Raw genomic sequence first — 72089 nt, forward strand, 5'->3', positions numbered from 1 at the left:
CAATGACTCGAGACTAATCACTCTCCCTGAGAGAAGACATAGTACGTACCGATCTTTACGGACTGTCAATGCCCAATTGACAATCCTATGATCAGGAACATTTAGGATGTGTCTACGAAAGAATGGTCTCATGAATCTAACTTCATTAGATTACATTCTCCCAATCACATATTCCTTGGACTTTATCGTTTAAGCATATAACATTTATATGAGACCGCTCAAACAATAATGTATGCCCTTTATATGTAAAACTAGATTAGTTTAACATGTGAAATGTCCGTAAAGTATCATCACATGATTGGCTTTAGGGCACATTTCCAACAGATATGGCCGGCCATCTTGTGTGATTGGGCTATTTGCCATATTTGTTTTAGTTGTCAAACAACTTAAACATAATGGACCTAGTGGACCAAACCCTTTTGGACCCTGAAGCCCAAAACTAACTTAAAAGCCCAATACGAACCTTTCGTATAATTAATTAACTAATTAATTAACCTTGGCCATTTTTAATTAAACCATTTAATTACTTATCCATTTCATTTATAGTTCTTCACTTTCATCCTTACTCGGTGTACGATCCATTAGGTTCCAATTAGGGAGGCAGTGGGCAATTGTTACTCTTAACAATCGATTGTGAATTGAAACTTCATTTCAATTTTCCCTTTGATTAAGATTAGTGTTTGCTAATCTTCAAGGGTTCCACAAACCATGAGTGACACCTAACAGCATGTCATGGCTACCCAAGCTAAATAGAATTAGTTGGAGAACCTATCCAATTACAATTACAATGCAATACGGTCATTCTCTAATACAATACTCTTAATCACATTGTTTGAGTGATAGTTTGTTTCATGTCTACTATCCAATGTAATACTTTTCTATATGATTCAATTGAATATGATTTGGAACATACTTCCTAAGTCATATTCGTATGCTTTGGCCAAAGACTCCCGAATCATATCTTAGAGTATTTTCCTTCCACCATGGAAGGTTAGAGATCCCTTGTTGTGCATTCATATGCCTAGATGACTAGATAGCTTGATCCCAACAATGCCGTGGACACTCTCGATGGAATGTCTTTGAAATGATCAAAGATCAAGAACCTAACCATTAGACATCTATGATGCCTCAGGTCAAAAGATTACTTTGCATATTGCAACTAACGAGTTCTTACATGACATGTATGTTCGAACTCTCTTTCGATCGTTGTTCAGTGTACTCGATTACTCTTTCGAGCACCTATGTGTTTGTCTTAGTGTCCAACACTAAATGACTTGAGACTAGTCATACTCACGCTTGAGTTGACATAACACATACTAACCTTAGCGGATTGTCAATGCCCAATTGGCAATCCTATGGCTAGGAAAATTTTAGGAATGAACATAAGAGAAAGGTCTTGTTAATCTAACTTACTTAAATCACTTATCTCTTAGATCAAATACATTCCTTGGATTCCCTTATTGCTTAAACACATGATACATTAAATAGTGATTAACAATAAGCTTTGCCCTTTATTAAACATATAATAGTTTAATACAATAAGTATTCCAAAAGCTAGTACATCAAATGAGTGGCTTTGTGGGCATACTTCCAACAGTTGTGAGGGTAGGTGATACCTCTTTCTTCCTCAGGGTAGAAACATATTGGATCCCAGTTAGGCTTTTGATACTTGCCTCCCCTGATGTCTTCCACGTGAAACACTTGGTGGCTAGACCTTAAAACTCGTTCACTATTTTTCATGGCCCTGTTGGAAGATTTAGATATGGGTGTGCCACCACTTATTGAATATATCACATTCACTTGGCATTGGTTACGGTTATCCCTTAAAGGGTGAAGGAGGAATCGATCAATTTTTCCTTCACACGCCAAAGTTTCAATATGATCACGAAGGGTGATACACTTCTCACCGTCATGGCCGTTATGTTCATGGTAGTAGCAAAACGTGCCCGTGTTCTTTGTGGGCTTGTAACCCAACTTCCTCGGCATTGGCTTCGGTATCAGGTGTGCTATGCTGGGGTAAATGGCCATGCATGTGGCGTTCAAAGGTGTGTATGTCTCATACCTCGGGGTAAGGCCTGTCCTGACACGTGTTTGGCCTACTGTGTTGACTGCCTGGGGGTGAGCATTATTGTGGCAATACCCTTGGTTATCGCGATAGTGTCCTTTACTCATTTTACTAAAATGAGACTGGTGAGGATGAAAATCTTTCTTTTTGCCCTAAGATTGATATGTCTATTGACTTGGCGAAGTATTAAGTAAGGCATGTGGAGACAAACGTAACAGAACACATGTCGATTAATCTATTACTTTGTCAACAGTAAAAGTATCCCATATCAACAAGGTCGAGCGCACTCTTGATTTGATGGACTTGTTTTGACCCTCAAATTCTTGAGTTGGCCTTATACTCTGGAGGAAACCAGAAAACCCTCCAGCCCAGTTCAAGAATAAGCCTATGGAAAGTTACTTCTTCAAAAGCAAAAGTATCTCATATCATCTCTTCTCCATTTGCTTATCTTTATCCTTGTTGCTGTTTACAACATAAGGAGAATGAGAACAATCAACCAGAAGCGGAAGTCGAACCTCTGATCCAGGCTGCTTGCTTGGAAGTCTGATTGCTTACCTTGTCTGTTACCTCCTTCGGCAAATCTCCTAGCTCAGCGACTTGGGGGACTCCTACTATAGGGTTTGTATTGCACTTAACCAAGCCCGAAACTACAAGTAAGCTTCAAGTGAAATTGATACATTACCTTGTGCATCTTTATCGGTTAAAGATACCACCCCTGGATGGAGGAAAGGTACTTCCAGAGAAGATGCCACATCTACATATGAGATAGATAAGGCAAGTGAAAATGATACCACACTTTGGTACTTAGAAGTTTCGTGATTACTCAATGGCTTGGATCTTGTAAGTCCCCAACCGAGGAGCTTCCCTCACTCAGGAACTTAGGGGAACATTGTTTGTACCATACCTGACCAATCCCAAAACTACTGAGCACCGGTCAATGTTACACCGTCAAGGACCCAAAAATGTTTCCCTCTAACCAAGAGGCCAATCACAGCGCGAAACATGTCGACATCAGAAGCCAATCATAGCACAACACGTGTCAACATTAGAAGCCAATCACAACACGACATGTGTCAATGTCAGAATGAAACTAGAAACTCTCTTCTATAAATAGAGATCATTCTCTCACAATATTTCCTGATGTTATTTGTACTAAATTATTCACTAGTATTCACTAAAGGAGAGCTTAAACCTATGTACTTGTGTAAACTCTTCACAATTAATGAGAACTTCTCTACTCTTTAGACGTAGCTAATCTGGGTGAACCACGTACAATATGTGTTTGCTTCCCTGTCCCTGTCCATTTACATACTTATCCACACTAGTGACCGGAGCAATCTAGCAAAGGTCACAAACTTAACACTTTCTGTTGTACCAAAGTCTCCACTGATTTTGTGCATCAATAACACTAGAATGAAGATGAATCACTGTCTGCATATTTGGTTAGATTGTTTGATTTGATCAACCAAATAAGAAGTTATGGTGAAGAGTTAAGTAATCAAAGAATAATACATAAGCTATTAATTAGCCTTCCTGAATCGTATGCAGCATTACATCTATGATAGACCACATTAAAGATTTATATACCATTCATGCTCAAGATGTGGTTGCCATTTTGAAGGGGTATGTTCAGAAAGGTTAAATATGCATGGAAAAAGTAGCACTAAGAGAGCATTTGCTAGTATGAACATTTCATCTAAGTAAAATAGATTTAATAGTCAAACTAACAATGCCACCAAGTATCAAAAGAATTTCAAAGCAAAAGAGAAACAATGGGGAAATAAGGTTGTTGTTCTTGTGAAAACTGAAGTTGTTGGTACTGGAGAAAAGGGAAATTGTAAGCATTGTGATAAGCTGCACAATGGAGAATGCTGGTTCAAGAGTGAGGTCAAATGTCACAAGTATAGTAAATTTGGTCATTTTGCCAAGAACTGCAACTTGAACAAAATTGTGCAACAAGTTAACTTTGCTCATTAGGTAGAAGAAATTGGCAATTTGTTCTATGCTAGTCATTCAAATGAAGTCAAAAAAGACAAATGATGTGTGGTATATAGACAGTAGATGTAGTAATCATATGAAATCTAGAAAAGGTTTGCTTGTGGATATCAATAGAAATATGAAAGCCAAAGTCCAAGAAGGCACTAGAGTTTTGGTGGATGTTGCAGAGAAAGGAACCTTAGTTATTAAAACAATGAAGGGCAAAAGATATATAAGAGAGGTGATGCTTGTACTTGGTCTTGCATAAAGCTTGTTGAGTGTAGGCCAGATGATAGAATTTGGTTATTTTATTCTATTTGGTGATTATAGAGTGGATGTGTTTGATAATAGGTCACTGAGCAATCTTGTGGTCAATGTCAAACAGAAGAAAAATAGGTGATTTCCATTAATCTTTAGCACAAGCAAACAACTTGCTTTGAATAGTTGTGTGCAACAAAGTGTAAAGATATAGCACAAAAGGTATGGACATCTCAACTACATAAGTCTCAAGCTTTTACAAGACCAAAAAATGGTATTAGGTTGCCTGAAATCCAAGAGAGTGAAGAAGTCTTTCAAGGTTGTGCTCTTGGAGAAAATCACAAAGTCATTTCCCAAGGAATCTTCTTAGAGAACAAAAGAACAACTTGAATTGGTGCATTCAGATGTCTGTGGTCCTACGCAGGTTCCAACCATGAATGGAAACAAGTATTTCCTCTCATTCATTGATAACTATTCAACAATGTGTTGATTTACTTTGTGAGAAACAAGTCTAAAGTATTTGGGATTTTTAAGAAATTCAAAGCTATAGTAAAGTTAAGTGGCTGCTCATTGAAGAAGTTAAGAACAAATAGAGAATGAGAGTTCACTTCTACATAGTTTAATGAGTTATGTGAGTCACTTGAAATTGGAAGACAAATCATTTTTGCATATACTCCGAAGCATAATGGATTTGTAGAAAGAAAGAATAAAACCATAGTTGAGATGGTTAGAAGCATGTTGCATGAAAAGGGTCTTCTTTACAAACTTTAGGGTAAGGTTGTCAAAACTACTATCTACTTATTGAATAGGTGTCCTACAAGAGTTCTAGATAATGTAACACCCTTTGAAATGTATAGTGGAAGAAAGCCTGGGATTAAGCATCTCAAAATATTTAGGTCAGTTTGCTACTCACTAATTCCAAGAGCTTTAAGGCACAAATTGGAAGAGTGAAGTATAAAGGGGATCTTCATTGGCTATGGTTCATGTGAAAAGGTATACAAAATTCTCAATACCTTAACAATGAAAGTAATGGTGTTCAGAGATGTGATATTTGATGAGAATGGAAATGGAACTGGGAAGAGAAAGAAGTCAATGAAATTTGTGTTCCTTTAATTTCAACTGAGAATGAAGAGATATGAGAAAATGAAGAAGATAGTGTTGTTGTTATACCTGAATTCTTGACTAGATTATGTTCACCAATCTCTTGTGAAGCCTCTAACTCTTAGAATACAAGTATGCAAGTTGATTATGATAATCCACATGAGTATGATACAACTCCATTAAGATGGAGAAATCTCAGTGAAGTGTATGAACATTGCAACTTATGCATTATTGAACCCAAGAACTTTGATGATGTTGCACAAGATGGTGCTAAAAAAATTGAAATGCAAGAAGAAATGAATATGATTGAGAAAAAAAGACTTGGGAGTTGATAAATAGGTTACTTGACAAGCATGTGATTGGAATGAAGTAGGTGTACTAAGCTAAGATGAACCTAGATGGGTCAATCTAGAGAAATAAAGCAAGATTAGTAGCAAAAATGTATGCACAGAAGCCTGGACCTGACTATAATGAAACCTTTGCACGAGTGGCAAGGTTGGATACAATAAGAACATTGATTGCTCTTGTTGCAAAGAACAATTGACAAGCTATTTCAACTAGAAGTTAAGTTAGCATTTTTGAATGGTATCCTTTAAAGAGAAGTTTATGTGGATCAACCAAAGGCTTTACTATAAAAGGACAAGAAAACAAGGTGTATAGATTACATAAAGCTCTCTATGGCTTGAAACAAGCACCTAGAGCGTGATTCGTAGAAATTGATGCTTATTTTGATAACTTTAGGTTTAGGAAAAGCAGCAGTGAATCAATTTTGTATACAAAAGGAAAAGAAGGTGGATAAATTCTAATTGTATCCATTTATGTGGATGACATTATATATATTGGTAGCAGTATGGAGTTAATGGAGGAATTCAAGTCTAATATGATGAACAAATATGAAATGGCTAATCTTGACAGCTGCATCATTTTCTAGGATGAGAGTTATGAAAACTGAATTAAGCATTTTGATTCATCAAAAGAAGATTGTCACTTCACTAATCAAGAAGTTTGGATTGTAGGATTGGAAACTTGTTAGTATCCCTCTTGTTCTAAATGAAAAAAATTGAGAAAAGATGATTACAGTGATTCTAAAGATGAAGCTCAATATAGAAAGGTTGTTGGAAGCCTATTGTATCTCACTATAAATAGCCAAATACCATGTATGCTTCCTGTTTGCTTGCAAGATTCATGCATTGTGCAACAAATAAACACTATGGAACTGCTAAGAAAGCTTTGAGGCACATCCAAGGAACATTGGATTATGACTTGTAGTACAAGAAAGGCTAAGGAGTTGTGTTGTTTGGATTCTGTGATAGTAACCAAAGTGGCTCTGAAGATGACATAAGGAGTATATTTGGTTATGCTTTCACATTTGGAAGTGGTGTATTCTCATGGTCATCTATTAAGCAACACTATGTTGTTTTTTCAAATGCAAAGGTAGAGTATATCAGTACTACAGAAGCCACAACACAAGCTACTTTGATGAGATTTGTTTTGGAGTATTTTGGTGAAATTCAAACTATGGTAACACCTTTGAATTATGACAATACTTTAGCAATTGTCATCGCCAATCATATCTTTCATCAAAAGACCAAACATATCAACAGGAGGTATCATTTCATTAAGGATGCTTTGAAAAATATAGTTATTGATCTGGTATCTATCCAACCAAAGAACAGGTAGCTGATGTTTTTACAAAAGCTTTGGCTAAGGATCAATTATGCCATCCTAGAGAGTTATTGGGAGTGAAATCAGTTCACAATTTAGGAGGAGTGTTAATGTGTAAATCGAAGAACTTATTTTGAGTGTTTACGCCACACAGTTGTCAGTTCGTATTCAGTCACAATTAATAGGCTTTACAATTAACAATTTAGCATGTTTGTGTGTTTATGAGAACTTATGAAATGTTGTGTTTGCTCTGCTGTAATCTTGTCATTTTGTTTCTTCCACAAGCACCCAATAACTTTTGATATTGAAAATAAAGCCAATACACTAGTACACACAAACATATAACTCCCACATCCAATTTTAAGTACTGTGTATGTACTCATCTCACTCTCACAACTAAGATTTAAAGGCATTGTCGGATCATTTGAGAACAAAAAAACATGTACTTAACCCACTCCCACAACTAAGCTTGAAAGACTTCTATGATCAATTGTGAACCAAAAAACATGTACTTATCCCACTCCCACAACTAAATTGGTGAAGCATTACCAAATGCAAGGATCTCTTGTACGGTTACATCATGAATGGCTTGATCATTGTGCAACACAAGTTGAACATAAAACTTAAAAGAATTAACCTCTTCCTACACAACAAATTTCTTCTTCAATTCTACATCCTCATTAGTGTAGGTGCATCCCTTGGATTTACCTATTGGTTCACTTTTATTCAAGTATTTTATGTGATAGACCCAGGTAAGATTCCTAGCTACCTTTGTTTTTAATTCTGTGTTGACCTTATCAACGGTTCCCAACTCGCAACGAATATGTTCAAAATCCCGAACCAACTTAACGTATCCATCTTCCAAAACAAAAAATACTATGGTGAGCTATGTATACCTAAAAATAGACGCTTGGAATGACGCCCAGCATAACTTATGTCAGAATGTGGCCGCTTGTGGCGAGAATTTGATTCTTTCACAACTATTGTATTGAAAGTGATTAAATCATATGATTTTGATTTGGGTGTTGAACAAACATTTTTGGCGGTTGGAGTATTAAATACAGAATTGGACTTTGTTTGGGAGGTGGGGTATTAAAGAGGATTGCAAGAGGAGTTATAGGTGCTGGTGCATTTAAGAAGATTGGATGAAGAATTTTAGGTGTTGGTGTATTGAAGGGGATTTGAGGAGTTTTGGGTGTTGGTTCCATGAATGAGTGGAGTTAATGATTGATGAAAAGAGTTTGGAATTAAAGAAGAATGGAGTTAATGGAAGAGGCTGAATGGAAGGAGGCGTTTTAGGTAGAAAGATGGGATTAAATTTTCCTTTTTGCTCTACGTAGCAATGACCGAGAGTTTGGAGGGAAAAACTGCCCCAATTTTTTCATTTCCCGCCCCCAATTCCCACTGCCAGATTGGCCATGTGGGTGGCTAAGATTCGCATCAGTTATAAAACTAAAACCCAAAAAAATTTCATCTTCATTCCCCAATAGTCTATTCACTTGGAAGCGTAAGCTAAGGTTCAGCCACGTGTAATTAAATTGTTAACAAACAAGTACTAAATAAAATTCATAATAATAAACGTTTAAAAAATTACGAAAACTCTTTGGATGATATCCTCTACGCTTTCATGAAGGTTAGATGGTGATATGGATTTTGAGACCCTCGAAACCTCTTGAATAATGTTTTTCCTGTGACTCCCAAAAAATTGAAAAATATGTAATAATTAATTTGTAAGTGAGAAAATGTAAAAAAAATAATGGAAACGCTCATAATGACAAGGGCTACAACTTTCCTGAATAGCGACAAACAATATTCGCCGGATTGTTGTTTACGTTTGTTCTTTGATTTTTCATCACTGGCAGCCTTTTTAGAGTTTCTTTTATGAAAACATTATCTTGTAATGAATTTAAGAATATGAATGATCTAGATCGTTGACATTACGTTTTGATGTTTAAGCTTAGAGCAATTATTGCTCGAATTATAGAACATTGAGCAATATTTCCCCTAACCATCAATTTCAAAATGTGATGTCAACAATCCAAGTTGTTTATCATTTTCATTCTACTACAAGATCATGTTTTCATAAAAGAAACTCCGAAAAATGCTGTTGGTTATTAAAAATCAAAGTAAACATAAACGACAATTCAACGATTACTCTTTGCCACTAAGATTTGTAGATACGGGATCCTATTTCAAATTTGATTTCTTCAGTAAAGTTGTAGCCCTTGTCATGACAAACGTTTCCATTATTTTTTTTTCACATTTTTCCCACTTATAAATTAATTATTATATATTTTTCAATTTTTTTGGAGTCACAAGAAAAACATTATTCACTAGGGTTTCGAGGGTCTCAAAAATCCATATCACCATCTAACCCCCATCAAAGCGTAGCGGATGTCATCCTGAACGTTTTTGTAAGTTTTTCACATTTATACATTTATTGTTATGAGTTTTAATTAGGATTACTTGTTTGTTACAATTTAGTTACACGTGGCTGAACCTTAGCCAACCAAATGTCCAAGTGTGTCTGCTATTGGGGTGGGAAGATGAAGAATTATTGGGTTTTGATTTTATAACTGAGGCGAATCTTAGTTGACCACATGACCAATATAGTGGTGGGAATTGGGGGTGGGAACTTGAAATTTTTGCCTGGAAACGAAAAGGCGTGTGGCTCTGTGTGCAACAATTGGGCTCCTCCTAGTATCTGTCGGTTGTTTGTACTGTTGAAGGAGGAAACCCCTTAGCTATTGTGACCTTTCAATTTTTGTAGCCTCCATTTTCATGACCTCTCGTTTCTAGGCGCTCGTTGGTTAGCTGAACGCATCCTAACACCTCTATTTATTGGTAGCCTTAATTGTTTGAAAATTTTACTCGCATATCTACAAACTTAAACCCCAAACTGGAAACTATCAATTATTGTCCTACAAACCACCAATAGCATATAACTTCCCAAAGATTGCTAATTTCTCCTGCAGTCCACAATCAATCTCCAACCCTAGCATTCCCTCATAGGTACCCATTCCTAATTCCTGACCCCAGGGAAGATACAAATGTCGTGAAAACCAACAGTTGTACCTTCAACATGGAAAATGGTGTAACAAGGGTTCACACTAACCAAGTTTCCTCAATTACTATGGAACATATGAAGGCAAGGGTCATCATGGGAAGAATGTTTGGGATACCATTGCAAGAAGAGGTCATCAAGAGGGAGTTGGTGTGAATTGGAAGATGGTGTTAAAAATACCTTATATGTGGACCATTTTGTCCACAAGTGGTTTTGTCCTGGAGTTTATAGACGAAGATGAAGTTTAGTACTTGCTTAACAATTGTCCTTGGTACCTGAGAGGTCAAAATTTTCATTTGGAGAGGTGGATTAAGGAGTTTAGGGAATGTAACAGTATTAGTTTGTTGACTTTGTGGGTTCACATTCCTCGTCAACTTGTGCAGTTTAGGGAGCATTCTATCATAACAAATATTATGCAACCCATTGGTAGGCGTGTTAGGGTTGACGATGGCTCTATTAATGCACTTAATTCAATGTACATTAGGGTGTTAATGGAAATAGATGTTCTCCCGATGAAGAGGGTCTTAGTGGTTAATGCGGATGATGAAGCTCACTTACGTGAGTTATGAGAAGCTCTTCGAAGTATGTTTTTACTGCAAGAGACACATTGTTGATGCATACGGCTGTGATATGATTAATAGATTGTTTGATGATGAGCCGAAGGTGGTTTTGGAAGGAGTTAAAGATGATTGTGGCAGACCTGAAAGAAGATGTAATGCTTTACTTTCCCCTACCAGAAAGTGGTGAGGAAGAAGTTTCTAGGGAGGAGTCAAGGGTCAGTGCAGACAAAGGGATGATGTATGTTGTTAGGGAGCTTCGTTTGATAAAAAAAAAAATTAAAAAAAAAAAATTAGATGTTTTGACTGAAGTTGATGGGGCCACCCACAACATGTGTGAGCGTAACTAACTTTGGAAGTTGATGTGGAATTGTAATGTCTTGGTTTAGAATATTTTTTTTTTAAGATTACTATAGATGTTTTATATGTTTTAATTTTAATATATGTTTAATGTAATTTATAGCTTGGTGGGCAATGTAATTTTCAGTTTTTTAACTTAATACCGTTATTCTTTAATATATGTTCGTATTTTCATCGCTATATGCATATGAGTGGTCGTGAATTAAATGTCACTTAAAGCATCCCCCTTCATATACAAATTGACTTTATTAACCCATAAATAATTACCAATGTACATAATCCCTAACTTAATTAATCACAAAATGTAACAATATATGGCAAAGTTGTCCAGCAGCACGTATCAACGTTACAAAAATTCTTTCTACCTAACATTGTTCATCAAACCACTCATTTAGACATTATGACACCATACAACATGTCAATGACCATCCTCAACCAAAATATAAGGACAACTGAAGGCGTAATGACATCCAAAGGAAGCCCGGAAATCAACAATTCAATCACTTTCAGAGTTACAACAGTAAAATCCCTTTGTGGTAGACAATAATTAAACAACTTCCAATCACAATTCAATAACAATTAACTAAATTAACAAAACTCACTAACAAATGGATAAACATATAACAACTCCCATCAATGATAAATCCTCATCAATTAAGTGTACACGATGCCATGAGGTGAAGACATGTAAACGAGCAACTAGACATAGGAAAGACAATGCGTTTTATCCATAGTTGGAAAACATATAACAACCCTCATCAATGATAAATCAAGCGACATGTAGCACACTTCATCAAAACTTTTCAAAAATAGTCAAGCAATTAAGTTGGATACATTACCAGGAAATAGTCAGTCGTGTTGATTATCAACATTGGCAACACTCTTCAAATCTCTTCTTCGTACTTCCTCAACAGAAACATCTGCAAGTGAATGTGTTGCCAAACATAAATTTCAATTTAAACATTCACACTAATGCAATTCCACACATTTCAATTAGCCTATAACAATTACGATTTAGTCACTTACATCGATAGGCAGCCAACCTTCTAGATGAAGCAGCCGCCTCTAGAAATCGGTGTCTTTTGCCATTGGTATCTCTAATGGGGCAACCAAACTAACAATATAACGAAACACATTAACAACCATCATTGTACTCAATTACTTAATATTTTCATGGATAAAGAAAGTCCAAACTTAAATGCATAACTCATTGCATGTCATTCTCTTTACCATATTGAACTGATAGATCGCATCAAACATGCAGCCTATTTCCATAGGTTTAATTATCACATCTCTGTGCACAACATCATCATGGAGTTGAACGACTTCAAGTTTGTGGCACTTTGTGACGTTAAAGATGAATAGTAAATTACGAACCAATTTTGTTTTCTTCAATTGCCTTCTTTTGGTTGCTGCTGCCATTGTCATTCCCCTAGTGTACCAGACCTTCCTTTTGGTTTTAATATGCTTGCCCTCAAGTATAGAGACCTCATTGTCATCATCAAAACCTTTCACATCTTTGTAATTGTCTAACAATGGTTCTTCAACCAAACCAACAACAATCTCCAAACATACATGTAAGAGGTTATCTGAATCGATAGTCCCTAAAAACGTCTTAAAACCAGCTTCCTCATCTGCTCTCATAAGATCCTTCCCTCTTGATCCATCTCCATTATCCCATTTGTTGCTCTTCCTCTTTCCCATCCTCACTCATTGGTTCTCCTTCTACTTCTTCCACATAAGTTTGTACATCACCGCCAATTTTACCATCCTATTCTTCTTCTTCCACCTTCTTCAAGACCTTCATCTTTTAAATATCCTTCTTGTGGGCATTCTTTTTCCACCTTTGTAAAGACCTTCCTCTCTTAAATATTCTTCTCATGGGCCAAACGCATGAAGCCACCTTCATCTCCTTTACTTACATTTTCAACTCACTGACACCATTTGTCTCAGTAGTGATGGCTCTTCTCTGATTCAGTCGGGACAATATCCCTAATCCCCATGGCCTGCCTTTTAGCACCACTCATTAGAATTACATTTCTCACACATAAAGTATTCATGAACATTCATAAGCATTCACAGACATGGACATATATTATTCACATTCATTCATAAAGTTCATAAAATTTTCAAATACAGTGATACCTCTTGGCTATAAATTATGTACCTCTGTAGCTGCTCGTGGATCAGCTGCTTCTTCATTCTCGACCATTGGAGAAGTCTTAAGATGGTTGCCATATCAGTCATCTTACAATAACGTAATGGCTTCTCCAAATGGGAAAATGTTTCGTATGCCAACACCTGTATATGCATTGAATTAGTACTCAATTACAGTAATTAACAAATATTAGAACTCAATCAAAGCAACACATAATACCTCAAAAACATAACTAAACATTTTGCAGCCCCATCCTGATATCTGCCTCCTCTTACTTCCCATGCCTTCTGCTTCCTCCTTTTCATATCCCTTTACATCACCATCCACTCTTCCTCTTCCTCACCTATTAGCAGCAAAAGAAAGGCTGTCTTGAAGTTGTTCAAAGGACTCCATGAATAACTGTTGAACTTATCCATGTCCTCCACAAGGTGGAAGTAGTCTAGGTTCATAGCCACATTACTTTTCGCCCCTATCAAGATAGCCTCGACAAAGTATACAACCCCATTTTCAACGCATCATCCTTATTTTCGCATTCTTTAAAAGCCCTCTCAAGCTCGCCACAAGTCACCAAAATCTTTTTCCTCCTTTTCTTGGGGGCTATCTTTACTTTACCTTTCCTTTTGCCCTTCTACCCTTGTTACTTTCTCCAACAAAACAAAATTTCTCAGGAAAATACTTAATCAACAACCTAATGTCGAAATGTTCAACCTCTATATCATAGGTTCGCCACAACAAAGCCCCATAATGAGGCAAAAGTCCTTCGTGAACCGAGTCACTTCAAAGCCTATTAAATATGTGATTCCCACTAGGTCTTTCACTCCTTGATGAGCCACTCTACGGAGCAACAATTCAGGCACCAATTATCCACTAAAGGATGGTTTATGGAGATGCTCTAAGTGTGAAATCCCATTCCTGGATTTCACTGTTATAATCTACATATGTGTATTATTGAGATTTTATATTATTTTTCGAGAATTTATATTCAATTATTTGAATTTAGATTTTAATTAAACTAGTTACAAAGTTTGAAGTTTCAAAATTAATTATCTAAAATCCGTAGACCTTTCGAGGTCATAATTTATATTTTTGAATAGAACTCGATTTCATGAACACGTAGGTGCAAACTGTTCGTGAAATGGAGTTATAACGAAAAAGTTATTAACATTTAAAAACAGAAGAAATGAGAGAAATGAGGGAGGAGGAAAAAGGGGGGACCAATTAAAAAAGAAGAAAATAAGGAAAAAGAGGGAGAGATAGGGCACGGGACCAACGACTCGTTTCCCTTTGCCTACCCGACTCGGTTTTGCTAGTCTTCTCCGACAGTTTTTGTCGGTTTTTCTGGCGAACCATGTCACTCTACCACCTGCAACCTCTTCCACAACCTCTCATCTACCATTCGTGCGCAAGATCGAAGGGATTTAGTTCCAAATTCACGAGGAACTTCACCGAAGCACCGGAGGTACTCGATGATGATTTCGCTGTTTCGACAAGTTGCACCACCCACCACCATCCTTAATCAACTCCCCTTGGACCCAGGAACAAGATCCAACCAGTTGTAAGGGCATCGGAACACCGAGGAAGGAGAATCAAAGCTCACCTATTCTAGGGTTTCTGACGGGTGCAAGTTAATTTGGGACATTTCCCGCCCAAATTGGACTTGGCCATATGTATCAAACTTACTCCACTCATTATGTGCCGATAAAATTTGTTAATTTTTGGAAATTATTAAATTTTCCGGCAAGTCGGGGCACCCGACTGCCACCTACGGCGGGGCGTGGACCAAGGCACCCCTTAACCTTCCTAGGCTAAATTTGATACCCCAATTCCATATGTGAAGTCCGATTGACGAAATCTCATCATTTGAACATAGTTTTAATAGAGACTGCCACTTGATCATTATATGAATTGACGATCCGACTGCTGGATTGACACCAAACTTTAGTGCGTTATAGTATGTAATGTTTGAGGATATTAGGAATTGACGGATTGGGAATCTGACTTACGAATCTTCCTGGATTGGTTTCCTAAGTTTGTAAAACTAAACGTTGGTGGCCACTTAATTTTAGTGATTGACAGAAATCCCACCATTGGATCGTTCCAAAATTTTAAGATATTGTTCTAGAAGATTAAAGAGACTCTTAGGAAGTTACGGATCAGGATAGGCGAATCTTTCGAATTAGATTACTAGGGTTGTGGACCCTACCATCGACTTTGATTGATGGTTGACTTTTTATTCAACTAGCTTGAATTATTCTAGTGTGTCGTCTATCTTAGAGTGTTGTTGAGATTGCATGGAGCTTAATGGGCTCATCCTGATGACATGCATCTTAATTTATGTACTAGTGGCACCATATTAAGTTATACTTGTTTATTCAATGTGATTTCTATTAAATTGTTATTTTTATTTTTAGCCATCAATCTATGCTTGTTAATTATGATTCGACTGTAGCTTGGAAATGTTTATGAAATGTGGTTTGAATTGTATGATTGGTATGATGTGTATGATTGTTTTTATGACGATGTGAACCTAGAATCTGATTAGAAGTATTAGATAGAACTTTTATGCTTGTATGACAAGATAGTTAGTGGTCATGAGAAGTTGATAGTGCAGGTGCCTACATTGTAAATCATGGGGATTGAGGTAAGGGTAGACTATAAGTTGAATTGATTGCATCAGGTGGTACTTGGATGGTCCTGCTTGGTATATCCATGATAAGGGACCACACGTTAGACTATGCCTATGGTTTTACTTGGTTTATCCGCAATGGGGGACCATACTCATTCTACAGGTGATCATACTTGGTATATCCACGATAGGTGATCATTACCTAGAGGTATAAGATACAGTCCTGCTTGGTATATCCACAATAGGTGATCACTACCTAGAGATATAGGATACAATCCTACTAGGTATATCCACGATGGGGGACCAGTGATCATGCTTGGTATATCTACAATAGGTGATCACTGCCAACAAGTTTAGATCATGCTTATGGTTCTGTTTGGTATATCCGCAATAGGGGACCATATGCATACTAGGTGATGATGATTAGTTGTACTTGGTACATTTTGATAGGCGACCTTATTTTAGTTGAATTCCGTTAAGAGATCCGAAATCCCTACTCTTGCTCATTTCCATAAGGTTAGTCTGGCCTTAGATTCGAGTGAATAGTAATTGCTCACAGTAGGCATCGTGTTTATAAATTAGATTTACCATGTTATTTTTTATAATCTAAGTGGGTAATTGTATAGACTTCTTTTATTAAACTTTGTGAGGTGATACATGATCTTGTTGATTGATTAACATAATTAAATATTAATATCATGCCTCCTTGATTCATGGAATTGGTTAATTGAAGTGATTGTGGTATGATGTTGGATATATTTGTTATTAATATGATTAGATTAGTTAATGAATGTGGCTAGAGGAAAATGTTGTGCTTTGTTGATCCTTTGATATGTTACATGCTTTGGATTGCGATATTATGTTGAAAACATAGTGATTTTATGATGGATCGAATGGAAATCTTGAATGTCATGTGGGTTCGTTATGTAGCTTGAATCAATTAATTCATGACTGTCAAGTCCAAATAATTGATTGAGGAATGATACACTTTCCTATTAAAATGTATTGGGATAAGTGTCAAAGTTTAGTGAATGACGAACTACGAATGACTTGATCCCTGTTTAGGGTATCTAGGTAGTCTAACGAGGATGTTAGATGCAGCCATAAAGTATACGGAAAATCATTACGTAGTTGGATCTCAAGTTGTGCTTTGCCCATATCTCGGAGGCGGGATATGTTAGAGATACAGGTATATGGTGATGTCACGTGTCGATCATGGACGTATGTCAAGATCGAGGCGTGACACTAAGTGTCCAAAGCATGATGTCCTAAAGGCAACCAGCTGTGTGTCATTAAACTTTTGACGCATGACTCCTAGCACTTGACTTGCTTGAGAAAGGTTCTTCCCCTATACAATTCTTCCTCTTTTATTGCTAGTTGAACCCCTTGAGTTGCCATCTCATATACACATAACAATACAAACATTCAACACAACCAAATTTAACAATATATACCATGAAGACAACCAAATTCAACAATATATACACTTAACAAAATCTATCAACAAGTTTTCATAACAATACATATACTATGAATAGAGCTTCATGACTTAAGAAATATCAAGATAATTGATAAAATTAAAAAATATTTCAACACAAATCAATACCAACTCAAGAATATAACTTCAACAAAACAATAGTTAACAACCTAGCCCTTATACACAGCCTGTCAACAACATTTCATAAACCCACATCTATCACAAATTTCCCAAATATTCCACAAATATCCACCAATTTCAACTAATTTCAACATGCATAATTAACATTAAAAACTAAATTAATTAATCAAATTTACATAAACAACATAATTTATTTTTAGGGTTCCGAATTTCCTAACTACCAAATTTCAAATTTACTTTGGGGAATGATGTATGATGTTGAATATTGTGAAAGCAAGGACTGTGAACCCAACTCGAATCAAGCAAGCACCACGTCCTTTCTGTGGAACCAACTGGACTCCCTCGAACCAAAATCGCCTGATTTTCTAAACATTTGCGTGGAACTGCAGTGAGGTTAGTAATGACAAGCACAACACAAGTACCAACCAATGGGTTTCGAATAGCAAGGAAATTTTCGAACAGGTACGAAGTTTTCGAGAGGTAGGAATTTCAAATGGCTTGCAGGAGATGAGAGTTTTGCTTTAAGTTCACTGTTGGTGAGAGAGGGAAAGTTTAAATACCAAACTTTAAAACAGTGGGTACCGCTTTTAGATAATGACGGGTCATTTAGGACTAGATTTTATCGTAAGCTCATTTTGATAGATCTGTTTTTAACCGTTCGGATTTGATCCAACGAACGAACGAATTTGGTCCACACCTAAGGTCCGCAAAGTTCAATCCGCACCTTAGAAATCGTGATATGGCCTTTCTTCCTAGTTTGAATTTTTGAACCAAGACCGCATGGTCCTTCAATTTGTTATGTTTTTATCCATTCTTAATTATGTCCAACTCAAACAGCTATAAGTACTTTATGGTAAAACCTAGCAATAGCTCTACAAACGTAGTTTAATTGAGAAAATATGAGAAAATAGAAAACATTTTAAGCCAAAAAGGTAAAAAAACTGCCTCGTCCCATGATTGTAATGGAAAGCCAACAATTTAGGGTTGGTTGCTAGCCATGCCCAGAAGCACGTGGTGGGCAGATGCAATGCCATCAGCTCATGCAGCACACAGGACAATTTAGGGCATAGAGAATGCCTGACAATATATATGTTTATGTCTTTTGCAAAATAATTATGCATTCCCATTTATTGAGTTCAATCACACAAAAGGCGATTATCAAAAGCGACAACTGTGGCCTGACATTCTTGAGATCAACATGGCAATCATTGCAATTCATAGCTTTATGTTTTACTTTTGAGTAATTAAATTTGTAGACTGAATTTTATGAACAAAAAGAAGTTGGTAATTTGATTATTATTTAATCATTGATAAACGTGCTCATTTTTTATTTGTGACATATCATTTGGTTTGCTAATTTAGTCTACAAATTTAATCTCTCTAACATTACTCTAACTTTTAATAGATCTGTAGGAAATAAAGGATGGGGTTTTATTTCTCCATTGGATTTCATTTTTCTACGAAGCTTTGTCGAATTAGGATAATGCTAGAGAGATTAAGTATGTAAATTAAATGATATAAAAGTTGATTATTGAATTATCACTAAAATGTTGTTTAACGTGTTTATTTCTTATTGATGCACATCATTTAGTTTACAAATTTAATTTGCAAATTAAATCTAGCTAACATGAGTATGCATGCAACTTACCCTTTTTATTTCGAGACATTCATATCTTCATATTTTACTTTTCTAACTTTTAATATATCTGTGGGAAATAAAGGATGGGGTTTTATTTGTCCATTGGATTTCATTTTTCAACATCATTTTCAAAGCTCTATGAGAATGGAATGCTAGGAGACTAAATATGTAAATTAAATAACATGAAATTTAATGATTGGATTATCACTAAAATGTTGTTTTACATGCTTATTTCTCATTGGTGCACATTATTTAGTTTACAAATTTAGCTTGCAAATTTAGTCTAGCTAAAACATTAGCATGCATGCAACTTACCGTTTTTATTTTGATTCATGTCTTATTCTTTGGAGGGGATCTCCCTTTGTATCCTGGGCATAGATAAAATGTCGTTTACATGTCTCTTATTGGAATATTCAAATTGAGCAATTTTCCTTCTATCTCTTTCAAACCCTAGGACAAAGGACACTAGCAACCAGAGGGGCTCCTTGTTGCATCCCTTTATATGACTTGATTTAATATATTTGATGCATTTGCTTTGGCTCTTGCAGATTTTCTTATTCAAATTTTCCATTGGAATGTAATGTCTAATTTTATTTTGTTTATTCCTTTTTTGTGTCGCAGCCTACAGTGGTCCAAGACATGAAATCCGAGAATCCCCAAGAACATGGCCAACCAATATATTGGAAAAAGCGCAGAAAATTCACATCAACAAATTGTACTTCCTTTGTAGAAAATGTAAAAAAATTATTTATCTAGCCGACTTTTACGCTGTTGTGATCATTTACATCTACTAATGAATTTAGAGGAGCACAAAGTCTGACCGATGAAAGTGCCTTATTGAAATGCTTTGCTTTAGTGCCAAGGTACTCATTCCAACTAATTGGGCGGTAGAGAGGAGGATGACTTGGACCTACTAATTTTGATAGGGGTGAGATTTGGATACTGGCCGGGGGGCCGAACAAGTAAGCGATAGATAGACGATGTTGGGTCCGGTTCACAACTGCCCGATGAAGGACACTTGGGTACAACCCGTTAGATATTATATGGAAGAGATCACCAACGTTGATCACCAAAGCACCGGGCATTGGTGGAACCGTGACCCACCCGGTGCCCTCCCGAAGCACTTGCAAACCACTAGTGTTGCTTTGGTAGAGGATTGTGAGGAGGGTAGAATCCGTATGTGCAGCCAAACCCATGGCCCGATCTGGCTCTGGACAAGCGGGGTAAGAATTCAATTGTAAGGCAGCTGATGCACCTTTGAATTCACCTTTCGAGCCAGCCCATTTGATATCTTCCATGGATATGCCTAGTGAGCCAAGCATAAGCCACATCAACCTCCCAGCAAGCATTTTCATTTCCTTCTCATATTCCTCAATGATATTGCTGCAAGAACAAAACAAGAGAAAATAAAAATCAAAACATTGTATAATACATAACTAACAAAGATGATATTAAGAAGATTTAGTCTCTTTGGGACTGCATCTCTAGAGTGCACATGCACTCATAACCGTTTTTGCTTAAAGTTTTTTTTATTAAAAATGGGATGAAATATTTACATAAAAATGAATAATTAAAAAAAAAATCAAAGTCCTTTATGAAACAACACTTAGACGTGCGTTCTGAAGAAGCATTCAGAAAGTGCCTTTACGAGCCACAATTTTTTTTAAATTTTTATTTTTTTGTCATAGCAGTAACTAAACAATTTTATTTGTCAAAAGAACACTTATAGGCTTTTAGCTCTTTCAAAACTCCTAGTCTCAAAGAGGCCATGTTGGATATTCTCACGCACCAAATCTTCTTAGTGGGTCCATAGCTCTCATCACTGTAATCTTTTGCAACTTGCATTATGGTACAGAAAAATGGGCATTTTGCCTACATGGCCATATAGTATTCTCCACCCAAAAGAAGAACCCAAAAAAAACAAATGAAGCATATATATTACTACTGATGTTATTGAATTAATGTGATTAATACCAGAATTTGTCGTAATCTTGGGGCCAAAGTTGGCGAAAATGGTCAACTGGTGAGCCAACAATAGTGAAACCCTCCGACCACATGAGCTTCTTAAAAAAAGAAGATATCCGAGCAAAACCATAGCCGGAAATGCCATCTGGCGATCGGGCAGCTTTGAGCTTCTGCTGGACTGTTAGAGAGAAAAGGCTTTTGCCTGCGGATTCAATGTCATCAAGAAGCTTCTGTTGGATGCCATGGTTAGTGACTTGGAAGACTCCCCAAGTCTTACATGCATGGCCTGTGAGCTTAAGAGCATTGGTGTCAGAGAGATCGATGACCGGAACAGAATCGTCTGCCCCAAATGAGGTTAGGAAAGATGGGTAGTGATCATCATTGTTTGTCCATGCATAGGAGTCTGGCAATTCATGTAATGAGTTGAAATCTGGGTGTTTGAGTTGGAGGTTGACAGGGTGGGATTTGAAGGCATCAGAAAGTTTTAAATGCATATTGATAAGTAGAGTTTTTGTGTTCAACTGGAGAGAGAGAGATGGGGGCTGTGTTTTGTGTGGTTAGAAGAAAATTAAGGGCGTTCTGAAGATTTTGGAGATAGGGTTAGAAACAAGTATAATGGTGGTAGTACTTGTTGCTTGAAAACATAGAATGATGATATAAAAGAAAGATAAGGTTTAGTGAATATATATAGAGATGGCGGACAAGATAGTGACATGTTGCCCAAGCCCTCCACCCCAAAACAGAGTGATATGGTTTTTTTTTTTTTTTTTTTTTTTTTTGTTCAAACCATATATTTATTAAATTAGATATTAGATTAGGGAGGCGATTACCATGATGCAAGGATAACGCTGCTCTTCATCACTGGGGTAGAGGGCCACTCGCAATAGAGTGGTATGTTTGGAAAGCTAAAACCAAAATATAATTTCATGTGCTTAGAAGTTTCAAGAAAATTACTACATGTATTTCTTCTTTTTATTAATTTTTATTTGAAGAGTTCACGCATTTATTTGTAGAATACAGGGCTAACTATATTTTACACCTTCAAAGTTTGAGGTGATTTTTAAATTGAACCATGAGGTTTTAATTTTCTCATATTACCCTCTAAGATTTTGAAATTATAGCAATTTACACCTTTCCTATATTTGAACATCTAGTTATGCATTAAACTGATGAGTTTTTTAGGTTATGTGGTGCAAATATAGCGTACATGTTAACCCAGTTAAGGGTTTTATGTTCATCATGTCATCAATTTAATGAAGATTCAAATAATTTATGAGTCAAAGGTATAAATTGATACAATTTCAAAACTTTAAGAGGCAATATGAGCAAATTGAAACCTCGTGATCCATTTTGAAAATCATCCCAAACATAAAGGGTGGGAAATATAGTTAGCCCTAAGATATAAATATCATCACTCTATCAACAACTAGTTTGGTGGGTTACGTGCTTCAAATATGCCCTTGTACCAACAAAGCTATTGATATGTTTCTGGAAAATTAAACAAGTTCACGCATTGTCTTAATTAGTTCCTTTATCTCTCTTTTTTTGGGTAGAAAGCTCATCTATCTCTTTAGTACGTAATTGTTTGGTTAGTGTTTAATTGCGTCTCTCTTTAGTAATTAATTGCCCTTCCCATATGAATTAATAAGTGGAATCAATCAAGTTATCTATTAGTTTGTGTTTTCTTTTCCATTTCTCTTTCAAACTTTTATGTTAATCTTTATCCTTCAGTAAAGTAATGTGTCCCAGTTGAGAGAGATATGACAAGTTGAGTGTGTGAAGACAGATTCTACTGTGCAATTAGGAATATACTATTTTGTTTTCATATTATTTTTATATATCATCACGGACGTGAAATATAATTTTATATATATATATAATTAGCTAGAGAAATATAGTGTGGTGAAGAGGGTGTTCGTTTTGTATCAAGGTTTCATTGTTAGCTGAGTAGTGAGGAAGGGGACAAAAATGTATATAAAGGAGAGGGTAAGGTATGTCCATTGGACAGGGGAAAGAACAAAAATGAAAAGGACCATGTTGTCTTTACAATAAGGGAACTGAGAGGCATAGTACCCTCTCAAACCAAAGAAGTTTTGAGGAGAAGAGGGGACACTTCCACTCTCCATGTGCCCTTGTCTTGTCCTCAATTAGAAAAACATCTTAATCAACACACCTCCTCCTCTCAATCTTAGTCCTAATCTCCTTTCACAACAGAACAACCCCATTATACATGACCAAATTGCCCCTTTTTGACAGTGATGAAGCTTCTCTAAAGTCCATGGAACCAACAGGTTTTCGTTTTAGAGTTCTCTTGTCATTAAGGCATCCATATATATAACTATATATGCAAGAAGACAATTAGTAGTGTACACGGTTTCTCTACTACATTTAACAGTTTCCGCAATGAAGGACACTTGGTCGTGCAAAGAGAAATTCCGTTGCATAAGAAATTAGGCGACAAAATCTTCGTTGTGCAGCAATCGTCGCGCAAAGGTCATGAAAAAAGACACTGCGTGACGAAATTATGAAATTCGTCACTCAACAAAGGACTGTGCGATGAAATAAAGGTTCGTCAGGGTCCTGGCCTTGTTCCGGGTGGAAGGGTTTGGAGGTGAACGGGATAACACCTGGTGGGAGACGGATGCTAAACAAACTGGGAGCCTGTACGATCAGCGACATCTGACACTTGGTGGGAATCATACGGAAGGGAAAAATCTTGGCTACGGACTTTTACCACTTGTAGCAGACTCTGTCAAGTTGAAATTTTCATAATAAAATTTTGTAACACATGTTACGCTTTAATTGAATAATGCATCCCTTTTCAATTTTCCTCTCCAACGAGAAGGGTGATTATGTCTGCCAAATACAATCAAGGGTGGAAAATGGAAATTAAATTAATTCTCCATTGCTATCACTTGTATCATTGGTCATTTCCAAGAAAAGTAGTAAAGGCTCTTTTGGTTTTACATTGGCAGTTTGTTTGCCCCAAATGACTCCAATGAGCTCCTAAGGTCCAACGCTAACAAACATATTTGGGGGTTTTTCAAAACAAACGTTTAATGGGTCTTTTTGTTTTGGTTTCAAATCACTCGTCCCTTGGTTTATAGTTTAGGGTGGTGATCTTCACACTCAATTTTACTTATCACGCACTCCTTTCAATATTCAGTTGTCGAATCAAATGAATTGAAAATGATCAATGTACAAAAATTAACAAAGATATGTGAAATGTAAAAAATAAAAAAAATAAAAAGTGTGTGAATATTATAGCCTACGGTTTACACTTTAATTTTTCCATGGCAAGTTGGGAAAGTTCTTGTTTCTCTTTCTGTTCCTTTTTTTATATTTATTTATTTATTTTTGTGGTTGTTATTGAGGCACAATAGAAATCGAGATCTTTTTATTATGATGCCATATGAGTCATGCATCCCAACCCTATCTTTTGCCATCTCTAATGTCTCATGAGAGATGAACATAAATATCATGCATGGGACATGTGCTCGTGAGTTCACCACCACATGCATATATAAACTCATTCTGCATGCATGTGCAGATCTCGTGCTACAAACATGGCAAGGTCGGGTCGTTATACGCGACGGTCACCAAAAATAATTGATTCAGAAAGATTCAATAATAAATATTACTAGAGAAACTTCCTCCAGTTGTTTTAGAAGTTGGAGAGGGTTCAAAATTCAATTTATTTCTTCTTTTATATGTGTGTGTGTATAGATAGATATGTCAACGGTTAGGAGTAAGATTCTATTCCCTCCTATTTGTATCCCCTTATACTTTCTCTTTTTTATCTTTTTCTTTCCATAAAACAAAACAAGAAATTAACGTGACTTAATTCTAAGGAAACACTACTACAAAATAGAGCTTTTATGACACTTATAAAAATTTTTAATGACATTTTTTTATTAAAAACGTTATTAAAATAAATCGATGACGCAACTAAAAAAACCAACGGGAAAGATTTATAAACGCAACTAAAATAAAAGACTGGTATGCGAATTCATCAAAACTTCCCAACCCTCACGACTCATTTGCTCCACTACCCAACCCACTCCCAGTCTCCCAGTCCCAGGCCAACTCCCAGATAGAGAATGAAATATCAACCCTCACGACTCATGGCGGAAGACTCCCTGTCTTTCTATCTCTCCCTGTCTTTCTCTCTCTGGGACGCCCAGAGTCTTCATCACAGAGTCTTCATCACGAACACTCACTGTCTTTCTATCTCTCCCTCTCTTTCTCTCTCTCTCTGGGACGCCCAGCCTTCATCAACCAGATTGATTGTCTTCCCCAAATTTCACTCAAAACCTAATTGTGTAAGGTAAGTTTGTTGGAATGGTTATGGGTTTTCTAGAAAATAATTTATATATTAATCTCTTTTGTGAAGTTGTATGGATTATTTGGAGCTATGTGGCTGGACAGATTTTAGTTTAGCCTTGTCATTTGCTAAAGTAGTTGTTGTACAAATTGTAGTTGAGATTGATTATTTGATTTGATTTGGTTAGTCATTGCCATGATCGTTGTTTTTTGTTTTTTTTTTTTTTAATAACTTTGTCATCCCCTTAATACCAATTCTGAATTAGATTAACTATTACTTTTATCTTCTTGTTTTTTTTTTAATCTTTAGATTGTGTGTTCTTGTGGGAGTTGGTGCTTATAGCACACCACATGTTTGATAAAACTCCTCATAAGCTCTGTTTATGGTCTTATGTGACATATGAACTGGACATAATAACTCGTGTTGGCTAATAGCAGTATGGTGTCTATCAATGCATTCAATTGTTTGTAGGTAGACAGACACACATATCTAACCCACAAGTGCACATTGGATAAATGAGCTTTATGTTCAGTTTGTCTTGAATTCACTCTCGTCTATTTATACGCTGCTATACACACACACATATGTACATGCAAATCTATGTGCACACACACAATACGTGACCTTTGGCTTGCATTTACTATAGCTGTAAATAATTCAAGAAGTAATAAATTCTTTTTTATCTTTAGCCTGCATTTACACACACATACGTACTTGACCTTTGGCTTGCATTTACAATCTGTTTTAGATGGATAAATCTTGGATGTCTATGGATAGAAGATCACAAATGTATTCTGAAGGGGTTGAAAACTTTTTGAATTATGCGATGCTTCACGCTACTGATATTAACTACATACGTTGTCCGTGCCTAAAATGTGGTAACATTAAATCAAGGACGGTTAAAGAGATAAGAGAGGATCTCTTTTTCAATGGTATAGATCAAAGTTATTGTACATGGTATTGGCATGGAGAAGCTGTTCCAGATAGTAAGAATGAGAAAATGAGTAATCGGGAAGAAATAGTTGAAGATAACATTATCGGGATGGTGGAAGCAGCTTATGATCATTTTGCGTCAAATCCTAAACAATTTGAGAAGTTGTTAGAGGATGCAGAGAAGCCTGTATACCCTGGTTCAAACTTCACAAAGTTATCAACCTTGGTCAGATTGTACAATATAAAAGCAAAGAATGGGTGTAGTGATAAACTATTTGCAGATTTACTAGAATTTTTAGGAGTTTTGCTCCCACAGAAGAATGAAATACCCCCCTCTGTGTATGAAGCAAAAAAAACATTGTTTTCTCTCGGAATTGAGTACGAAAAAATACATGCATGCCCCAATGATTGCATCCTATACAGGAAAGAGCATTTAGATGCAATTGCATGTCCTACATGTGGTTTTTCTAGATGGAAGGTTAACAAAAGTTCTAGGGAGCCTAGTAAGGGGGTACCTGCAAAGGTACTATGGTATTTTCCCCCTATTCCAAGATTTCAAAGAATGTTTTATAATAGAAAGACAGCAAAGAATTTGATATGGCATGCCCAAGATAGAGAAGTTGATGGTAAGTTGCGTCATCCGGCTGACTCTCCCTCATGGAAGCTTGTTGACCACATGTGGCCAGAATTTGGTGATGACCCAAGAAATCTCCAACTAGCAATTTCAACAGATGGGATTAATCCCCATAGTGCTTTAAGCAGTAGATATAGTTGTTGGCCAGTGATTATGGTCACTTACAACCTTCCACCATGGTTATGCATGAAGCGAAAATTTATGATGTTAACACTGTTAATATCCGGCCCTAAGCAACCAGGTAATGATATTGACGTTTATATGGCACCACTTATTGATGACTTAAAAACTCTATGGGAGATTGGTGTTGAAACTTATGATGCATACAATAAGGAGAACTTTATGTTAAGGGCTGTGTTATTATGGACCATCAATGACTTTCCTGCTTATGGAAACTTATGTGGGTGTAGTGTGAAAGGATACTCTGGATGCCCTATATGTGGTGATAGAACATCTTCTAAATGGCTAAAGTTAGGGAGAAAGGTAATCTTTACTGGTCATAGAAGATTCCTACCACAAAATCATCATTACCGACAACAAAAAAAACCATTTGATGGTACTCAAGAGTTTGGGTTAGCTCCATCTCCGTTGAGCGGGGAAGAAATATTGCATGAAGTTGAAGGAATCAAAATATCATGGGGTAAGAAGAATGTAAATCTCCTTGGAAAAAGGAAGGTGAGGAGTGGAACAAAGGCAAAAGTAATTGATAAAAAGGCTGATGCTCAAACTCGTTGGAAAAAGAAGTCAATCTTCTTTGATTTACCATATTGGAAGTCACTCCATGTTCGACATTGTTTAGATGTTATGCACATTGAGAAAAATGTTTGTGAGAGTATCTATGGTACATTACTTAACATTCCTGGAAAAACAAAGGATGGCGTCGCAGCCCGGAATGATCTAATTGCTTTGGGTCTACGTACGGATTTGGCACCAAAACATGGAAATAACAAAACATTTCTTCCCCCAGCACCTTATACATTATCTAAGGCTGAGAAGATTTCAGTTTGCAAAGCATTGTCCGAACTCAAGGTCCCATCAGGATATTCTTCAAATTTCAGAAACCTTGTGTCAATGGAGGAGCTGAAACTGTTTAATCTTAAATCTCATGATTGTCATATACTTATGCAGCAACTACTTCCTGTGGCACTTCGTGCAGTACTGCCAAAGCATGTAAGATATGCTATCACCAGATTTTGTCTATTCTTTAGTCACTTATGCAGCAAAACAGTTGATGTTTTAAGGTTAGATGAAATACAAAGTGAGTTGGTGATTACTTTGTGCTTGCTTGAAAAGATTTTTCCACCTTCGTTTTTTGATATAATGGTCCATCTCACAGTGCACTTGGTTAGGGAAGTTCGCTTATGTGGCCCGGTTTATTTTCGTTGGATGTACCCTTTTGAAAGGTACATGAAAATATTAAAGGGTTATGTGAGAAATAAATATCGTCCAGAGGGTTGTATGGTTGAATGTTATATTGCAGAAGAAGCTATAGAGGTTTGTAGCGAGTATTTATCAGGGGTAGACCCAATTGGAATTCCGTTGAAGATTCGTTCACATCATAAAGATGTTGGCCATCCATTATCGGCTGGAAAATTTTTGAAGGCGGATAAAAAGTATTGGCAGCAAGCACATCACTATGTTTTGGATAACACACTTGAAGTGGAACCTTATATCAAGTAAGTTCAACCACTCATACTCATTTATATAGTTTAACTTAGCATTATTTTTTCATTTACTTACAACATTTCCTATCCTTTTGACCAACTCAATGTTAATTATCAGGGAGCATAAGAAATCCTTGATTAAGGAGCACCCCAAAAAATCAAAAAATTTGAAGTGGCTTCAGGATGAACATAATCGAACTTTCATTTATTGGCTGCAAAAAAAGGTATTAAACTCGCATTGTACTTATGTACTAACAGTTTTGTTTATGAACTCAAACTAATTATGCAAACATATGCAGGTTGAGGATGAGCTTAATGTCCCTAATAATCACATATCCGAAACCTTGAGATGGATAGCACATGGCCCTCGAGATGAAGTAACAAAATATTCTGGATATTCCGTTAATGGTTGTAATTTTCACACTAAGTCTCGTGATGATTCACAAGTTACTCAAAATAGTGGAGTAAGCTTAGTGGCCAATACGATGCAAATTTCAAGCGCTAAGGATAAGAATCCTATTATCGTAGATATGACTTTTTATGGGGTGATTCAAGAGATATGGGAACTTAATTATAACGCATTCACGCGTGTAGTATTTAAGTGTGATTGGGTTGAAAATAAAAGTGGCATCAGATTAGAAGAGTTTGGGATCAAATTAATTGACCTCAACAAAATTGGACATAAGTCAGATAGTTTTGTTTTAGCTACTCAAGTGAAGCAGATATTTTACATTGCAGATCCAGAGGATTCAAGGTGGTCGGTTGTACTGCCAGGGCCTCAGTATGATTGGCTACATGATGATGAGCTAGGAGATACTATAATTGAATGTGAATGTCTTACTACTAAATTGCCACCCGTTGAGTCATTTGATGTACTAACTGAGGAGTCTGATGATATCTACATGCGGGATGACTGCGAAGGCATTTGGGTTGAAAATACATAGTATATCACTCAGAGGAATATCTACTCTATTTCATATGTTATTGAATGCTATGTTGAATGCATATTTTAAAATTACATTAGGACTTTATATTTTCTCCATACTTTTGGATTTATCTTGTTTAGTTGTTACTTATTGGTAAGGCTTAATTTTTTAGAGATTATTAGGCTGAGATGAAGTATGATGAAAATGTTTGTGGAAATGGGAGTTGAATTCATGTTGTTATGTTTTTTCGAGTATTGACAATTGTCACTTAGGGAGTATTTGTTTATTGAAATGAACATTGGAATTGAATTGAATGAAGGTTGGTTTTATGATTTTGGAGAATGGTCAATTGCCCTATTTCTTTATTTTTCTTTCTTCCTCAACCAAATATTGGCATGAGCCTATCCGTTTAAGGTTCATTGAAGGAACCAAACATTACCTTTAAGGTTCTTTATATTTCTTTCTTCCTCATCTTACTAATTTGATCATTGTCTTGATTTTAAATGAATCTTGCAGAATATCTTGATGAAATGACAGATTCAGAAGAAGATGAACAAGATTTTGTAACAAGGAAACCAAGAGGTGCAACTCAATTGCAAGAGTTGGTGCAAGGTAGAAGTGATGGGGATCGGTTGGAGGTTGGATATAACAGTAAAGGACAACCGTGTGGACTTGCAGGAGCAAAACTAGCTAGTTTTATTGGTGTTATGGCGCGTACCACAGTTCCAATTACAATTCCAACTTGGAAAGAAGTAGAGTCATCTTATAAAAAAAAGATTTGGGACATGGTCCAGGTATGTCTCCAAAAAATTAAACAAAAAAAAAAAAAAGCTTTTACATCTGTACGACTTTGTGAAAGTAATGATTAATTTCTATTATGCATTTGTAGAAAGCCTTTATAGTACATTCAAACAGCAGAGCGGATGTTTTGAAGAGTGCTGCAAAGACATGGCGAACGTTCAAGAGTAGTCTAACATGTGAGTACATATTAAAGTTCAAAGATCAACCTGAAGTCTTAAAGAAACCACCAGAAATCTATGATTTCATTCGTCAGCCGGTATGGGATGAATTTGTGAGGTCGAGATTGACAGAGAAGCATATGGTACGTATATATGATTTCAAAATTAAGTAAGAAGCATTTGGTAAATATTGTGTTTTGCTATTATTAAAGACTAATTATTGAATTGCATTTGATAGAAAATCCATGAAGAACAATCGAGGAGGCGAGCTAAGCATAAGTACCCTCATCGACTTTCTAGAAAAGGCTATGCAAGATTGGAAGAACAAATAGTAATGTCCTGTTTCTTTTGTATTCATTTAATTATCATACAAATAAAAACTATCTGATCTAATTTTGATATGTTCATCCAAATAGAAATCAGCTTATGGAATCACTGCTGACATTGACCGATCAGTGCTTTGGAAGCTTGGGCGTGTTGATAAAAAGGGAAACTATACGAATGAGATGGTGAAAGTACGCGCTGATAAAATAGTAAGTTTTATGTGTAAGGTTGGGAAAGATACTTAATTGATGTATTTCATACTAATGCCAATTGTTATAGGATGAAGTAACTAAGGCCGTTGAAGATGGGACTTTGCGAACGTCTGGTAGTAATGACATATTGACAATTGCTTTGGAAACACCTGAATATTCGGGTCGTGTAAGAGGTGTTGGAACTGGCATCAGTCATAAATTGTACTTCAAGACTCCAAGATGCAAAACTCAATCGAGTCAACAACAAATGATGCAAACACATTTGGAGCAGCAAAGTTTACACATTGAGGAGTTAAATAAGAAGTTCAATTTGATTGCTTCTTTGTTAACTCCAGATCAGTTGAGCAAGATGCAAGAGTTAGTCCAATCTAATGTGGTACAGTCCAATCATATTTCTGAGAAAGCTAGTTGCACAGCAAAGAAAGAAAAAAATGAAACATCTACTGAGAAAGTGAAACAGGGTGATCTGGTGGAAATCATGTCTAAGAAGAGAGCGAAACATGACGATGTGCCGGAAATCATGTCTAAGAAGAGAGTGAAACAAAAGGTTAGCAAGAATACTAAAACCATGGATAAGATTGAAGCTATGAAGGTATGTACTAGTCATGCAAGTTTCGTTCTTCTTAACTATAATAGTAGCATGTTAATCTAAGTTTACTTTTCTTAGGTCAAGCAAAAGGATATGCAGGAAATATCTGATTTGAACATCATGGAAAAGACGAACAAAATTGCAAATTCAAACGAAAAAGAAAGTGATATCAAGAAGTATTTCAAGGTACATAGTCATTGCAGTATTTGTTCTTCTTGGCTATTTGAAGTAGCGATTATTAATTAAATTTAATTTTTCAAGGTAAAGCAAAGTGACCAACAGAACATATATGATGTGAACATCAATAATGAGACAAACAAAATTGCAAATTCCATGGAAAAAATATCTGATATCAAGAAGGTACATGCCTTTTATGTCTTCCCTATTTATGCTATAATCCCAACAGTAGTTGATTATTAATGAAATATTTTTTTAAGGTACAACAGTGCAAGCTCGCTATAGACACTGCTAGTAACATTGTTGCATATGGATCAGTCATTCCATTAGACGGGCCAATACATGGAGTTCCACTTGGGCCTATGAATCTACGTGTTTCTATTGATGTAGCAATTAAAGAAGATGCTCTTCTTCCAATACCTAGTTGTGAAGCTGTGAATATCAAACAAGCAATTGGGAGTCACGTAGCTTGGCCACGGCATCTTGTTGTGACAAATGATGAGGTACTCCTACGTGATTTTCTTATGAATATGTGGAAAAAATTATAGTACTAATATGTCTCATTTCACTATATTAATCTATCTATGCAAAGTCGAGAACGAATCCTCCCCTCAGACAAAGATCCCAAAAACAACCTTTGGCTTTACGTTCACTTATGCTCATAGCTCAAAACATGCATAAGGATGTTACAGTGCCTATCATCATGGAATCTGATCTATTTGGAAATGAGCACACAACATTTATTGGTGGAGATGACATCATTCAATTTTGTTCTATGGCTGAAATATCGACTGTTTGCATTTCAATTTACATCAGGTTTGACATAATCTTAAATTTATATACAATACAATCTATTGCATGCAATCCACATTGGGTAATGATAAGATACTAATTGCCTCATTTTTTTGTAGGCAACTTTGGTCAACGTTGAAGAAGAACAATCTTGATGGATTGTTTGGATTTGTAGATCCTGGCAGAATCTCTCAAAAGGCTGGCAGAAAGGAACAAAGATCAAATGCACTGGCTCTTAGATTACAGAACTGCAAAAAAGGACAATTAATTTTTGCTCCGTATAACAAAGGGTTATTAGTACTATGTGTTTTGAATTTTTTGTTCCTAACAGATCAGTAGTTGACCATTGTGTAATAAAGAATGCAATTATCTATGTTTTGTAGGTTTCATTGGTTGTTGGCTATTATTGACCCCTATGAGGAATTAGTGTATTATATGGACTCGCTTAATTGGATACAGATAGATCCTGGAATGAAGGACATTGTTGAACTGTAAGTATTTGGATATATGTTTGTCTTTATTTCATGCATTTCAAGATTTGTATATATTCATGTGTTCTTATCCTCTATGTGCAGAGCACTGAAGATGTTTAAAGCTCAAAAGGGAATAAAGGGTCGAAAAAACATCAATTGGAAAGTAGTAAAGGTAAGGAACATTGTGTTTTGACTTTAAATTAATCTGACTAACTTACATTTTATTCTTTTTTATTTGTATATGCAGTGCCCTTTGCAAGAAGGAACTGTAGAATGTGGATATTATGTGATGAAATACATGAAGGAAATCATTAATGATCCAAACTGCTCAATTATTACCAAGGTTAGTACTACTATTACAAAGAGCACTTAAGCGGGTGTATTCGCTACTATCTTATTAGTATTAGTTCTTTGTAGGTAATTTATAGTTCAGGCAAATTAATTTACAGCTAACCATGGTTTTTACTCAAATCATTGGCAACCCATGAAGGAAATCGGCATAACTGAACTAAATTACTTGAATGTTCACACTATTGATGATGAGATGGATTGTTGTTAGCGTGATTTGTAGTGTTTAATTAAAGTTAATTACAATAGAAATTGGAACTTTTGAATCTTCCAAAAGATGCCCAATTGGATTTTAGCTCTTCAAAACCATCTTAGGTATTCGTGTATTGAGTTGATTCAAGTCATCAATGAGTTTGTTTTTTTTTTCTTGTCTGGATTCAGATTCTAATTCTTGATTTTTTTTTTTTGTCTTCAATAAAATTGTAATGCTAGTCTATCTTTTGTTTACGTTTGAATGTGATAAATAAATAGGTTCAGAGCTGATTTTGTTAAGCCATGTTGTGTTTGAGCTTGGTGTTATTTACCATCAAGATGAGACCTTTAAAGTTTAAATCTTTTGCTAGACCGCTTGACGTTTTATTAGCTCTATACCAAGTGGAAAAAAAAAAAACACATTAGCAAAAATACGACTAGAGAACCCTTGTTCTTTCTGGGCTAGTTGATGCTAATTGACCACCTCCTTATTAGTTAAATGATTGAAATTAGTTTTTGTCCTGACATGTTCTCTTTGGTTGTGATTTGTTGCAGTTCAAAGAAAAAGCTACATACACTCAACATGAAATTGATGCGTTAAGAATAGAGTGGGCTGAGTATGTTGATGACTTCATCCCAATAGATGAAACACTAGATTAGCTGGTTTGTGAAATTTTAAATTAAGTGAACTTATAGTTTTATTTTAGTAGGAAACTCTACACATTATATTGTCTTTTGTAATACTTTGGTAGTGGATGAATTACAAATTTATGAAGCAATACTGTTTAATTTGAGGTAAATATCTTGCTTCTTGGATGAATTATGTAAGTCTTCTTATATGTCATCATACATATTTTAGGACATGTATTGAATCGTTTATGACACGCTTTGTGTGTCGTTGGTAATATTCAATGACACTGCAGTGCTATGGTAAATGACGCTATACAGATGTCATGTTTACTATACCATGACGCTCATTCCTCTGTTTATGACACATATTCTGCATCTCAAATTGAAATAGATGACACGCGTTTTTAATTCAATGACGCTTGTTAGGTGTCTCTAAAAGCTATACATGACACTGTGTGTATGTCATGATTAGTATATCATGACGCTTATTCCTATGTTTATGACACTTATTTCATGTCTTAAATGGTAATAGATGACACAAGTTCTTAATTCAATGACGCTTGTTAGGCGTCCTTAAAAGTAATACATGACATTCTTTCAACGTCATTAAAAATATCTTTAATGACACCCACAAAGATGACGCTAAACCCTTGTGTCATTAAACTTTTAACATGACCCATAAAATGCGTCATGTATGTAAAAATTTGTAGTAGTGAAAACTAATGAAAATGGCTTGAAAACTTTGAGTTTTAACGATACGGACAAAATAAAAGGTAAAGTGAATAGTATTATGATTGACTTTTTAGTGTAAAAATGTAGTTTTTCATTAAAGTGAACAGTACCGGAAACTTTTCGTTAAAGTTCCCTTAATTCCAACTGTTTAAAAATGAAATTAGAGAAGATGAGAGACACTATGAAAGGAGAAAATTCTATTTGCAAAAATTATTGGACTGTCAGACGGAACCAGAGAAACTTCTTCCTGTTGATTGCATGTAAACTTCTATTTTTTGTAAAGGTATGCATGAGTACAACTTAATGCATAAGGAACACGTAGCATACAGCGAGCAGAATTCCAATTTACAATGCCCTTTGTTTTAGGGTTGTGTTATTCATATTCATACTTATTTTTATTTTTTACATATTTTTTTTAATATTTGATTGTCTGATTAAATAAACTGAAGTAAATTATGATAAAAAATTAATAAAAGTATGTAAGAATTAAAAATAAGTATATAAATAACACTATCCTTGTTTTAATAATAAGGTCTCAGGCGTGCGCACTGGTTGGTCTTGTTATATATAGCAAACAGTTAGGCTCATTCCTAATAAAAGTAAAATGATTGATTACGCAGCAGTTCCAAATAAAGACACTCTTTCTGCTTTCTAAAATTCCTGTTTTAAAATCATTTAGAACTACAGTTTAATGATATTATTCTTTACTCGTAAATAAGAGATATTAAGTTTGATTCACTAATAATTGATTACCCAGCATAAGACTTAATCCTCTTCCCTACCCCCTTAGTCCAGATACTATCGTTGGTTCATAACAAATAAATTTCTCTCTTAAAAAAACAGCTATCGGTTCTGTGAGGGGAGACCTATATAATTAAGAAAACTCTCATTATCAACCATCTCACAAGAAATCATACTGACATCTCGTCAATTAACTTCAGTAATTGATTCGTAAAACTAAGGTAGCTCCAGTCATTACTAGTTTTCTACATTTAAGATTTATATACCGTCCCCCTTTCATTTATTGTTCTAATTTCAATCCAATTGGGAAAAGATTAATTGGTAGTGCATGCTTGATGGAGATGGAAACACTGCCGTAAGTTACTATTAATTTGTCTTATAAAATTTTGCCCGACGAAAATAGTACTTTCGTCCGACTAAACACCTTTACTCGACATATTACAAAGCTTCGTCGGGCAAAAGAGTCAACGTATTGGCTTCTTCAAAGGCTTTTGCCTGACGAATACTATTTGACAGGCAAAATTTTTGTCATCGGGTTAAGTTTTCGCGCAAAGAGAAAAAATTTGGCGCGTTCTATGACATTCTTTACGCAGCAAATCATCCAACAGGTTTCATCGAGCAAAGGTATATTTTATGATTTAGATTTTAGGCTTCAAGGTTTATAATTCGTAGGGTAAATATACTATTTCGTCGGGCAAAGTTCAGGGACATGATTGGCATATTCAATTCTTTTGATGATTTTCGCAATTTGCAAAATTAATTTCAACAATCAAACCGTCAAACTTGTTTTTATATACTCTGGATTACATTTGCCAACAATAAAAAAATGAAAAAGGTTTCGGGGGTTAGGTAACAGGACAAAATTATTCGACAGTTAGAAACGAAAAATCATGATTTAACAGTTAATTTAGGTTCAATTTTGATTACTTTTAACAACTACACTCCTCAACCCTAGAAGAATACAATGAACGAACCGCTCATCAATTTAAAATATATACACTAGTGGATACCACAAAATCTTACATTCCACTTGATGGAAGTATAGAATAAACTTTAAGTGTTTGTTGAATCAATTGTTTTGACTGGATACGCAATACGAAACTAGTTTCAATGATACAACATGTGGAGCAAAAAATAATCCCAAAAGTCGTGGAGATGACACATGGATTTTTGGGCAAGAAGGATGAGATTACCCTCAACCCACGTGCATGCAACGGACAATAACAACTCAATCAAGAAAGAGTCAAAGATGATCAATATGAAATTTATTTCATATTCCTCTCATCACTCCTCATCAATCCTTTATTGATTTATTCAAAAGATAACTTCCAAAACTTCCTATTTAAATTAGGAAAAATTGTCATGTTAATTGCAAGATATTATTTCACATAATATCTTGCAATTATCATCCAAATACACCATAAAGGCTGGCCACTCCTCACCCTAAGGGCCGGCCACTCTCTTATAAATACCCCACTTATCCCACTAAAATGTCAAGCCATTTGCTACCAATGAACTCCTAAACGTATTATTTTCATAATTCCAACTTTGGCATCGGAGATTCTTCAACCAAAGCCCCCTCATTCATCATAGGCATGTGAGGCTTTTGGCCTTAATCGAATGTGTTATTATTTTACAGGTGCATTTTCGTCAAAGGAAGAGTTGGCGGAAATTTGCATCCACAAATTGGAGCTTTCATTGAGAGTTTGATCACACACTCAAATAAGACTCTCATATTCAAAGTTTCTCATTTCTCGTTCGTTCGTAAATTTTTCGTATGTTCTTATTCCTAGAATTTTTTAATTCCTTGAATCGACGTAGGAGAAAAATACAATGACGGGAAATTCGAAAACCACGACGAACGAAACTTTCTACATTCATAGAGACCTGGATCAAATGATGGAGATCTTGATGTACCCCCACCACGACGATCCACAAGACACACCACAACAAGAGGAATAGCCTTACCATCACGAAGCAGCACTACCATGGTAGCCACGGCAACTAATGTAGCAGTGGGGAGTGGGACAGCTCTAAGGCAGGTAGGCCACGAAGCAACGGCAATTGCAGCCCATAGAGCAGCAGTCCCATAAGTAGCTGCAGAGTAGCAAGCCAATGAGGCAGCGGCCTAGGAAGCTGGTACAATGCAGCCAACCCAAGACCCGCATACCTAGAACGCCAAGCAAGCCCAAGCCGGGCCAAGAGGAGGAAATGCTCAGTGCCCATGCGCTCTAATGGCCCAGCCCACACCCACGATCTGACCCGCACCCGTGATCTAGCCCACTCCCATGTCCCACCTAGCTGCCCAATCCAGTCCAAGACCGGTTCAATTGTCCTAGCTTTAGATTTCTAAACTGGCTATTGAACCAGGGGTATTCTCACCTCGAGTTTTTTCTGATTTAACCCATCCTGGCTCAAATTTTGCACCCGGAGTCCACTACACTTCTACCACCCAAGAGAGAAACATACCATCCAAGCTCTTCGATCCCGCATAGTGAAAAATAGTTGTCCCGAAAAGTCATAGAGTTAACAAGCACCCTCGCACATCAAACGACCTTAATGAATCAACTTTTGCAGCGCATTAAGGTGCAGCGTACTCTAGACGACGTGTCCCAAAGCAGGACAAGGGCAGACAACGACCCTCTCTAATAGCTCCCGATAAGCAGCCTCTAAACCAACCACGAGCCCAGCGTTCTGACATTGTATACTCTCGCCTAGGCCCTCATGATAGCGTATACTCTCGTCTTAGCCAGCAGATAAGCGTGCACTCCCGATTAGGCCAACGGACAAACATACATTCACAGTTAACACTCTGATACCACCTCACATCGGAGTAGGCAGCGCAGTAGACGGAGAGAAGCAATCACTCAATCTAGCTGAAGTTTAATTGGCAGCCTGCAAGTAACCCGCTCCCCTGCCATGAACGTACCACATGTACCGCAGCCATGACATAGACGAGCCGAACATAGGGAATAGCAGCCTAGACCAACATGTCACTACTGGGGGTAGTCAGAAGCTCCACTGCCCCTGCAGAGGCAAACTCAAGAAGAAGTTAAGAAACTACTAACCGAACGATTGCGTGATTTCCAGCTTAAAGAAGCTACTAATAAGGCGCTTCGACGAGACATGACCAACATAAGCAGGTCACCTCTCAATAACAAGATCGAGCAGAACCATCACACATACACTGGCGTATACAAAGACTACTTCTGTTCCGACAAATGCAACAACTTAGCCTAATGGCGCACTGGGGGCAGACGAGTACCAGAAGGACACACAGCCCAAACTGAGGGCATGTCTTGTTCTCATCACTCTAAAAGATTCAATAATGAAGTAGCACATCACTTGTAGTGAAGCATCGTTGACCTAGTGGTCCAATTACTCAAACTATGCACAACCTGGCCAAGCCAGCCCCAAATCCGTGCTCATAGCAGTGCTAACCTACTCCACCATTTCCAGCAGCCATTGATCTGTCACCATGGCTCTTAACTATGCCGATCTTATACTACAGCTCCTAGCTCCTAATCGTGCTGACCAAGCCTGTGGCACTCCAAACTTCAAATCATCCAACAACAGAGTATAAGAGAAGGCTTTATTAGCAGTGAAAAAGCTTGCAATCCATTCAGATTCTCAGTTGATCACCAACTAAGCCTCAAAATGGCACACGACGAAACATCTAACGATGGCACAATACTTGAAGAAAGTTTAGAAGTAGCTCATTGACCTTCCCACTTACACCCTTACGCGGGTTCCACAAGCAGTTTGAAGTCTCAAGCATATCGTCAAACAAGACCTCACATGCTGAGGATTATTTTAGTTTAGAAGTCTAGTTTTCCTCATCAGTGCTCACAACAACGACTTTCATGCTCTCCAATACGAGAGGGTAAACTAATTTCCTTACACCCATATGGGTATGCTCTCCAGTGTGAGAGGGTAAACTAATTGCTTTTCTATGCGAGAGGGTAAACCAATCCCCCAACACCCATCTAGGTAAACTCTCCAGTGCGAGAGGGTAAACTAATTGCTCTTAAGTGCGAGAGGGTAAACTAATTCCCCAACACCCATCTGGGTATGCTCTCTATTGCAAAAGGGTAAACTAATTGCTCTCCTGTGCGAGATGGTAAACTAATTCCCCGACACCCATCTTGGTAAGCTCTCTAGTGCGAAAGGGTAAACTAATTGCTCTCTAGTGCGAAAGGGTAAACTAATTCCCCGACACCCATTTGGGTATGATCTCTAATGCGAGAGGGTAAACCAATCCCCCGACACTCATCTAGGTAAGTTCTCCAATGCAAGAGGGTAAACTAATTGCTCTCCAGTGTGAGAGGGTAAACCAATTCCCCAACACTTATCTAGGTAAGCTCTCCAATGCGAGAAGGTAAATTAATTGCTCTCCAGTGTGAGAAGGTAAACCAATTCCCTGACACCCATATGGGTTTGCTCTCTAGTGCGAGAGGATAAACTAATTCTTCGACACCCATTTGGGTCTATTCTTCAGCGAAAGGGGGTAAACTGCTTATGAATTTCCACACAACTACTTATTTTATTATGATTAGTTAACAATTTTCATATTCCATAAATCTTTATCATGCTGTGATTCAGGTCACACAGCTCAAAAGATTGAATACTCAAAGACCGGCTAAGCAGCAAATGGTCAGAGGGCATCAACCGATGACGAAAACAATAGCTTAATGCCTAAAAAGCCAAAAATCACGGCCATAATGACTTTGTGGAATCATGAACTTTTTTCGAGGTAGCAAGCCTAATCGACGATTCTATGGCTAAAAGTTTTGCAAGATACTTCAAGCAAGCAAAGTTTCAAGAAAAACAAAGATGGAATAAAGCAAAGAAAGCAATTTATTTCTAGCAAATTGATAAACTTATACGAAGGTCGTCAAAATCTGACACAAGCTAAATAAAGCATACTTTGGCAGCTTGGATGACCTTGGGCTCTCCAGCAACCATCCTGCCATTAACAGCCATTTCCCACTCAGCAGTTTTCCTATCTGACACTTCATCTTCAACAGCTCTGATCTTGGTAGCTTCACTTACGATTGCTCTATTTACAGCAGTTGAGGAATCAAACTTAAGCAGTTTCCTCTTTCTTGACCAGCAGCACAGCCATGGCTGCCCAAACTATGACCCATGTCATGCCACTTTTTCGACCCATGTCGAGCCAACCTTTGGCTCCAGCCAAGCTATGACCCTTGCCACACCACCTCATCAGCTTATACCGAGTCGATTCTTGGCCACTACTAGCCGACAACACCATCCAAGAAGAAGACAAAGAAAATCAACTTTTTCTTACCCTTGTGTAACGTGGAGAAGACAAAGAAATAAACGGAAGACGATTCTTTGCACGGGCAAGCAAAGAAGAATGCTAGGGAAGGAGGAACAAATATCCTTTAGCTTTCTCTCTTTCTTGTAGAGATAAATAATTGCCCTTGGAAGTTGATTTAATCCCTTACTTAAGGTAGGCTTAAATAGGTTTTGGTGGTGATTTATTTTCCTTTCCAAGAAGAATCTAATTCCAAATCTAAGTGGGCATCTGCATCAAAGTTAGAGATCTCTACACCTATTGCCCTTTCTTGTGAGCAGCCCAGCAAGTGTTGGGCATTTGTAGAGCCAAAAATAATCCCAAAAATTGTAGAGATGGCACATGGATTTTTGGATAAGAATGACGAGATCACCCTTGAGGCACATCGGTATTCCCATGCACATGCAACTGACAATAACGGCTCAATTAAGGAAGAGTCAATGGGGTTCAATATGGAATTTATTTCATATTCCTCTCATCATTCCTCATCAATCCCTTATTGATTGTATTCAAAAGGTAACTTCCAAAACTCCCTATTTAAATTTGAAATAATTGCCATGTTAATTGCAAGATATTATTTCACATAATATCTTGCAATTTTCACCCAAATACACCATAAAGGGCTAGCCACTCCTCACCCTAAGGGCCAGCCACTCTCTTATAAATACCCCACTTATCCCACTAAAATATCGAGCCATTTGCTACCGACGAACTCCTAAACACATTCTTTTCAAAATTCTAACTTTAGCATCGGAAATTCTTCGCTCAAAGGCTCCCCCCATTCATTATGGGCGCATGATGCTTTTGGCCTTAATCAAAGGTAATTATTTTACAGGTACATTTTTGTCGAACGAAGAGATGGCGTAAATTTGCATCCACACAACCATGAAACTTGTTTGCTATTGTATATGCCAAAAATCATTAAAACAAACAAACTTTTATGGATTAGGTAACGGGACGAAATCATTTGACAGTTAGAAATTAAAAATCATGATTTAACAATTCTTTTAGATCTAATTGTGATGATTTTTTTAAGGATGCTAATTGAGAGTAAAATCATTGATTAGAAGGACCTGATCATCAAATTGGATGATGTTTAACTATTTGAAATTAAATTAAAAATAAGAAAAAATAAAATTTCGAGGGTTTCTCAACATATATGTGGTTTTCGTCTGGCAAACGTAAAAATTTTCCTTCACTTTTTTCCAAAGTCAAAATTTCCCCAAATAAAGGGTTTGCCTAACTTGTTCACAACTAAAGACACCACAAGCCTGTGCCAACCTCAGTCCATCCTGCTGATGTCGTAGAGGCTGACTCGGCGGTTGTACGCTTAGAGAGAGACAAAGAACTGCCAACCTAGAAGAAGAGCAAAGTGCGGGGAATTTGTAGAGGCTTGGCTTCTAACTGGATCACCCACTTATTGCAAGACCGGATCGTCATTGATTACAACCCACTCCATCAGCGAGCGAGCCTCAAATTCAACGTGTTGACTCACAACATGGGTATCATCTGCATTAAGTACCCCATGGTCGTCTTTTCAGTGAAGAAGCTCTCCCACAAGGTATATGAAGAGATGAAGAGACAAATTTTGGGAAGTGTGATTTTTTTTTAATTTATTCTTATTTTTTTTACTTTCACTTTTTAATTTTTTTTAAAACTAATACACTTGTTTTTATTTTTATTTTTTTGCCTATTTAAACCCACTTCTCCATGGAGCACCTGAGTACGAAAGAGTACATAAACCGAGTGTGGACTGAGAGTATAAAAAGTGGAAGTACGAGTTGTACATGTACTACAAGACCTATGCAACTCCTGATGAAGGTCCTACAGATCCACCCCTGTAGTTTAAGGAGAGGATTGGTAAGAGAGAATGCTTGTGTGGTCATTTTTAAAGACTGACATTTCTGGTAAGTTTTTTTTTTTTTTTAATAATTTTAATTCCATTTTTTCATATATTTAAGTTTTTTTTTTTTTACTTTAATTAATTTTTTTTATTTTACAGCATAAATCAGTAGCAAATAAGGTAAAGGGGAAGTAGAATCGTACCTTCAGCATTCCGATTTTCGACCCCTATCTTTCCGGGTTGAGGAACAGTGTGCGCAGGGCTTGGTTTTCTCGAAATTGAAGGCTTGAAAGGGATACACATGTCAATTATGGCAACTAGGTGGCTGATGACATTTATGTAAGTATTCCGTTCAAAGTTTTAATTTCAAATTTCATTACGCTTAAAAATATTTAAATTATGATTGGTAATCATAATTGGTTTCTTTTTTGTAGGCCTCTATGTCACGGATGAAAGATGAGTACCTTGCCAACCTGTCACAGCAGTAACCAAAAACAGCCAATGGAGGAGTTAATATTTGATTCAAATGTGTCTCTACAGTTTTTGATGGACAATGACACACGCCGACCTAAATCGAGGCATGCTGGCCGTCACGTGAAGGTGACGTAGCCATGTGCATAGTGCGGAAGAATAACAATATAAAGAAATGCGAATAAATAAAAGCCAAATTGACTAAAACACTAGATAGGATAAGTTGAAAGGCGAGAATAAGTGTGACTACACATAACCAGAGCGTAGGTATCCAAAGTGCATGTTGGAAATATACCCTGAAAGTCAATCTTTGGAAGAAACCTTTCAGGACAAATGAATGGATGTATAGATGACTCTTATACATCAAATGGCAAAGATACTAATTAGGACTATCTCAATGAACGATATATGTCCTAAATAGTGAATCCATGGACAATGGATCGGTTGAAGAAGTAATCTAATGATGTTATACTACAGAGACCTTCTTCACATAACCATTATGTCCAAAAGGTTCCTGGTCATAGGATTGTTTGAGGGAAACTGACAATGCATAGACCGGTACATACTATGTCCGCTTCAATTGGAAGGATGGAAAGTCTCATCCCATTCGTGTAGTGACACTAAGACAAGTATGTAGGTGCTCATTAAGGGAATGAGTTCACTGAACACAATCGAACGAGAGTACTTGCGTGGAGGTCTACTCACATGTCAAGCAAGTAACTCTTATGGTTGGAATAATGTAAGTAGTCCTTTGACATGAGGCATCGTCGTTGTCTTGTGGTTAAGTACTTGATCTTTGATTATGTCAAAGTCACCCCATTTGCGGGTGTCCACGGCATAATTGGGGTTAAGCCACTTAGTCATGAAGGCAAGTGAATGCGCAACAAGGAATCTCTAATCTTTGTTAAGAGAGGAAGAATACTCTAAGATATGATTCGGGAATCTTCGGCCGAAGTATCGAGCGTAATAAAGGAAAGCGTTCCTATACGACTCAATTGAATCATATAAGAAGGAATAATCACATTAGGGGTTTGACATAATATATCCATACCCTAATGATGTGATTGAGAGTATTGTTTTAAAGAAGGATCGAATTACATTGTAATTCCAACTGAATAGGTTCTCCGAACAAATTCTACATTAGCTTAGGTAGCCATGATATATGGTTAGATGTCACTCATGGCTTGTGAGTTCTTCTAGATGATAAAATGTAGTAGTCAAAGAAGAAGGTGAATTAAAAGGAAGTTTTAATTCACTAAGTGATTGGATTAAATATAATCAATTGGATTGGTGCCAATCACCTCACTGCCTTGCTAATTAGAACCTAAAATGATTGTACACCGATACACTCTTGTAGTGATACCACTAATGGATGATGGGAATAATTAATTGGATTAATTAAGTGTTGTGATTAATTAGAAAGTCTAATGAAATCATAAAAGCGATATAAGATCGTTTTAGGCTTAAAGAAACGTTCGGGTTTAATTGGGCCCATTAGGCCTAGACCCATTGGGCTTTTATTCAAGCATAGGATGACTTGAAATAATAAAAGCCCAAAGCCCAAGCCAAACACTAAAGGCCGGCCACTTAAAGGGAAGGGGAGAGAGTGGAAGTCAAGTTGTTGACTAGGTTTCTTTTTGTCTATATAAGGAACTTTATAGAGATAATTTTAAAAAGGGTTTTTGTGTGTTAAAACAACAAAAGAGAAAAATGAAATATCTCTCTAAAACACCCAAAAGCCGGCCACCATTAGGGAGTGTGAGCTAATCATCTTATCTCCCTTTTGGTTATTCCTCCATCAATCTCACTACACTAGTGGGTGTGGATCTTTAGAGGTCTTCTACTTTGGAGACTAAAGGAGAACCAAAGGAGCACTCATACTAACAAAGTGGAGGAGGCAAGGAGGGAGGCTAGGCTCAAGGAGTTCAAGGAACAAAGGGCTTGGAGGTGGTCCATCCTTGGTCTAAAATCTAGATCAAGAGGTATAGATCTATTCCTACACTTTGTTCTTAACTTAAATGTTTTGATGCATCATATATAAACCTATGAACCTTGAAGGGGATTTGCATGACTATAGCTTTGATATTTTGTGATAATTGCTTCTGTTGCTTTCGTATATAAAATTTGATTTGTATATGCATGCTAGTCTTTTTGAAATCCCATATGAAAATCTCATAGATTTCCTTTCAGTGCAGTCCAACAGGAAAAATACTAATTATACAATACCAAAAATGATCCTACATTGGTGATAATCTATCAAAACAGCCGACGATTCCTTGTAAGCCACCAACAAGCACTCCTAACTAGAACCTGGAGGGGTGCAAAATAGAAAGTGTGAGTGGGCAAAAACAAAGCTTTTCAAAACCGTTCATTTTGAAAAGTAAATAACCCTTCGCTGTAAAACCTATATAATTCCCAGAAAATAGCATGCACGATTATTTCTCAAAATCATATTCAAAATAGCAAATCCACCGAATATACCATGTCAAATCTCAGAAAGAAATAAGTAAGCCAGATGAAATAAATCAATATGATATAGTATGCGAGCCGGAGTCACATAGCGTGACCTGTACGGCTAAGTTTATAGCTCCTCAACTAGTTCTCTGCACACGAGTCGGAACGACCTAATGTGGTCTGTACGACAGGTTGGGTGTAAATAAATACGCTCAAGTGCTACGATCACGTGAAGGCTGTGCGAAGTATCGCAATTCACCTACGAGTCGAAACCACCTAATATGGTCTGTACGACAGGCTAGTACCTGCCTTGGATCCAAGGTGAGCATGTGGTGCGGGAGGTGAACGATCACGTGAAGGCTAGGCCCTGTCTTCAGGCGGAGCACTAACACCGGGGTGCAGGACAATGAGCTATAAATACATCTCAACACAATCATACTCACTACCATCAATATACTCACCTGAAGCTTACCTGAGCGTCCGCAACATCAAGCAACAATATATATATATAACCATACTAATGCATAATCAAACATAGGGCATTTGACATGGCATTTCAAAATATAAAACCATTCAATTAAGTTTTCTGGGAAAAATACTAAGTGTGTATATATATATATATATATATATATACACACTAAAAACCAAAAGCCCACTCACTGATATGTGGAAGGGTCGTAACCCCCGAGTCTCGCCTGACTGCTCTCTTCCTCTGGATAAGTTTCACCTATATATGAAACAACTATTTAAACATTATTTTAAGCACATAACCAAAACTATGTAATAACTTCCCATACGATGCTCAATTGGGGTATTTGAATATACCAACGTGGCCTACTCAACCCCATAAATATCCCTATATTTTTAGAAAAAAATTTCGACGTCCCATGTGCCCTTACACGCCGGTCAAGGCACAACCACATGCGCGGCCATGCGCATGCATGTGCCTGGCACACCAAACGAAACAGTTAACGTCGTTAGGGAATATTCCGTTAAATATAAGCATATGCCGTTAAAGATACCTAACGCCGTTAATCGCCGTTAGGAATATTCTATCAAAGTTGACGGAATAATCTTCTTCTTCTCTGGTGAGTCACCGAATTCCATTTTCGTCGTTGGAAACTAGGAAATACTTCTGATCGTCATATCTCTTCCATTTCTCAACCAAATTTTATGAAATTTTCACCAAAATGAAGCTTTCAACGAGTAGAACAAAATCTTACCAGTTTTAGGTCCTAAAACTTACAGGATCTCATCGGAAAAATCACGATAATATGGCCACCTCTGTAACTTGTCAAACCCAAGCTGCCTAACGTCCAAAACACTTCAAAATTCTTCCTTAAGCTTCGTGAGGATGATTTAAGACCTCCAAAAAGCTCAAAACTTCAAGAAACACTCGCGAACTTGTCGAGTGAACAATGCACCTCCTCAGAGCTTCTTGGTTCTCGAGTTCCCGACATCTTCACGTCCAGCCAAAAGTATGTATGAGTTCATATGGTTACACGGAAGGTGAAAATGGTGTTTGTAACCTCGATCCGTGCCTGAAAGGGTAGTTTCACGAGTTGACCGTACAAGTTGTACAGACAATGGAGGAAATCCGAGAGAGAAGAGAGAGAGAGAGATAGAGTCAACAGAAGAGTGAGGGTGTGTGTGTGGTCCAATTTGGACTACCAAACAAAAACAACATGAACCTAAGTTCTAATTGGGTCCAAATACTTAGGAAGAAAATGGATTGGTCCAAATCCATAGCCCATTTACACACACACAACTCAACGCTCAAGGGTATAATTGTCATTCCACGCCATCGAAGACAAAAATAGATTATTTTTTGGGACAGGCTGTCACAGACAAGGTTGGCCGACGGAAGGGCAAAGAACTCTACGGCCTAAGAGCGGGTCAAGTTCAGGACCTTAGAGGTTCTTCTTCATCTAGTTGTCATACTACAAGCAGGATGTCTTCTAGACTACATAGATAGAGATAGAGCTAGCGAGCGAGCATGAAGAAGCTACGAGTGAGTAGTGCGCCAACGAGAGGAATGCCTTATGCGGTATGTTGCTTGGATAGCTCAACCAATGTCATCTTTTGGCATTCGCATTCCCGATTCCGGGCAACCTTTAACCGCCATTCCCCAAGTCACCTCAGCAACTACCGCAATAGTCCTAATTAGTTTAGTATTTTTTTTATATACAATTGTACGAATATATTATTTTTAATAAAATTAAATAAATTTTTTTAATATTGTGCTTTATTTTATCTTTTTAGATTAATATAATTAGAACTAATTAAATTAAATATTGTTCTAATTTCAAATTTTTAGTAAATATTTTAAAGACTTTGTCTGATGAATATTTTGTCAAGCAAATATTTCTTCTATTTTTTATTTTTTCTTTAAAACTCGTCGGCCAACACTCTGTTACCCGACAACTTTATTTCGTTAGGCCAAATCTATTTGCCCGACAAATGTTTATTAGCCATCTGGCAAATCTTTAATCGACGGATTTTGCGCATATTGTTGGGCAAAATTGTAAGCGATGAAAAAATATTTTGCCCAATAAAATTAAAGGAATCTTAATGTAACACTCCCGGTACTGTTCACTTTTAACGTTAAGAACATTTTAACTTTGAAAAGTTACTCGTGGTATTCACTTACACCTTTATTTTGCCATTTTCATAAAAACTAAAGTTTTTTTTTTAAGACTTTTCTTTAGTTTTCCTTAAAATTAAAGGAAAACTAATGAAAAGGGCCTAAAATTAATTCATCTAGAAAGGATTTTTCCTTGTGGTGAGACTTTTTCTAGTTATCCTTTCCTTTCCTCAAAGAGAGAGCTGTATGTACGTATTCGTACAAAAATTCTCATGTTAATGTGCTCTGTATGTGTATATATTTGATTGTGTGCTTGCGTATGCACAGGACCAGAGGCGGAGCCACAGTGGGGTCAATGGGGTCGCACGACCCCTTGGAAGCCATGGAAATAACCTTAGAGGTCCCTTGGAGCTGCTGGTGCGACCCCTTAAAACTGTGGGTGCGACCTCTTGGAGCTGCTGCATTTTTCTGGGTTTCTTCTGGTTTTCGTTCGGTTTGGCGGAAGAGGAAGAGGAAGACGAAGACTCTCTCTCTTCCTTTCACACCACATGACCACACACTCCTTATTTAATTTTTTTTCTTAGTTTCTCTCCAATCAGATTTGTACAGCTAGCATCAAATTGCTTGCTTTGTGTAAAAAGCCATAGGCTGTCAGTTCACCATTAAGTCTTGGTGCAGATTGCAAAGTTCCATGCGTCCACATCCACATATTTGACATAAATTAATGGTAATGATGTGTGTGCCCCCTTTCCACATCAACATATTTAACAACTTTATTTCTCTTTATATTCAACATAAATTAATATGATCTCTAAAAAATATTATTATGAACCACCATATTGACTTCAGAATTTTATGTTTATTATGAACCATCCAACCCAATTTTATGTTTATTTTTGGTTGTAGGGAAAGTAAAGGCACCTTTCAGTATGGTAACTATCGGCGAGAGGCTGATCACGCTATCCTACCAAGACCTGATGAAATGATGATATGCATGCCGTTTTTGTTAAAAAAAAATTTTGCGCTGCGCGCGCTATTCTTGTTGACCCCCCAAACATTATTTCCTGGATCCGCCACTGCACAGGACCCATGCATGCTAAAGAGAGAGATCTGCAAATCTAGCTAGCTACATTTTCAGGAACAACATTTGATTTTAGACTCCCTTGTCTCTAATTAAGTAAGCAAAATTTTGTTTAGACGTGATGATTTGTATGATTGAATGCTCTCCATTCAAAATCTCCAATACTTTGAATTTAATTATAGAATAAGGCCGACTGAATTTGGAACTACTCCACTTTATTCAACTTTCACTACAGTAATGATTTTATTTAGTATAAGAATAAGTTAAAAGCATCACGAAAGCAAGATGCTTTTTGCTTAAACCTTGTTGGCTTGAAGAATTAAAATTAAAATGACTTTTTTTTTCTTCTATTAATTTGGGATGCTTTAGATTTAGCCCCTTACAACTGTTGAACTCTAGATATAAACCCACCTATATTAAAATATCTAAATAAAACCCAAATTTTGAATTTGATGCCATGTAAGATAAAAATGTCCATACATTTAAATTTATTTACAACACCATGCCACCAACATTAATATGGCTATTACAGTTTTTTTTTTTTTTTTGTAGACTTTTAATTTATTGTCTTTTTTATATCAACAACATTCAATTAGTTTAAGTTTTTTTTGCTTTTAATTTTTTTTTTAAAAAAGAACTTTTCTTCTTTTATATGAAATCCCCTAATCCAAATCTAATTAGTTCAATATACATTCTGTAACATCCCACATCGCTCAGGGAAGTGATCCTTAAATGTATATTCCCATCCCTACCGAGCACGAGGCTTTTTGGGAGCTCATTGGCTTCGGATTCCGTAGGAACTCCGAAGTTAAGCGAGAAGGAGGCTAGAGCACTCCCAGGATGGATGACCCACTGGGAAGTTGCTCGTAAGTTCCCAAAAATAAAATCGTGAGGGAATGGTAAGCCCAAAGCGGACAATATCGTCCTACGGTGGTGGACCCAGGCCGCGATGTGACAAATGGTATCAGAGCCAATCCTTGGCCGGAAGTGTGCCGACGAGGACGTCGAGCCCCTAAGGGGGGTGGATTGTAACATCCCACATCACCCAGGGGAGTGATCATTAAATGTATATTCTCATCCCTACCTAGCACGAGGCTTTTTGGGAGCTCATTAGCTTCGGATTCCGTAGGAACTCCAAAGTTAAGCGAGAAGGAGGCCAGAGCACTCCCAGGATGGGTGACCCACTGGGAAGTTGCTCGTGAGTTCCCAAAAATAAAACAGTGAGCGAATGGTAAGCCCAAAGCGAACAATATCGTGCTACGGTGGTGGAACAGGCCCGGGATATGACATTTTGATAGCTGAAGAAGATAAATAATACGTTAAAAGTGATTTAGGGTGTATTTAGAATATTTTTTTTAACCTAATAAGGTCAAAATTGTCATTGCATAGTAGGGTAAATAAATCATTTAATATTAAATTTAATTGGGGTGCATTCAATATTTTGTGGGGTGCTAATATAAAAAGCCAAAAAAATAGGTAAAAATAAACTAGTAGATACATTGTTTCTTGTAAAAACTAAACAATAGTTACATTATTTTCATAAAAAAAAAAACATGTAATTTTATTTTTTTTAAATTACACAATAGGTACACAGTTTTCGTAAAAATTAAATAATAGGAACTTTATTTTTGAAAAAAAGAAAACTAGTAGAAACATTGTTTCTTTTAAAAATTAAACAATGAATTTATAAGGTAAATTAGTTTTTATGTATTTTGCATATATGGGTTTGTTATTATGTGGGTAAATTATTTTTCATAAATTTTACATATACTGGGTATATTATTTTTCTTTTCTTAAACAATCTAACATTTTAAAATTTTAATAGTAGGTGCACAGTTTGAATCAAATGTTTTTTTTTTGTAGGTAAATTATTTTGCATGAATTTTACATATATCAAGCATTTATATATATATATGTGTGTGTGTGTGTGTGTGTGTGACAACACATCCCAAATTTTACGATTTTATAAATTTTAAAATGTGAATTCACGAGAATACCCTAGAGACGAGGGTATTGACTTTCGTGGACCAACGTATACTGAGACGTACGAAATATTTCTATAGTGTATTCCTGAAGTTCTCGATAAAGTTTTTGTATATATATATATATATATATATATTGATATTTTATATCTTGGCATAAAAAGATATTATTATTATTAGGAGGATGTTGAGATTAGAGAGGAAAAAGAAATAGGAGAATCGAAGGGGAGGAGGAAGGGCAGAACTACCCAACCGTTGTGAGAGAGAGAGAGAGAAAGAGAGAGAGAGAGAGAGAGAGAGAGAGAGAGAGAAAGAGAAAGACTAACTGAATCAGGAGAGGAGAGAGGAAGGGCTGGCCATCAGAAAGCAAGAAATGAGGGAAAGGAGAAAGAGGGAGAAACGGGGGAAAGGGAGAAACGGGTTCCCCAACCCGCGTGACCCGTGCACCCATCTCTCCATATTTTCCGGTGGTTTTCCACTAGATTTCTCACAAATTGGATCAAGGCACCACTCCCAATCATCACCTAGTCCTTTCCTCTTCCATTTCCATCCAAATTTGGAAGGGATTTGATTATAATTTGATGAAAAAACACTTGTGGGTGCTGCAGGGAACCATGTGTTAAATCCATCAATTGTGAAACCATTTCCTTCAATTACCACCACTAGAACACTCCACTAGAACCCAGGAACAAATCCCAAGTAGTGGTGAAGATGTTGGAACACCGAGGATGTTGAATTGAAGAACACCCATTATAGGGTTTCCGACGGGTTTTAGCAAAATTGGGGCTCTTCGAGGCCAAATTGGACTTGGCCACAGGTATAAAGTTTATTCTATTCATTGAGATCTTTATTCCTGTAAATTTTGATAATTTTTGGAAATAGTCGGATTTTCCTACGAGTCTGGGCGGCCAACCGCCACCTGCGGCGACGGGTGGCTAGGGGACAGTCGATGTTATTCTTAGGCTAAATTAGATGTCTTGAGTTCATTTTGGTGATTTTATATCATACATTGATCGTTTGGACCTAAATTCATTATAGTACATAATATTTAGGGTGCGTTTGGTACGCAGACGGGACGGGACAGGACGGGACGGAACGGGACGGGACGGGACGGGACGGGACGGAACGAAGGTGTAATTTTTGAAAAAGACATGGGGTATATTTGTCTTAAAATGGTAAAATATTGTGTTCCACAGACGTGGAACAAACCCGTTCCAGGGGGGAGGTGGAACGTAAAAACACTCAAAATCTGTCCCGTGGAACAGCCCGTTCCACCCATTTTTGGCGCACCAAACGCGGGACGGAACGCCTCGTCCCGTTCCGTCCCGTCCCGTCCCACGTACCAAACGCACCCTAAGGAACATAGAAACTTACAGATCGGGAATCCGACGCACGGATCTTCCCGAATTGGATTTGTAAGTTCATAAAATAAAATGTTGACCACCACTTGGTTTTTGTCAATTGGCAGAGATCCGACCGTTGGATCGTAATGAAATTTTAAGATGTTGTTCTAGAAGCGTAATGTGGATCTTTGGAAGTAACGGATCGACAATCCGTAATGCGGATCTTTTGGATCAAATCTTAGGGGTGTGTTTTATGTAAATTATGTATTTTTATCAGTTTGAACTCTGAGATGTGATTTGATAATTGATCATAGGCGACAATGGTTCGTGACGTCTCGATATGCGTGCTAGGGAGTCGTAGCCCGAACCTCAGGTGAGTGGGTCTTTTCCTTTCCATCGTATATTATATATATATATATATATATATATATATAATTGATAATTCCATAAATGTTTATAAATTGATTATGGCTTATGATTGCTGTGAATGCTTTGAAGTAATTATTGTGAACTACGAATAACTTGATCCCTATTTAGGGTACGTAGGCAGTCTAACGAGACGTTAGATGCAGCCATACAATAAATGAGACTAAATAATTGAGACAATAGCCCTGTTTAGGGAATTGAGTAATGTGAGGGACATTGGTGGAAAATATAAGATTTAACCTTATGATTTGGTGGTTAAATATTGGTCATAAATCAATGTGTGAAAAATCAGGAATTTGAAGTAAGGAAACGTAAGTAATGATAGTTAATTAAACTAGTATCTAGTTGGGCTTATCATCGATAATTATTTCTGAACATAAGTAGTTCGGGAGTAGGGCGTTACGGATTATGCATTTTATGCCATATTATATATATATATATATATATATATATATATATATATATTTAGGAATACTATGTTATGGTTGAATTTTGATTGCATCATGGCATATTCATATGTATATTACCTGAACATAATCATTGTAAATGCTTGGAAGCTCGAAGGTGAACTCAGGACACTCAGGTAAGTTCAAGTGAGTTTATGGTATTAGTTTACATGATGGGGTTATTGCATGACTATATTATGTCTTAAGCAACCTCGACATTGTCGTATGGGTTGGTCATGAATCAGACATGTTATGTTGAGATGCATTGAGAGCTCATAAACCTGCACCCCAATGTTAGTGCTCCCGCCCGTGACCAGGGCACAGTCCTTCACGTGATGTTCACCTCCCACACCTTACGCTCACCTTGGATCCAAGTTAGGTGCACAGTCCTGTCGTACAAACCACTATAGGTGGTTCCAACTCGTACGTGACCCGCGATTATTCGCACAGTCTTCACTTGATCATAGCACTTGAGCGTATTTATTTACACCCAGTCCTGTCGTATAGACCACTTTAGGTGGTTCCGACTCGTATGCAGGTATACTTATTGAGCTATGGATAAGTTGTACAGGTCACTAAAGCAGACTCTGACTTATGAGCTAGCATATGCGACGAAATATGTGATGAGCTAGCATATGTGATGAATATGTGATAAACTAGCATAAGTGATGAATATGTGATGAGCTAGCATATATGATGAAATATGTGATAAGCTACCATATGTGATGAATATGTGATGAGCTAACGTATGTGATGAGCTAGCATATGTGATGAATATGTGATAAGTTAGCGTATGTGATGAATATGTGATGAGCTAGCGTATGTGATGAATATGTGATCAACTAGCATATGTGATGAATATGTGATGAACTAGCATATGTGATGAATATGTGATAAGCTAGCATATGTGATGAATATGGGATAAGCTAGCATATGTGATGAATATGTGATGAACTAGCATATGTGATGAATATGTGATAAGCTAGCATAAGTGATGAATATGGGATAAGCTAGCATATGTGATGAATATGTGATGAGCTAGCATATGTGATTAGATATGTGATAAGCTAGCATATGTGATGAAATATGTGATGAACTAGTATATGTGATGAGAGATGGGTAAATCGTACAGGTCACCATAGGTGACTCCGACTTGCGTATTAGTATAGTTATTAATCACATGATTATTTGATATTGCTGATGAGATGCTGTGTTGTGGTATATTTATGATTTTTTCTGGAAATTATACAGGTGTTGTAGCGAGGGGTTATAATGTTTTATATGGTTTCTATTAAAATTTTATTAGCTGAGCTTTCTTATCATCGAAGATTAGTGGCAATTCTTAGTATTGAAGATTATTTCGAGGGTACGATTCTTAATTCACTCTACTGTACTTGCTTATGCTCTAACGTCGCATGTGAAATGGGTTCATTCCTGCTCACCGGTGCACTCTGGTATTTAGGCACTCTTAGGTTTAAATTTATTCACATTTTTCCACATCATCACACTTTATGACTTCGTCACCTTCCAGGTGTCGACCAGCACAACTCGATTCGAAGTCCTAGTGGACATTTCAGGTCGGGGTGTGTCAGTGTGTGTGTGAGAAAGAGAGAGAGAAAAATAATTTAGGTACATTAATATGTAAAATATAATTTTATTGACTTAATTAAGCATGTATAATAACATATATTAGACATGTTTTATGTTATTATATATTACGCAATGAATTTATAACATTATTGTTTTTTTTTTGTAAAATCATTAATTCTCCCTTACCATCCATCCGCATGAAATTAATTATGTACATCAAACATTCAAATAGGGTTTATAAAAAAAAAAAAATCAAATAGGGGTATTTTAGGCATCCAAATTTTTTTTAATGTGTGAAGTCAAACATAATTAATGAATTTGTTGATGTGGAATCTAGTCAATAGGTTTTATTCAAGAAAAAAAATTATGTCGGGTTTTATGTAGAGAAAATTAAGTTTTAACGGCCTTAAAACAATACATATAGCTGTGTGGTATTTCTTAATTTGTGAGAGAAGATGATAGTGTATTACATGAATTAAATATTTATTAAAAACTAAACTCTATTTTTTATTAACATAACTTTAAAAAACAACATATAAACTACTTTTAAAAGCGGTTGTCTAGAGACTATTGCTTTTAAAATAAGTAAGATATTTTATCTTTACCATAACACTTTTTTACTGCTTAACTTTAAAGTGATACAAATTTTGGTGAAAAATGCTATACCAAACTCAACCTTAGTCAATTGAGAATCTACTCCAACAAATATCAAATATTCTTTGGTGAGTAAGAAATTTGCCATACAAACATCCTTCAATATTAACTTTATTAAACTCAATTTAAATAACACCTTGAAATGCTCCCCTTAATGTTGTATGTACTTCAACTTGCAAAACAAACAAATTTCCAAAAGGAGAATCAAAATTGTACAACCTAGAGAATTTCTATTTAAAAAAAAAAGCAACAGAATCACCATTGGGTTTAAAACTTTCGTCGAAACTAATTTTAACACAGTCATTGTTTAGAGGTTTCCAGCCATATTTCTTATAATTTTTATTTTTATTTTTCTAGCAATTTAATTTAATTAATTAATTTATTTTCAATATTCACTTGAAACTCTTTGTGAGAATGTGATGAAAAAGCTTCACATTAGTGAGGGATCAACTATGCAAGGGCTTATAAGAAGTAGAGCTATTTCTCATATTAGCAATTGGTTTTATGGTGGAACCTCAACTTACTTCATGGTATCAGAGCAAGATTGGCCCACATGTGAAGCCCAAATGGCCACATGTGCTTCACGTCATCCTGTTTGTGTTATTTACGTGTTAAGCTTGAAAATTCGCTACACATGAATGGGCATGTAAGAATGTGAGGACAAAGTCTTACTTCGGTAAGAAACCAAACTACGCAAAGCCTTATGTTTGTACCATACTTGACCAATCCCGAAACTACTGAGCACCGGTCAACGTTATACCGTCAAGCACCCAGAAGAGTTTCCCTCTAACCAGGAGGCCAATCACAGCGCGACACGTGTCGACATCAAAAGCCAATCATAGCGCGACACATGTTAACATCAGAAGCCATTCACAACACGACACGTGTCAATGTCAAAATGAAACTAGAAACTCTTTTCTATAAATAGATATCACACTCTCACAATATTTCCGAATGTCATTTGTACTAAATCATTCACTAGTACTCATAATAAGAGAGCTTGAACCTATGTACTTGTGTAAACCCTTCACAATTAATGAGAACTCCTCTACTCTGTGGACGTAGCCAATTTGAGTGAACCATGTACATCTTGTGTTTGCTTCCCTGTCTCTATCTATTTACATATTTATCCACACCAGTGACCGGAGCAATCTAGGAGGCCAATCACAACGCGACACGTGTCGACATCAGAAGCCAATCATAGCGCGACACATGTTAACATCAAAAGCCAATCACAACACGACACGTGTCAATGTCAAAATGAAACTAGAAACTCTTTTCTATAAATAGATATCACTCTCTCACAATATTTCCGAATGTCATTTGTACTAAATCATTCACTAGTATTCACAATAAGAGAGCTTGAACCTATGTACTTGTGTAAACCCTTCACAATTAATGAGAACTCCTCTACTCTGTGGACGTAGCCAATCTGGGTGAACCACGTACATCTTGTGTTTGCTTCCCTGTCCCTATCCATTTACATATTTATCCACACCAGTGACCGGAGCAATCTAGCGAAGGTCACAAACTTAACACTTTCTGTTGTACCAAAGTCCTCACTGATTTTGTGCATCAACATTTGGCGCAATATGTGGGAACGACACTTATTCCCACTCTCTTCAGCTTTGCCAAGCTGGTTTCCACCATTCGTACACTATCTTTTGACCATGCATCCCTCTCCAACATAGGGAGCGAAGGAAGCCACAACACACAGAATGACACCCCTCCTGTACCTAGTGCGAAGCAACGAAAGAAGGAAGGAAAGAGGGTTGCTCTTCAAGCTAAAGTCGATGAGCTAGAAGCTCAGAACAACAAGATAGAAATGAAGAATGAGGTCCTCCAGGAGCAGTATGAGAAGCTCTTTGAGACGATCCACGAAACTAGGCGTACTCAAACACACGAGCTCATTGCCCCTGTGGACATCAACCATCATCTGGGTGCCTCCCAACACGGAGGGTCACCTCCCTTCGACATGGGTATCCCTGATGAGAAGCGAGTTAATCATCAAAACATTGATCAACATGAGACTTTTTTCAACCCAGATGCTTCGACCTGAAGTAGAAGAAGTGGAGGAAGACACCTCATTGCAGAAGGGTTGGAAGGATCGAAAGCCGTTTATCTTGACTGCCGAGACTTCCTAAAGCAACGTTGAGAGAATCCCCTCCATATATGCTCGAAGATCAATGACTCAAGGGTTTCTAAAAGACTCGATCCCCTCCCATGACCCAGGCCAGCTGTCAATCTAGGGAAGGAACGACAGGTCCCAGAGTAACATGAAGGTACATGGGACTCTGAGGTATTCCGATAGAATCGCCCTAGAAGTCAGTACGGCGAGTCTAAGAAAAAACCACACGCCTTTGCTTAAACTTTCCTACTTCCAAGAGGCGATGGAGACTTACGAAAGAAAATTCCAGTGGTACATGACTCCACTCAGGACCCCCTAATTTTACAGCTCTTTGAGGAAGTAAACAAGTTGAAGGCAGAACGTCAGGCCGAGATACCTGACTGGAACCAACCTAGGCCTGGCCCTCTCACAAGAAGGATCCTCGACACCCCTTCAAGCGAAGACAAAACAAAAGCTTGGTTTACAACTCTATACTGGAAGGGAATACCCAATTGAACACCTTAACTTCTTTGAGTCCACCATGGCATATCGGATGCACACTGATGAAGAGCGATGTCTTCTCTACCCCTCCACCCTCTTTGGCGGAGCTCTAAACTGGTATTGCCGTCTTCCACCTGAGACAGTAGACTTATTTGAGGAATTGAGGAAACTATTTGTCTATCAACACATTTTCTAGACCGATCACTTGCATTATGCAGATGACTTGTACACTATTCGTCAGAAGCCAGACGAGTCACTACAAGAGTATACCGGTCGTTTCAGCCATGAGTATTCTCGCTGTGCTGAGGTACAGGACAAGACCGCCCTCAAGGCCTTCACAGTAGGCCTAGGTTATTGTTTCTTCAAGTACATGATCAATGCCAACACTTGGAAGACTTACTCTGAGGTGATGGCACAGGCTTATAACCACGCCTCCGTCGAAGCAAGGACATACCAAGGGAACCTTCATACGGTTAACCCCTATCAATAAATGGGAAGTGGAAGTCAAGTTCTACCAAGTGAGGAGATATTGGCCATTCAGACACCCATTACATCATCTCCTGCCTCATTTAGCTACTCGCTAAGTTATCAAACGTATCTGTCTCTTGGTAAGATGAAGGATTTTTACTCTCAGCAAGCTCATTACAACAAGAAGGATAAAAGTTCGTATCAAGACAATGGGGCCAAGCCTCACTCTTTCAAAGCGAAGGACTAGGTACTGAAGGAAATGCTATTATAAGAAGGCATACACATTACAAATGTTTCGACTCTCAACCGCTTGAGATTTTTTGTCACATAAGCCATTCGACAAATATTTAAAGAAGAGGGAATTCAGACAACTTCTTCTGAGTCTTTTGTATTCCTAGCACTGGAACACTTGGTCTACGCTGACCTACCCTTATACTCCAACTCAGAGCTTCAACATGCATACTTTGACACAAAGTATGTGATACTAAGTGTTACAATCAACATGGTTCACATATCAAAAGCATGGATCCCTTCATGTATAGCAAAACATTCATAAGCATCACTCATATCAATCAACATAAACATTATACATTCCAACACATTTATACATAAACATCATACATTCCAACACATTCATACATAAACATCATACATTCCAACACATTCATACATAAGCCAATTATGCTTCGAAAGGGTTCAACATACTTTGTGTCTTCGACACTTGCTATAATGTGCCTCGACACCTTGCCCTTATTCTCACCAACCAGGTGATGAAATGTGAAGAACTCATCTTCATGCCACCAACCAGGTGATGAAATGTACAACCCGTACTCTCTTTCATGCCATCAACTAGGTGATGAAATGTACAACCCGTACTCTAATATCATTTGGCAACTTGCCACTCATGCCACCAAGCAGGTGAAAAAGGAACTCATTGTCGTGCCACTAACCAGGTGATGAAATGTATAACCCGTACTCTCCTTCATGCCACCAACCAAGTGATGAAATGTACAACCCGTACTTTAATATCATTTGGCAACTTGCCATTCATGCCACCAACCAGGTGATGAAATGTATAACCCGTACTCTTCTTCATGCCACCAACCAGGTGATGAAATGTATAACCCGTACTCTAATATCATTTGGCAACTTGCCACTCATGCCACCAACCAGGTGAAAAAGGAACTCATCTTCATGTCACCAACCAGGTGATGAAATGTACAACCCGTACTCTAATATCATTTGGCAACTTGCCAGTCAGGCCACCAACTAGGGGAAGAAGGAACTCATCCTCGTGCCACCAACCAGGTGATGAAATGTGATGAAAGGTGATGAAGGAACTCACCTTCGTACCACCAACTAAGAGATGAAAGCAACTCACCATTCATTCCACCTACCAGAAGATGAGTGGTACAACTTGTACATGTGAACTCCTAGCATTCATAAATATTAAAAAACCCTCAAGCTTGATAACTCAACTAGGGGAGCACTTATGCCCAACAAGAGTTATAGTCACCAACAAAGTCTTATTGCAAGCCGACAACAACTTCAGTGCATAGCATACGAAGATCAAGCTATTCAGCCCTCTTGCATCTGCTTTAAACATTTCCCCTCTATAACAATGCAAACACTACAACTCGTAGAAAGCTTCACACACTCTTGATCAAGACAGTGTAAAGCTAAACCAATTTATGGTGCCAACAAGATCTTCATCAAAGGAGTTCAACCATAATTCTCAAAAGCTTCACACACCATTGATCAAGATAGTGTGAAGCAAAACCAATTTATGGTGCCAACAAGAGCTTCATCAATGGAGGGCAACCACAATTATCAAAAGCTTCACGCACTCTTGATCAAGACAGTGTGAAGCAAAACCAATTTATGGTGCCAACAAAAGCTTCATCAAAGGAGTTCAACCACAATTCTCAAAAGCTTCAGACACTCTTGATCAAAACAGTGTGAAGCAAAACCAATTTATGGTGCCAACAAGAGCTTCATCAAAGGAGTTCAACCACAATTCTCAAAAGCTTCACACATTATTGATCAAGATAGTGTGAAGCAAAACCAATTTATGGTGCCAACAAGAGCTTCATCAATGGAGGGCAACCACAATTCTCAAAAGCTTCACACACTCTTGATCAAAACAGTGTGAAGCAAAACCAATTTATGGTGCCAACAAAAGCTTCATCAAAAGAGTTCAACCACAATTCTCAAAAGCTTCACACACTCTTGATCAAGACAGCGTGAAGAAAAACCAATTTATGGTGCCAACAAAAGCTTCATCAATGGAGGGTAACTACAATTCTCAAACATTCGAAGCAAATTCAAGACTATTCGAAGAAAATTCAATTTATATGGTTCATCCAAACCTTCGACTACTACAAGGTGTGGCTTGCATCACAATTTCTTGTTTAACATTATGGAAGCAAAATTTGTATATGTTGTCTCTCCCACATTTTCAAATTTCTAGTTTCCCAAAAAAAAAAAAAAAAAAGGGAAATTCAACAAAGCTTCATCAATGGAGGACAACTACAAATTCTCAAAAGCTTCACACTATCTTGATCAAGATAGTGTGAAGCAAAATCAATTCATGGTACCCAACAAAACTTCACCACAAAAGCTTCACCAACAAAAGCTTTATCAATGGAGGACAACTACAAATTGTCAAAAGCTTCACACTATCTTGATCAAGACAGTGTGAAGCAAAATTAATTCATGGTACCCAACAAAAGCTTCAACCACAATAGCTTCACCTACAAAAGCTTCACCCATAAAAGTTCACCAATAAAAGCGTCACCCACCACAAAAGCTTCCCTCACCACAAAAGCTTCACCAACAAAAGCTTCACCCACTACAAAAGCGTCCCCCACCACAAAAGCTTCACCACGAAAGCTTCCCACACCACAAAAGCTTTACCCATAAAAGCTTCACCAACAAAAGCTTCCCCCACCACAAAAGCTTCATCCACAAAAGCTTCACCTATAAAAGCTTCACCAACAAAAGCTTAACCCACCACAAAAGCTTTATCTACAAAAGCTTCACCTACAAAGCTTCAACACAAAAGCTTCACACATAAAAGCTTCACCCACCACAAATGCTTCACCCACAAAGCTTCAACACAAAAGCTTCACCCACAAAAGCTTCACCTACAAAGCTTCAACACAAAAGCTTTACAATATCTTGATTAAGATAATGTGAAGCAAAATCAATTCATGGTACTCAACAAAGCTTCAACCTCAAAGCTTCACCTACGAAGCTTCAACACCAAAGCTTCACCTACAAAGCTTTAATATATATATATATATATTTTTTTTTTTCTTTCGGAAATTTGAAAATTAAAAAATTCGAAAATTCGAAAAAAATAAATAAATTGCCTAGGCTTCCTCTTCTTTGGGCCTACCAACTTTCATAACAAATATATATGAAGAAGGAGTTTTGGGCTACCACTTAAAAAGGAAATGCCTCATTCGTCAACTCCCTCGACCGAAGACTTGGGGGACTCCTACCATATGCTACTGCACCTTGATACTCGGAAGTCACACGACCACTTAGTGACTTGGATTTTTCAAGTCTCCAAATGAGAAGTTTTCCTCAATCGGGAAATTAAGGGAGCACTACCTCAACCTACATGCTTCACTCACAAAGCTTCAACATACAAGCTTCAACAAAAGGAAAAATTCAAAGAACTTAGTGAAGAAGGCCTTGGTGTATTTAACATAATACGTTGAAATGAAGCAAACATTGTTTATTGATATCTCCGATAAGTTACAAATATGTACATATACATGAATCAAAATAAAAAACAAGAGGGAGCCTTCACAAAGGTTGCTTAGGAGAAGTCTCAGTAGTCGGCAGAGCTCCAGAAAGAGGAGGCACCATAGGGTGATTATTCTGAGCCTCAGTACTAGGCAGAACCCCAAAAAGAGGAGGCACCGAAGGTTGATCATTTGGAGCTTTATTACGCGATACAGCCCCATAAGACGAAGGCAATAAATGCCTTTGGAACAAACCCACAAACCTCTGATAATCAAGTAAAATCTGACCATCAGATTCCTGCAGCTGGTCGAGCTTCCTCTTCATGTTTGTAGCATAGTCATGTGCGAGCCTGTACAACTGTTTATTCTAATGCTTGAGCCCTCTGATCTCCTGTTTGAGACTTATCACTTCAGCAGCCAATGATTCAACTTGGCGGGTTCGAGCAAATAGGCGTTGGGCCATATTAGACATAAAACCTTCACACTGAACACTGAGAGCCAGAGAATCTTTAACAGCCAACTCATCAGACCGTTTGGGAAGTAGTCTGTTATCTTTGGGAGTGAGAAGGTTCTTGGCCACCACCGCAGCAGTCATATCATTCTTCATCGCAGAGTCCCCAACGGTAAGAGGACCAGTAGGGGATAAGAAGGATAGACGCCATATGTTGTCTTGAGAAGGCATGGTTGCCTCTTCACCAAAGTTCAAGTCAAAACGACGGTCGGATGGGTCAGATATTCTTAGAAATGATGAAAGAGAAATGAGGTGCAATAAATCTCTGAAGTAAGGGGAAAATTCCTACAAGCAATAACTCTCTGAATGTAATTCTTGCACACAATTGGTGCTCTTATAAAAGAAAGGGTAATAGGGCTATTGGTTCAAAAATCGAAGAAGCACCATTCTCCAGATTCCAAATAGGCACCATTTTCCACACGCAACATCAGCTCCTCGGGTACCACAGATAACTTTACCAAAAATCTCTGACAAAGTTTAGACACAAAATTTTTGAAGGTCCAGCTACACTACTATTACCCACAAGGGTAAAGGAACAGCACCACTACTTGATAACTAGAAAGTCTCAATGTGTGTCAACCTCCGTGCTCCATAGCAAGGCAGATTGGCAAAAATGCCCAACCTTCCCTCACATTCGAGAAAACACTCACAACAAGATTGCTTGCTCAAAAATCGAAGAGGCACCGCCCTCCGAATCTCGAGAGCTAGACTCCCAACAGGATTACTTTCTAAAAAATCGAAGAGACACTGCTCTCTAAATCTCAAGAGTCAGACTCCCAACATGATTGCTTTCTCAAAAATCGAAGAGGTACTGCTACTCGAATCTCGAGAGCCAGACTCCTAACAGGATTACGTGCTCAAAATAAGGAGAAAAAGAGCAATCAGTCAACACTTGGAATCAAGCTTCCAGTCAGGAACTGACTACCTGGAACCCCTTGCCTGATTACTTACCTGGCATTGCTCTCGAGTACTCATCTTCAACATCTTATGCTTCTAGAGAAGATACCACATCTGCCTGAGGAACAGATAGAGCAATTGAGAAGGATACAAGGAAGCATGTGGAGACAAGCGTAATAGAACACGTGCCGATACATCCACTACTTTGTCAACAGCAAAAATATCCCATATCATCAGGGTCGAACGTACTCTAGATTTGATGGACTTGTTTTGACCCTCAAATTCTTGAGTCGGCCTTATACTCTGGAGGAAACCAGAAAACCCTCCAGCCCAGTTCAAGAATAAGCCTGTGGAAAGATACTTCTTCAAAATTAAAAGTATCTCATATCATCTTTTCTCTATTTGCTTCTCCTTATCCTTGTTGCTATTTACGACACAAGGAGAAAGAGAATAATCAACCGGAAGCCGAAGTCGAATTTCCGATCCAGGTTGCTTGCTTGGAAGTCTGATTGCTTACCTTGTCTGTTACCTCATTCGGCAAATCTCCTAGCTCGGCGGCTTGGGGGACTCCTACTATAGGGTTTGTATCGCACTTGACTAAGCCCGAAACTACAAGTAAGCTTCAAGTGAAATTGATACATTACCTTGTGCATCTTCATCGGTTAAAGATACCACCTCTGGATGGAGGAAAAGTACTTCCAGAGAAGATGCCACATCTACATATGAGACAGATAAGGCAAGTGAAAATGATACCACACTTTGGTACTTAGAAGTTTCGTGATTACTCAATAGCTTGGATCTTGCAAGTCCCCAACCGAGGAGCTTCCCTCACTCGGGAACTTAGGGGAGCATTGTTTGTACCATACTTGACCAATCCCGAAACTACTGAGCACCGGTCAACGTTATACCATCAAGGACCCAGAAGAGTTTCCCTCCAACCAGGAGGCCAATCACAGCGCAACACATGTCGACATCAGAAGCCAATCATAGCGCGACACGTGTCAACATTAGAAGCCAATCACAACACGACACGTGTCAATGTCAGAATGAAACTAGAAACTCTCTTCTACAAATAGAGATCATTTTCTCACAATATTTCCGAATGTCTTTTGTACTAAATCATTCACTAGTACTCACAAAATGAGAGCTTGAACCTATGTACTTGTGTAAACCCTTCACAATTAATGAGAACTCCTCTACTCCGTGGACATAGCCAATCTGGGTGAACCACGTACATCTTGTGTTTGCTTCCCTGTCCCTATCCATTTACATATTTATCCACACTAGTGACCGGAGCAATCTAGCGAAGGTCACAAACTTAACACTTTCTGTTGTACCAAAGTCCTCACTGATTTTGTGCATCAACACCTTATAAAAGGTTGTGCTATTCCCAATATTGCCAATTAGTACCATATATACAAAAATATTATAAAGATTAGAAATAGTTTCTAAATGTAGACTTACACATAATTAACAAATACAAATGTCAACAAATTTTACTATCCTAGTTCGAATATTTGAGCAATTTTGTACTAAAAGCCGAAGTAAAAGCTAAAACGTTTGGAGGCAATTTAAGTTTCCAAGTTTTTGCTAAATTGTTGTCAACAGAAGTTAGAAAGTAATCTAGTAGCAGTTTATTTATATTAGAGCCAGCCAACATTTGTACCAAGAAAACGAGATGAAGAAATAGAACAATGTTTTATGTATATTGCACTGTATTTATTTCTTATTTCTTAACTGTTTGCTAATGAAATTTTAAACTTCTTTTGACGAAGTGAAGATTGAATGCTAGGACTAAATTTCAATGACAGATAACGATGTTAAAAGAGAACTTCTGCCATAAATCCTTTTGTGATTTCCAACGATATTACTAAGGTTGACAACATGATAAATACCTTGACTTATTAATTCCACATTACCAAGTTCAGTTCGACAAATTGATACAATTCGGCAAACTCGAAAATATTTGCTGCTTTTGAATCTAGCTGTTTCCATAATTTGTAATCACCACAAATGGGTACGTGTGTCTGTATATAACCTTAAAATGATAATCAAATAAGACATGCACACTGAACTATCATGGAGTAGCGCACGTGTCTTCATTGAATTGGCCACACTACTGATTGAAGTAAAATCAATCAAAGTACACCCCCAAACAAAAGGAATATATTTGACTTTGATAAAAAGTTTAGTCCAATTTTTGTTTATAATTCTAGGGTTTCAGATCAAGACATCGTCCTTCAATCAATCAATGTATAATCTTTTCATGTTTGAATGCATGGCACATGTAAGTTACTGTTATTAGACATAGATTGCTGTAGAAGTAAAATTTTAGATTGACTAGAATCTTAGATTCAACTTTATTAATTTGAATATTTTGACTGAAAGACTTGAAGGACAAAATGTTGAATTTGAGGGAGAAATTTTACAACAAAAATTATTAAATACCTTTCTAAAATCATGCAATTAATAGCAAATAGATTTTTTTTTTAATTTGAATTGTGTGATAACTAATCAAATTTTTTATATTTTCAAAATAAAAATTTTTATTTTTATTTTTAAATATTGATGCGTTTTAAGTTAAAAAGGATACAATTTATTATAAAATATGGGTACCTAAACTACATATTAATAGAACCTTCATTGTCAACCAAAGTCGCATAAAATTATCATTTAACCCTCTAATTAAAACTGAATATAAATAAGAAATATGGGCAGTAATGTAATTTCATACAACAATTTTTTTTTTTCGACCCCTCACTTACATGTAACTCCGCCGTGTAAGTTTATCTTACATTGCCGGTCCCAAGCCCGGATAAAGGAGGAGGGGGAGGGCGTCAGGTAGTCGACAGCCGGCACTCCATGATCACGTCGAATACTTATGAAAATGAATCCAGTAGCCGACCCCACTTAGTGGGAAAAGGCTTTGTTGTTGTTGTTGTTGACCCCTCACTTACATGTGGTTTTAACATATCTCTAGTTAAAAAATAAAAAAATAAAGCTCTCTCCCGTCTCTCCCCACTCTCTTCATCTTTCCTTCCATTTTAAAAACAAAGATAAAAAAAAATTCACACACATTTTGTCTATGCCCATATGCTAGTATAAATAAAAAAAAAAGTGAATAGATTTGACATTAAGAAAATGAGTACATTACATAAAAAAGAATTTGTATGTTTTACATATATATATATAACAAAGTGGTACATTTTTTTTATGACAAATTGGTACATTATAAATAATTTATGGGTAAAAGTAAAATTTCAAAAAAATAATGGGTACAAATTTGGGTGGTGCTATCAAAACACTCATTTTTAACACTCATTATTACATAAAAGTGTTTTCGTAAGGAAAACCAATTTGTTGCGCAAAGAGAAAGTTTGCTGTGCAAAATTTGGGGCAACAAAACTTCGTCACCCAGAAATCCTCGAGCAAAGGTCGAGAAGCAAAGAGTTGGGCGACGAAGACAAAAGATAAGGGGATAATCATTCGTCATGCCAACTTTAAGGTTATGCACGACGGACCATTGTCCAGTGTTAAATTTTAGGCGACGACATATTCTCGTTGGGCAAAATACTTTTTAATAATTAATTTTTTTTGTTAAGTTTGATATTTTAATTAATTTAATGCTTTGTTACTTAAATAACAAAAAATAAACATACGTACAAACAATAAAAAAGTTATAATATCCTAGTACAGAAAAATTATAAAAGTAGGGCTCGAAATCTGCTACTGGTGGGATGTCTTGGGATCTGCTGGGTGGAGTGGCTAGGAATTAGATGTTTAAGGTGGCTGGGAATCTGGCATTAGAAATAGAAAGGCAGACAACTGAAGCGAATATGAGATCTGGCTCATCTAGTCACCCTAGGCCGCAAGTTGCCGTTTCAGGTCCTAAACTTCTGCCGTATACATGGCGATCTGTCCCAAGCTCTCTCTAGAAGTAGAAGCACCAGTGTCACAAGCCAAGGACCAGCTTCATGTGTATGTTCACATGCACCATTTATGTGCACTTTAGATCTAGAGTAGGTGTCAGCATGTCCCTAGTTTTGCATTAAACAACTAGGACCCGTATGTGAGCATTTAGCGCCAACTTTACGTGATTATAGTACTAGAACGTAAATTACACACCCAACATGTTCATGTTGCGACTTTCTGCATGATTTGATGAGCAATGACTAGTTGTTATCACTATTGCTTTTACTATTCTCTACCCGTATTCTTTTATTTCAACTTTTATTGGATACTGTACAATATACTTATGAATAATATGTTATTTTGGGAAACTATACTTTTTTTACAGTGCAAGGTTATAACTTTACGAAAACAACAGCTTTACAAAACTTTGTTTGTCAGCCAACTCACCTTTGTTTTTCACCCCTCCAAGAGTTAGTGGCATTGCTTTTGTGACGATGAAGATTACTGGCAAATGCTAACCTCCACTTCTATTAATGTAGGAAGTTTCTCATTTCTGTACAAACATTCCTTACTTTAATGTACTTATACTTATGCTCTGACATAACATGTGTAATAAAGGTTCATCCTGCAATTGCGCACTTACGCTATCAATTTAAATAATTCTAGACTTTTAGGTTTTGATTTATTCTTTTTTTTTCTACATTACATTCACTTTATAACTTCGTCACCTTTCAAGTGTCGACCAGCACAACTCGATTTAGGTGTCTAGGTGGATATTCTTAATCGGGTGTGTCAACATCACTCAAAAGAATTAAATATTTGGGTACAAACTAAAACAAAAGAAAAAAAATGATACATATGGAAAAAAATGGTTGTAAATTAAAAGATAAGTACAAATTGAAAATATAAATATATGATACAAAATTCAACCATAAATATAAGTTACCAAATGTAAGATTTCTAACACTAAATGTGTCACATCCCAGCCCGGGGGCCCTCTCCACTACCGTAGCACGATATTGTCCGCTTTGGGCCCCGACCACGCCCTCACGGTTTTGTTTCTGGGAACTCACAAGCAACTTCCCAGTGGTATATATATTTATGTGTTATTATTTTTATTAGTTGTTATTAGAAATGGGAAAAGAAATAGGGCAGTCGGGAAGGAAAAAGAAAAGAAAAATGGGATTGGGCAAAACTGCCCAATCTGAAAGAAGAAGGAGGGGACGAATCAGGAGAAGAGAGAAAGAGAATCTGACCAATTAGGAAGAGAAGAAAGAAGGAGAAAGGAGGGAAGGGAGAAACGGGGAATCACGACCCGCGGATTGGCAACCCGACCCGGTCGGTGTTCTTGCCATTTCCGACGAGTTTTGGCCCATTTTTTCGGCGAATTGCTTCAAGAAACCTCATGGGAAACACTCTAGGAGCCTTCCTCTATCCATTCCATCTCAAAATTGGAGAGATTTGGCTTTGGAAATGGAGGAACATGCAAGGAGGGGTGCGGCGACTTTGGCTTCGAATCACCCAATCCCGAAGCAATTTCTTTCAATTGTCACCGCCCATAGCATCCTCTTGAGGCCTAGAACAAAGCCCAAGCATTACTTGGAGCATCGGAGTTGATTGACGAATTGGAACTCACCCAATTCTAGGGTTTCGCACGGGTTTGAGCAAATTGGAGCCTTTCCAGGCCAAATTGTCCTTGGCCTCAGGTATAAAGTTTACTCTACTCATTGAGATCTTCATTTCTTTAAATTTTGGTAATTTTTGGAGATAGTTGGATTTTCCAGCGAGCCGGGGCGGCCGACCGCCACCCGCGGCGGCCTGTGCGGTGGCGCGTGGCCAGTGGCCCGCCAATGTCATTCTTAGCAAGTGTTTAATATTCTAGGTTCAATTTTGATAATTGATTGACGTAAATTGAGTAATTGAACCTAGTTCGTTACGATTCGTGGTTAGGTGAAAATGTGAATTGACAATCCGACCGTTGGATCGTCACCAAACTTTGACACATTGTAATACATAATATTTGAGGATTTTAGGAACTTACGGATTGGGAATCCAATTTACGGATCTTCCGGAATTATAGTTGTAAGTTCATAAAATATAATGTTAACTGTCACTTCGTTTTGACAATTGACGAAGATCCGACCGTTGTATGGTAAGGAAATTTTAGGATGTTGTTCTAGAGATATATTGTGGACCTCTGGAAGTTATGGATTAGAAATCTGAGTTGCAGATCTTCCGGATCGAACTACGTAGTGACGTGTTTTATATAAGTTATATATTCTATCGATATGATTTCTAAGGTTTGTCTTGATGATTATTCTAGGCACCGATCGTCATGACGCCTTGATGTGTTGTGCTAGGGAGTTGTAGGGCGAACTCCAGGTGAGTGGGCAGTATTTTCTGTATTTACCTATATACTATTGATTTTTCCCAGAAATTGAAAATAAATGAAAGTATGTTTTAAAATGCCATGCATGCATATGATATGAAATATATGAATTAGTATTTGATGCATATATGTGAATTGGTGCTGTGGACGCACAAGTGAGTTTTATGTTATTTATATGGTTTATTGATGATGTGAATTATGTTGAGAGCTCAAACCTGCACCCCTGGTGTTAGTGCTTATATTATTCACCGCGCACCACACGCTCACCTTGGATCCAAGTAGGTGCATGTCGTACAGACCATTAGAGGGTTCCGACATGTCGTACAGACCATGAGAGGTGGTTCCGACTTGTAGGTGATTTTAGATTATTATACAGCTGTTGATGAGAGAAGCACTAGAGCGTATTCTTACACCTTTCTTATCGTACAGATTACTTCACGTAGTTCCGATTTATGTGCAGAGTAGCGTCGTACAGGTCACTGCGGTGACTCTAGTTGGATTGGATATTGAGCTATAGAATTAACCGTACAGGACCAACTGCAAGGTCTCCGGTTGATTCCTTATTTCACATGTTATATTGATGCATCCTTATTCTGTTATTGACGCTTATTGCATGGCATACTTTCTGGTTTTTGATAAAGATTAGTGATTTGAGATATTTGAAGAATTATATGCATATTATGTTATTTTTGGGAAAGTATATAGGTTTTACAGTGAGGGGTTAGAAATGTTATTAAAGGAAATATTTTCGAAAAACTTTGTTTTACTGACCCACTCAACATTGTTTTACGCCCCTCCAGGTTCAAGATAGTAGAGCTTTGGTGGCCATGAGGAATCCAACGGTGTTCTGACAGAATTCACAAAAGTAGGACTCACCCTCGAGAGTTACATCTTAGTAATTGTATCTTTAAAGCTTCCGAACTGTGTAATTGGTTACGTCACTCTCACGTGACGGCCAGCATGCCCTCCTTCGGGACGGGGTGTGTCAAAATGGATCTATTTGAAAATGTTTAAGTCATTTTTAATTAAAAAATTTAAATATGCTGACATGTAAATGTTTTATTTTATTGAAATAATGATGTGGATCCTTGACAAAAAATTAAAAAAAAAAAAAAAAAAGGTTTCAATCAATAAAATTAAAAAATGAGGGATGAGAATTAATTTCTCCATTTCCAAATTTTAAAGAGTTTTGTTACGTAAACAAAATTTCCTATGTTTATTTTTGGTTTAATTGTATTGAAATATGTATAAAAATAAAATAAAAAAAAATAAAAAAAAATAAAAAAAAATAAAAAAAAACTCGAGGTTGGTTTGATGTTGATCAATATGAAGAGTCCTAGCAAGTGTGAGAAAATATACTAAGGTTTTTTTTTAAGAAATTTGAAGTTGTGCCATAAAACTTGGTAGGTAATAGGGGGAGTAGCACAAGTACTTTATAGGTACATGTAAGGTTCATTCTTTCTCTGATGTGAGATTCATTATACTTTTTCAGCTTATTTACCTTGTTAAATCCATTTGTTTTGCAAGAGAATGGAGTTCTTATGTATAGCGTGCTACATGAGCCTAGGAATTTTGTCATCACCTTCCCCAGATCTTACCATGGAGGCTTTAATCTTGGTTTGAGTTGTGCAGAAGCTGTCAATTTTGCTCCTGCT

At 37.1% G+C, this 72089-nt stretch overlaps 3 protein-coding genes across 4 annotated transcripts; 2 read left to right on the forward strand and 1 right to left on the reverse strand.

Moving 5' to 3' along the window:
• Window positions 1–19741: 19741 nt before the first annotated feature.
• LOC126633719 (gibberellin 3-beta-dioxygenase 1-like) lies at window positions 19742–21701 on the reverse strand. The gene is made up of 2 exons (XM_050304293.1): window positions 21063–21701; window positions 19742–20471 (listed from the first exon to the last, which is right to left on the reverse strand). Exons 1-2 carry the CDS (start codon window positions 21545–21547, stop codon window positions 19841–19843), a joined length of 1116 nt encoding a protein of 371 aa, XP_050160250.1. The 5' UTR covers window positions 21548–21701; the 3' UTR covers window positions 19742–19840.
• A 3361-nt stretch (window positions 21702–25062) lies between these two features.
• Window positions 25063–34458, forward strand: LOC126633718 (uncharacterized). 2 transcript variants are annotated; one of them, XM_050304291.1, is made up of 15 exons: window positions 25063–25380; window positions 30051–30328; window positions 30424–30636; window positions 30732–30824; window positions 30910–31026; window positions 31097–31576; window positions 31697–31804; window positions 31880–31978; window positions 32056–32298; window positions 32388–32611; window positions 32707–32865; window positions 32971–33078; window positions 33163–33232; window positions 33308–33403; window positions 34156–34458. In XM_050304291.1, the coding sequence occupies exons 2-15, from the start codon at window positions 30065–30067 to the stop codon at window positions 34258–34260; spliced, it is 2379 nt and encodes a 792-aa protein (XP_050160248.1). In that variant the 5' UTR covers window positions 25063–25380; window positions 30051–30064; the 3' UTR covers window positions 34261–34458. The 2 variants fall into 2 exon arrangements, with proteins under 2 accessions (XP_050160248.1, XP_050160249.1); XM_050304292.1 differs by having other exon boundaries at window positions 32478–32611.
• Window positions 26165–29552, forward strand: LOC126633878 (uncharacterized). Its single transcript, XM_050304411.1, has 3 exons — window positions 26165–28620; window positions 28727–28832; window positions 28908–29552. The coding sequence occupies exons 1-3, from the start codon at window positions 26165–26167 to the stop codon at window positions 29550–29552; spliced, it is 3207 nt and encodes a 1068-aa protein (XP_050160368.1).
• Window positions 34459–72089: the final 37631 nt, after the last annotated feature.

Source organism: Malus sylvestris, chromosome 9 (genome assembly GCF_916048215.2).
Source record: "Malus sylvestris chromosome 9, drMalSylv7.2, whole genome shotgun sequence".
NCBI classification, from domain to species: domain Eukaryota; kingdom Viridiplantae; phylum Streptophyta; class Magnoliopsida; order Rosales; family Rosaceae; genus Malus; species Malus sylvestris.

Coding starts and splice junctions, on each gene's coding strand:
- LOC126633719 (XM_050304293.1), bottom strand. CDS start 21,547: ATGCATTTAAAACTTTCTGATGCCTTCAAATCCCACCCTGTCAACCTC. Junction 20,472..21,062: donor CAAGATTACGACAAATTCTG/GTATTAATCACA, acceptor TTGTTCTTGCAG/CAATATCATTGAGGAATATG.
- LOC126633878 (XM_050304411.1), top strand. CDS start 26,165: ATGTATTCTGAAGGGGTTGAAAACTTTTTGAATTATGCGATGCTTCAC. Junction 28,621..28,726: donor GAAGTGGAACCTTATATCAA/GTAAGTTCAACC, acceptor GTTAATTATCAG/GGAGCATAAGAAATCCTTGA. Junction 28,833..28,907: donor TTTATTGGCTGCAAAAAAAG/GTATTAAACTCG, acceptor AAACATATGCAG/GTTGAGGATGAGCTTAATGT.
- LOC126633718 (XM_050304291.1), top strand. CDS start 30,065: ATGACAGATTCAGAAGAAGATGAACAAGATTTTGTAACAAGGAAACCA. Junction 30,637..30,731: donor GATTGACAGAGAAGCATATG/GTACGTATATAT, acceptor TGCATTTGATAG/AAAATCCATGAAGAACAATC. Junction 32,866..32,970: donor GGACAATTAATTTTTGCTCC/GTATAACAAAGG, acceptor TATGTTTTGTAG/GTTTCATTGGTTGTTGGCTA.